Source organism: Takifugu flavidus, chromosome 11 (assembly GCF_003711565.1).
Source record: "Takifugu flavidus isolate HTHZ2018 chromosome 11, ASM371156v2, whole genome shotgun sequence".
NCBI lineage: Eukaryota > Metazoa > Chordata > Actinopteri > Tetraodontiformes > Tetraodontidae > Takifugu > Takifugu flavidus.
Genome location: NC_079530.1, coordinates 5,121,469 through 5,191,931, shown reverse-complemented (window position 1 = coordinate 5,191,931; position 70,463 = coordinate 5,121,469). Strand labels below are relative to the sequence as shown.

The window sequence follows — 70,463 nt, the reverse complement described above, 5'->3', positions numbered from 1 at the left end:
AACTCTGCTGTCTCCTCTTTCTCTCTCTCTCTGCCTCATTCTCTCTCACACACGCAAATATAAGCGCGTAGAATTGATGCATTAATCTATTCATTTTCCCTCTGTTCTAAATTTCTTTTGTACATTATTTACCCGGAAGTGGCGCTCCTAATTTTAATGAGGCTATTTTACCACGTGATCGTTTTGCTAATTGGGCCATTCATTAGAAGACATGTCAGCCAGTCTGTGGGGGGACAAGATTAAAAGTGTGTTGTACATAGTCTTGATATCAGTTTGGATTATGTGATAAATATTTTAAAAAGCAGAAAAATGTCTGAATAAGAGACAGTGGCTCCAAAAGGAAACCGATGAAGGGTTAAAACAAAGACGAAGCAAGTAAGTGGGTCTTGACAAATTGAAATGGAAAACCATCAAAATTGAAATTTGATTGACCTCTGTTTGGATGAGTCACAAGTACTTAAATTCTAAAAAGGTCAAAAACTGTAAAAGCGCCACTGTGCCTCGTTATCTCAAACAAACAAGAGTGAGAAGGAAGTTTTCCTTCTTATTTATCAGGCTGGATCCTCAACAAAGCTCCATTACAGTCGTTTCAGGCAGTCTTCCCTTTGCTAACTGGACTCAAAAGGTTGATTCTAACATAAAAAATTAACTGGGCATCAGCCAGATTCCCATCCTTCTGCTTCTGGAAACAGTCCACAGAGATAAATTTATGTCTTGGCGATGGGACTGAATGTTTGCTCCAAAACTGCCCCATATATGAGCTGATATTTTGCATGCAAATATAAATGAGCTGGTGAATTCAGCCAAGCATCTCCTGACTGACCAAGTGAATGATATGAAGCAAAGGTCTTCAGAGTAAGGAAGCTGAATAATTTAAGATGCCAGAGAAACCTGAGAGTATACAGGTGATAGAAGTTAGCATGTAAAAGGAGGTGTAAAGTTTAAACCCGTTAGGGTTCCAGAGAAGAAAGACCCACATGCAGGCAAAGCAGTAAAGCTCAAATATTTAATGGCTTTAGCAAGTCTTCAACAACATCCAGTGGCAAAAAACAAGATGTAACAGAAAAACACAAGAGTGCAGACAAATCCTTCCGATTATAATTTACAAAAACAGAACTCAAAAATCCCAAAGGTTGTATGCTTACAAAGGCCCTGGTGAAGCACATGATCCTTACAGGCAACGTAATGGCACAGGCAGACTAGCTTAAATACCTAACTAATCAAAACAGAACAAACATCAGGCACTTCAATAAAATGGAGAGAAACATAGCAAAGACAGGAAGTAGATGGGTGGAGTTCAAACGTAAACCAAATCACTTCCTATTTAATGCAAAATTACAGATCATTAACAAAACCAGTACCAACCACTGGTCTGAATACTCTTATTCTCTCAAATGATAAATGGAGTGATAGTTGAAACTGGATTCAAGGCTGGACTGAAGAAAAGTACAAAAGCTCGGCTCTTCCTGCACAAAAACCAGTGATTCCTGTGTTCATGACTGGAAATACACTGATGGGTTGGATCGTGTCACAGTTTCTGCAGAACTGAACTGGAAAGATGGGTTTTCAGCACGAGTGTCGCATTTCTGGAGGTTCCTCAATGCCTGAGTGGGTTTTGTGTCCCTCGGGGGACAAAAAAATCAAACCTCTGTCAGTTCATGAACTAAAAGGCCAAATCAAAATGTCCATCGATTCATCTCATGCAGTAACTGACAGGACATTTTTATTTTAAAGCTACTCCAGATGTTTAAAGTCTCTTGTCATTAAATAAAGTATAGTTTTTGGACCTCAGGAACATTCTGTAAATGTCAGTGCATGATGGTAACAACTTGACCCTCTTCACCCACAATCCACCTCCTCCCTGTGGTTGCTAAACATGACTCAGACTCCTGTTAGTTTCCATGGCTACGCTGCTGTCTGTCTCACAAAATGGAGCAGCTCAAATATTAATGAAAACAATTATTGCCCTGTTTACAGAGTGCCCGCCCTGAAACTATTTTGATGTGAACAGATTGCGGATTGGATCATTTCCTCCACGTCAAAATCGAATCAAAGAAACCATGGAATTAAGAAAATCTTTCATACATTCTAACATACATTCAAATGTAGACACCAGACAGAGGCCGGCGTGCTTGGATTACAGCAAACCAGACAGCGATTTCACCATGGAGAGCAAACAGAGGCAAATACATTAAATTCCCCAACATCTGTCATCGCTTCTTATTATTGTCCTATAATATAATCAAGAGGTTTTCCTCTTAAACTGATCCATCCAGGCTGAGACACGTGCATCCTAGAAACAAACAGCTCTTCCAGAATGGGGCCAACTGACTTTTCTGCTCTTCTGAACAAGATGAAAGCACCTTCTCTAGTTTCCTAACAAGCTATTAGTTTGGTGACACGAGTACCCTTCCTTGACCGTTAGCCTAGCCCCCACCTCTGTGAAAGCCATCACCACTCTCTAATTAAAAGCTTAATTATATGCAGCTTGGAAATGCTTTTGGAGAGTCCTGTCTGCCCACTCACAGTGGAGGGAGGGGTGCAGCAACGTGAAGCCTCATGTGGTGAAGCCTTTGACAGCTGCAGACAGACTCCTGTTCCTCTGGGAACTTAGGCTGAGAAGCAGTCGATATCTGCTGCGGCTTCCTTAATCCTCCCCCCAACAGCCACCGTAAAATCGGACAAACTATTTCACGAGTATAAGTTCTCCTGCAGAAGAACAATCACCAATGAGAAAACCTCAGTGGACCAAAACTTTTAAACTTTAGAACTGAACAAAGTGAAAAAGACAAACAAGTTGCAATGATGGATTCCTCCTTTCTCTTTTCTCTTTTACAGGTAATAAGACTTTGGAGGGAACGACAAGCTCAGGTCAGCAGTTTTTAGAGGAGGAAAGGCTTCAAGCCAAATGAGTCCAAATGCAGCAAATATCGGTGCAGCAATTTCTGAATCAGTATATTTAATTTAAAATCATTTCCCATGATGATAAACTCAGGATTGCCTGGAAGAGGGACACTGTTGCGCCATTGCTCAGCAACGTTTAGCTCCATCAACACGATATTGAAGCTCAGTTGCTGCAGACAACAGATGGAGATAACAGAGCATCGACTCACGTTTCTCCATTTCTCCTTCAGCATTTCAAATGCGTGCATGAAAAGACTTTTGACATTTAACATTCATGAAGCAGAAAGACAGAGTTTATCAAGCGCATCATTGTGCTTGTGCACACATCAATAAAATATCTCAGCATCTTTGGGGTTTATCAGGACGGCCTCTCTGAGCCCAAGTCTGTGGGTTGGATATGAAGTATGATGAACTCCATCCATCCATCCATCCATCCATCCATCCATCCATCCATCCATCCATCCATCCATCCATCCATCCATCCATCCATTCATCCATCCATCCATCCATGGAACAGAAGAAAACAGAAATGTTATTTGTGAGCTTCCTTTAAATCATATTTAGGGTTCCATGTTCCATGCTGTTGATGTATGGCCCTGAAGTGTTTCCGGCTAAGATGCTGCAGGAACCCTGTTTATAAAAAAGCAAACACTTTTTTTGCCGCTGCTAATCATTTATTGCCGGGTGAGGGTGCTGGAAGGATCTACTTAGAGAGAAAGCCCAAACAGAACATGCTTCAGAGAGAAAAGAAACAGGTCCATGTCCTTTAATGTGCTTTATATTTCCTTTTGAACATGATGACTCAGACAAGATGCTTCGTTTAACTGCGTTTCTGGCTGAATTAAGACAGCAGCGAGAGAAAGTGCAGTCCCCTCTGTTTCCTGCTGCTTTAGCATGTTTTTTAAGTTGCGGAAACAAGAATGCCACTTATTATTTTGTCTTTTCTGTTTCAAACAGTGATTCTCTTATTTATCTCAGTTTCATTTAGACTCAAAATCATAGTTGAATCAGTGTTTATTTCCATTAGAGAAGCACATGATGCTCTCAGAGCACAGACGCACAGCTTCTATTCAAATAAGAAGCAATTTAAAAGGTAAAGGTTTAAATAAATCTTCAGCTTCAAAAAAATAGATAAATGGGACAACAGAGGGGGTGAATTAATGAATGTATTCAGGCTGTGAAGCCATTTTAATGCTAGAAAATAGCAGCACCTTTTTTTTATGAACTGATGAGAGTGCTTAACGGCTCGCGCAAGGATTTAAATGGTTTAATCAGAGCGGAGGGAACAATGACTTTAATTACGACTCAGACTGGAGTTTAGACCCTATAAAAATGTTAAGAACTTCACATCTTCTCCCAGTCTCCGCAGCATCAGCAAAACAATGCTGATAAAAAAAGAACGACAAGATTGAGAACAGGACAAAGTGAAGATGCTCCAAAAACAAACAGAACTTTACCTTCGGCCATGCCTGCAAAATTTACTGAGAAACAAATTAACAACAACAACAACATTAATGAAGCTTAGGTACATTGTTCTTTAATATGTCTTTATTTTTGTGGGTAGCCGCAAAGCTGCTCAATCCTGGTCGGAGCGAAGAGCCACAATGACAGTCATTTTGTGTCTGGTTGCAGGCTGTAGCTGAAGAGCCCTGAATCATTCTGAGTGCACAACAGAGCAAATATTCTGTCATCTTTCAGCAGGACCACCGTGAGGGTGGATGGCTCCTCCATCAAAACAAAGACATTGGCATTTTCCCCTCTTTCGTGCCGCCGATGTGAAGGAGATGCATGTTTCGGTGTTTGTGTCCTGCATGTCTTAATCACCATGCAGAGAGGAGGAAGATGCAGGCAGATGTTTTATTCATGCAGGATTCATCAATCAGTAAACAAACCAAGGAAAATAGTGACACATCCCTCTTATATTCTTTGTACTGGTGGTGTACTTGTTTCTGCCCATGATGATTAGTGATCTGGAGTGATCTGGCTACAGTGGAGCCGCTCCTAACAACATGTGGGTGTGTACTGATGCCGTCGAAGGGTTAATACATACACCTATGCATCTCATCTCGTTAGCAAGCAGTCTAATGAAATGGACTCGCGTGGCGCGGCTTCCTTCACAAATGAAGCAGTGACACAGTTGACTGGCTGCTGCAAAGAGGCTCATCCTTTTCTTCTCCATCAGCTCATCATTTACCTAAAGGTTATTTCATTCCAGCCACTCAGCGTGCTTTTACACAATGATCTCAACAACTTTCATCAAATAACACTCTAACTCAGAATGGAATAAATGAATGAAAATAGGTGATACAGAATAAACCTGCCAGTTCAACCACACACAACAGTTAAAAACAGCCTTAACCAAGTGAAAACATTCTGCTCCGCCTGAAATACTCCAGTTTTTCTCATGGTGAGAAGGTCTGAGAGTGTAAATAGAAAGGATCTGAGCTTTCTCACAGCATCTCCATCAGCATCAGTCTGTGAGGCTCACGTGTGCCCGGCGGCATGTGTGTTTGGACGCTTCTGATGACAACATGAAACTGGATTACGCAAGCAGTAATGAAATGATGAGTTCACGGTAAATTGCTGATAATTTGTGTCCTTCCTGTTGTAAATGCTTCAAATCTGGACAGTGCAATTAGTGTGTGTGGGGCCTTCATTTTGCAGTTCCTGTGACAGTTAAGCGTTCAAAAACAACCATCCTGAATGAAAGGTGAGGTCATAAAATGAAAAGCTAAGAATAAAAACCTGAAAAAGGTTTTTTTTCCCTTAATTGTGTGAAATAATCTGAGGTATTGAACCTCTTCCTGGTGTTACAGTATGGAGGCATGTTTGTGCAGGCCTCCTCTCTCCTACCTTTCAATACCTTCCTTAAACGATAAGAGATGCAGAGCCTAAGTCAACCATACAGAGAAGCTGTGTCGGCATGGTTACAGAGGAGGAGGGCAGAATACAGGATGGAGGGATGGTTGGAGCAAACAAGTTATGTCCTGCTGTCTTTGTTGGGTTGGATCACCTCTTTTATTTACACTCAAACACATGTGCTGTTCTGAAAATTTTAACACACGCACACCAGGTTTTGACTTATTAAAGAGCGCTCTGCTGATTCTAGGCTCCCCCGGGTCTGTCTGGGAGAATCTGGCCAGTCTGGTTTGCTTCCACAGTTATTAAGAGATGAAATGTGTGCTTTTACGATGGCGTCTGTGGCACATCGGTGCACAGGTTTGTACAGTGGCATCATAAGAAAGCGGAGGGAACCGATGGCGGTACTGGTGTGTGTCCTGTGTTGGAAGGGTGAGCTGTCCAGTGTTCCTACCTCTCTCCCAGTGACTGCTGGGACTTCAGCACCTCCAAGACCTTGATTCAGTTGCCAGTAAACAGATATATGGATGGAATATATTTTGTTGGACACATCAAAGTTGACTCATCCCTCTTTTTAATTAATGAGAAGACAACACCTTAATGTTCACCTGATAAGACTGTTGGTATCGTTTATATCCCATAAACCAATTAATAAAAAACAGGTTTTAAATCCCAGGAAGAAGTTAATTCAATTCCTACAATAGAACAGATGTTAGCCCAGAGGCAGAGAGAATTCTTGTCAATCCTTACCCTCAATCATTTGTGTCCCTCAAGGCCAAGTGAGCATCTGAGAGAATGAAAAACATTAAAATAAAGAAATAAATGCTGAATTCTTTGGAAACATAGCAGACCCTTTCGAATCACTGGGGTCCTGTTTTCATGCTGGTTTCCTGCCATTGCTGGCACGTAATGCCAACAAAATAAACCTGCGCACATCCACATTTTCCCCAAAACCCCAAATCTTTCCTGCCATTGGCTTTAAGACAGAAAATCTAAACACAGAATCAAATTCCATACATTTATCACAGAATCCTGGGGGTCGGGGGCATTACAGGAGACAGCAGTTCCCCGTAGGAGCACTTTAATGAGGCAATAGCTCGCAAGTGATGTCACCGACTCTGGTGTAGCCAGTGGCTCCCAACTACCACCGTGATGTGGTAGTTGGGAGCCATTGGCTACACCAGAGTCGGTGAGCTGGGAAGATGACACTTTACCGTTGTGTATAACACCTTTGCACCACAGTGTCAGCTCTGAGGGATCTTCTTCTGATGCCAAAGGGATATAATTTGTTCTCTTGTCAGTCATTAACTTTGTCTCCAGGTTGGCAGACAGCAAATAGGGGATTTATAGAAGCTCTTTGCTATAAACCTCTGCTGGACGAAGCTGGAACTGAGACATCTGAGAAAGGTTTAGTGAACTGGAAGCGCGTTGTTGCAGTCCTCTAAAGCCAAACAATCCTGCTAAAATGCTATAAAAGCTGCGTTTGGCTGATACCCTCAGGCGTCTGTCATTAGGATTCACTGCACCACACGTGTCCTTTCAGGTTCTGTGTCGTTTTAATCTCCTCTAGAATAAAACTCAAAATAGGATGTTGGGCACCATAAAGCAACTCACTGGAGCGGATAAATGTGGACTTGATTGAGCAGAAAATCAAGCCAAGGCAAACCGAACCTGCAGAAATACAACAAACTGAAGCTGAAATTTCAGCCATCTGGCTCTGTCTGGCTGCAGGCTCTGCTCTGATCTGCAGATGTGGCCCCCAGGTTGCCCCTCTGGCAGGCCTCCAAGTGTTTGACAATATTTAGACAATAGGATGAAAAAGAGTGCGTACGGACGGATACACGAGTAACAAAGACCAACCACTTGTTTAGGCATGCAGGAAGAGCAGCAGTCGTGCTCTTACTGTACACATGAGGGAGACGAGGACAGACGGACACCCTGGATGATTGACTGCTGACCCTGACCTGCGGCTGGCTCTTCAGCCTGATCACCTGACCCTTTGTGTGCCGGGACTGCGAAAAGCTCATCCTTTTCCTTTAATGGCTATTTAATTATCTAATGCTTTTCCCTCTGAATGACCCAAATGAATATTTGATTTGGTTAAAACATTTTCACATGAACTCGTCTCGTCTGCTTCCCCAGTCTGACGTTAATGGTCCCAGCAGGGAGGGAGCTCCACTCTGAGCTCCTCCTGCTTGTCTGAGCTGTTCACTTAATCCTGAAGGCCCATCCAAGCTACCCTGTGGAGGGAGCTCTTTTCGCCTGGTCGTTTCACTGAAGTCTAGTTTCCATCGGATTTCTTAAATATCTTCCACCTCCTTCACCGCGCTGACAAAGGGGGACGCGTAAAACCTGTTGCTCACAGTTGCCAAAGTGCTGGGGACCTTTATGGCAAGCTTGAAAGGTTCATAAACACACAGAGAGAATTGATCAGTGTACAGATGAACCCTGTGAGGGGGGATGGAAACTTCCAACTCTGCTGTTTATGGAAACTGCATGAAAGCTCAGGTGAGCTTCTCTTCTCGGTACATTTGTGCTCTACGAGATGCAAATCTATTTGGAGAAGCTGCTCTGCGTCAAGGACACGCAGATTCCCGTCCACAGCTGTTTTTAGGTGGATTACGTAAGTCATGAATAATTGCATTAGCTCATCTGCAGTCAGACAGAATTTGCTGGATTAAAGCTTCACTGTTGGATCTCCAGCAGTTTTAAATAAATAAGTAAACAAGGAATTTTAGATCCAACAACCTCTTCAGAAATCCATCGCTGTTGTTGTCAGCATGAGACTCAAGCTGCGGCTGCAGGTTTGGAAATCAGCCGACAAAAAGAGACAAGTGGATGACATGTGGGGTCTGGGGACATGTTGCTCCTGTGCGATGTTCAAAATCACCATGGCAACAGGGTGAAGTGAAAATGATGATGTAATTTCACTTTTTTTTTTAAAACAAAGTGCCTCTAAAAACAGCTACACTGTGCAAATGAGGAACTTCGTGGTAAATAAAGAAAACTTTCAATGCATCACTGGAGTCTAGTAGAATTCTAATTGTTGGTTCAAGTTTTGCTCCATAGATTTTCCATTATTCAGCAGAATGATCATAAAGATGTTCATTTGCTTTGGAGTCAGCCTTTAGCATAAATCACAAGCTTGTTCGTTCTTATATTTAATATTTTATTCACTTCGCTTTAATTTCTCATCACACAAAATCACAACCAAGCTAAAGAAAACACACCAATAAAAATCAAAAGTATTTCATCTCTATGTAGTGTTTATGAAGAACCTTTGATGCATGTCACCACTGATGGAGACCTGGTAACATTAAAAGATCCCCCAGTCTGAGTGGGTCCATTCCCACTTTGGTTTCCAGCTGAACTCACAGCGACAGATCTTCCCCTGTCTTCTCTTAATACTGCTTATTGAGCTTAAGCTAAATATTTACACATTCACACACCAGCTTTCAAAGTGTATCAATTATATATGCTTTTCCTCATTCTATCATCTACTAACACAGTTCAAAACATCCCAATGTGTTTTCATCTGTCATTATTTCACTCAGATTAGCAGATGCCACAAAACATGAAGGAGAAGATTATTTAATCAAAAATAGGCGTCAGAAGGAAAAACAGAAGAGAACCGTGTCTATTTAGGTCTAGGCTCATTTGTTGTGTCCATGTTGTCTGATTGAGGTACGCACAGTTTCCACACTTCTCAGTGCGTCTTTGCTACTGTTCAGCGCCAAACATGCACACAAAGTCTTAGCTGACCTTATTCATTCAGACAGTAGCGCCAGGAGCAAAACTACCAAACATCCCGGCACATATGGAGCCCAAGGAACTGTGGGTAATCATGGATTTAAAATACAAATAGGAAATCTCTTCTCTGTCTGCGACAGTGACATTGTACCAATTATAATCAGGTTGAACAGTTTTTTTTTTCTACAAACGGGCCTCTAGCACGTTTGGTAAATGATCTTTGGCCGCACTGTACTTGCCCGAAAGCATAATGAGACAAGCAGGGACGTTACATTAATTGAAATCGATCTCTATTGGATTACACTCCCTGCTTGGCTTCACTAATAGGACTTCAGCTATGAAAAGAGAGGTTGCAGAAATCCCGAGTGTGAAGGTCCATTGGAGTGTTGTGTCCACCGTACACACGCTGACCACGTGGCAGCTCATTTCTTGGGATTTACAGCTGTCGTCAGGACACTGTGGTGCCTTTCAGGGCCAGTCTGATCTTCTTAAAGCACTTTTACGATGTTTGCTTTGTCCACATGTCGGATCGGTGGTGGCAGAGACCGTCAAATCTGCCATCTGCCCATTGGGAGCACCCATGCATGCGTTTACAGATGCAGCGGTTTAGATCTCCTACAGGATGACTGTGGGTCAAACTACGGTTCTCTGACCAGGTGGCACCGCTGCCGCTTATCTCGTGGCCATCTTGGCTTCATCAGGAGTCTTTGAGCAATGCAGGCAAAGGTGCCGAAAAATGGCCCAAAACAAAGTAGCATCGTTGAGAGAGTCACAATATATATATATAAGTATTTGGTAGAAGGTCAGATAAGGAGAATGTCTTAGTTTGGTGGTGTTTGTGCTGCCAGGCTCATAATAGATTACAAAGGTAAATGTACAGAATAAAGGGGTGGAAAATCAAAAAATGTGTGTGTATTGTGTGTTCTTGTAGGTATTGCACAGCGAGGACCCAAATAACCATTTTGCCTTCAAAGTGCGGACATTTTGGCAGGTCCTCTTTAGGCAGCTGTTTGATGGGTAAGATTAGGTTAAAGTATGACGATGATGTAAAGACAGTCCTGCAGATAGAAGAAAAAAATCAATAAACGCGTTAACGCGGATTTACACGTGTATCTGCTAAACACTTGAGATAAATGAACAGAAACGGAAAGACTAATTAAAAATACTGTAAGAAAAACGAGTTATTGATTGGCTCAAGAAAGAAAGTAGCCGATATGTTGGTCAAGAGGAGGAGCTGAAGATAAGGACGGGTAAGAACAGCAGAATGAACCTGGGGAGGGAGCAAGGAAGGAGGAAAGGAAGCAAACATTCATTTTTCACGCCTCTCTTCGGAGCTCAGCGGGTGTTTCTCTCCTCTCTCGCTTTCTCTCTCTCTCTCTCCATCACGCACAGACGTTTTCTCCATCAGGGAGATTTAACCCTCCGTCCCTGCCGAACCCCGCACACGTCCCCGACAGGGCACCACAGGAGCGTAGTCCGTGAACGCGCACTCGGTGTAGGCTGAAGACCATGGAGAGCGCACGTAACGGCTCGGTTTTCCGTGGCCAGTTGTCCATGTTGTACCACAACAATAGCACCTTCTGCCAGAACTTGACCGACGCCGGCAACAGCTCAGGCTTCGCGGAGACGCGATGCGACGCGGAGCGCGGGCTGGAAGACGACGCCAACCCGGTCATCATAGCGATCATCATCACCGCTCTCTACTCCATCGTGTGTGTGGTCGGACTGGTTGGAAACGTGCTGGTGATGTACATCATAGTCAGGTAAGTCCAAGCAGTTCTCACTAAAAAAAAACCGATGTGCGTGGACGCGCTCCCTAACTTGTGCTGCGCTTTTCGGCTCTTCAACCCCATTTCTAACACACCCGAGAGGGAGGATGAACCTTAACACCAACCTGTTGATGCGTGTGTGTACAAAAGTTTTGTCAGTGCTTCTTGATGAAGTCATGTCTCTGCGGTTATCTGCATAAAAATCTGCCCCAGCCAGGGACGTTCCACCTCAGTCACCTGAAAAATGGAGTGAAAACCAAACGCCAGTGCTTTCTCACTGTCTCCATGTGAACTGGAACAGCACGCTGGGATGACGCTGCAGGCATCCCAGTGTCCTCTGGTCTCACTGTGGGTGGATATCTGCCAAGAGTTAAGTTGGGTTGTTTAAACCCATTAAAAGCATCACTGGTTTGGTTAATTCAAACAATGGGCCCGTGTCCTCCATGATGTCCATATGTGTGATGTTACATTGACTCACTCTCCCTTATTTATATTTTAAAGATGATCAAACACTTCTAAGGTCTGGAGGCAGAACTGACGTTCACACATCACACATTTCCCCTTGTGTGTGTGAGCAAATATGTAGAGTGAACCTGTTTTCATCTCCAGCCTCTTACTGTTTTTCTTAAACTCAGAAGTTGCTGGGAGCTTTACAGAATAAAAAGGTTGTTGAGAGTGTGGCTCTTTCAAGTTTTTGGTGTTTTTCTCTGGGCTGTATATGAACAGCAAGTGACTTGTGTGGCTACTGTTGGCTACATACACACATACCTCAAAGAGCCACCGGTTGGCGGGTTCTCTGATGACGTCACCGGTCAGTCCGACATGGGGTCCAATTTTCTGCCTTTGTGCATCACGCTCAGGGGCCTAATGATCGCTGGGTGGTTATGGGTCACATGACTGAGTTTGTTTTTTTCTGTTTTAGGATGTTACAGAGACTCTGGCAGCTGCTCTTCATCATACTTTACAAAATGTGTGTACATGAGGAACAGTGTGTTTTTTCTGGTCACCTGTCCAGGGTGGGGGTGTGGGTGGGGGGGCAGGAATACACCCCAACAACCCTGATCCTGCTTGTTAACAGAGAAGGAAAGATTGGAACCAGGAATGTTGATATGCCATTCTGTTCAGGAATCTCTAAAATAAAAGGTGTTAAAATCTTCACTCCATCCATTCTCCATCTGAAGAATGATGAAAAACTGTTATCAAAAGAACCACTCACATCTTGATGAACACATTCCATTTTCAGACATAAAAAATGGACAAATATAAAACACAAGCTGGTGTCCAAGTTGCTATTCGATATTCCAGCGTAGTTTGTCTTGACTTCAGAAGACAAATAGGAAAGGCTGTAGATTTAGCTGTCTCATGCCTCACTGCCTGGTGGAAGCAGATTTACCTTATCTTCCTCGTCCTCTCTGCTGTCTCGGCTAATGAAATGGACTTGGACTTGGCTGTATACAGAAGAACCGTGTTTGTATGTGGGCGTGCAGGCTAGTTTACTCTTGTGAAATACCAACAGCTTTTAAGAGGCCTAATTCACTAAGTGGTCCCCACCACTGCTGCAGGTTCCTCTGTGAGTCTAGTTGTGATGCTGCAGATGCAGAAAACCCAGAATCCACCCAGTGCTGGGGCCATCCCAGCAGTCACTGGATGAGAGATGGGATGGACAGGAGCACAGACGCCGTTCACTGACACGCTCTACCTGATTTTTATTTTCTTTTGACATTTAGATGGAATATTCAGTCAACACACACAACACACACAGGAACGTTCGCCCCCTTAGGCGTGAACACAGGTTTCCTTAAACACGGACAGCAGCATTCGTCGAACGTATTCACTGTCATGTTCTGACTAATGATGCCCATAAAGGCTTTCTGTCTCACTCTCTGCCTTCCTGTCCTTCGCTCCTCTGATGGCCCCATTCTTGGATCTGCAAACAAATACAACCGCACTTCTGCATGCTTAAACGGAAAAAGAAAATCAATTGTGGTTGAGCAGACCCCTATAAGTTCCACCAGGAATATGCTGCGAGTGCAGAGTGCTTCCTGTTACTATGGTAACAATGAAGATTTTCTATAAGCAGGATGAGTGCAAAATGACTAGGCCCTCTCCACAGACATCCAGACTCATGGAGTTGGATAATCAGCAGCAATAGAAGCATCTCACAAACTATACAGGGTCTTTTCATCTGTGTAAGCTGCTGAGGGACTTTCTGTCTCCCTCACTCAAAGTGAAATCCATCAGAACCTGCACATAGGTGCTCAATTTCAGTGGATCAGGAGGGGTTTAGAGAAGAAAAGTCTAGCGCACAACATTTCTAATTTACTACTAAATCCAGAGAGAATGTTGAGATGAGATGTTTGCAGACAAACCATCCAGTAGCAACTACATTTGTGAGTGTTTCAGAGGTAAACGCCGCCGAAATGCCAGGCAGTCATTTTCAACCAGATTCATGCGAGTGGACCATCAGGAAGTAAATGGTCTTCCACCATTTTGGTGCTGATTTTAATTGAGAATAAAAGGCACGGTTGCAATTTTAAGATTCTAGCCACAGCCCCCTGTTTCAGAAAACCTCCCTATTAACAGGAAGAAACTGTGTCTTTTTTTTCCACTCTAAACTGGCAAAGGACACATTTGTTCTTCTTTTCAGGTTTAATTCAGCTAATTCATTTTAGTTTAATGGTCAGTATAGCAGATGACTGACCTTCCTTAAGTGGGTTAAAAGGTAGCTTTGATAGGTCCACGTTGGTGACACGGTGCTGTTACCACTTCATGCCAGCAGCTGGAGCAGATTTAAAGTGCTGAACATGCAACACTTGTTTGATACGTTCATTAAAACCAGCAGGCAGGTCTGTTGCTACCTCTGACCTCTGACGTTTATCTGTGACCCCTGTCACAGATATATGTTCAGTTTGATAAAAGAGCGGTGTGCTTGTATACCAAATGATGGAACAGAGTCTTACTCCTTATTAGTGACTAATGAAAGGCAACAGGGACTTAATTAGGATGTTTTTACTCTGTCAGTGTGTAAGTAATGAGCTCTTTAAAAACATGGACACAAATGCATTGAGGATCCAACAGAAGGAGTTGGGCTGACCAAAGCAAAAGAACAATAGTCAGGAAAGAAGAGAGGAAAAGGCAGGAAGATCCTCCAATCATGACCAGCAGACGATCAGCCGTCACAGTTTGACATGAACTTTTTCTTCCTTTGTATTTTCACAGTTTTGCACCGACAGTCATAATTACCTAAAGAATTGAGAGCAAAGGGAGTTTTGTTCTCCGTCTGTAAATGCAGAAGTGAGTCACTTGTTCTCCTGACATTCTGGAAACAACTGTTAGTTTGTGCGGGAGTGAAGTCGCCTGCTGCTCCTCCCGGAAGTCACAGCAAGTCTGACAGCTCCCAACCTTCTCCAGCGCTCCTCAGATCCATTCATTAAATATGGACACTTCAAGTGAAGCTCCGCTCACATTAATAGTTCGAACAGTTTAAAAAGTTTCTCCTAAATCGGCTCCACATTTTGTTTGATTTAATCAGGAATCCTTTTTGAATGTTTAGTTCACATTAATCCGTGTGTTCTCTGGTTCCATCAGTGAATTACATCATTATGCATTTGGATACTAGTTTCAATATGTTCAGAAAGAACAAATGTCAAGATTCTGGAAGCCCTCCTATGTGAAATACTTAATGACAGTGTAGAAATATTGCGTTGAATGATCCTGTGGACAATGATGGTCTAATTTACAGTCTAAGACAGGTCTGGTCAGTTCCAATAAAACCTCAATACTGACCATGCGGGTTCTATTTTAGAAGGTGACGTGCATTGACTGGCTAGGAGGCAGATGATAGGGAACCTCCTGAGATCCTAATCCAAATTAAAATGAGTACAATAAAATGATCTGAATATTGATCCTGCTGCTGTTCCCTCATGTCTCTACAGCAGCCTGAGATGGACCTTCTGCTGTTGGTTCAGTGATGAAGATTTTGGTCATCTCATATAAATGTGAACACCATCATGGGTTCATGTCTCCTGTAATTACGCTGGAAGTCCAGGAAGTGTCTACAGAAACGGACACAGAGGAACATCTGTTATATAGATTGGCAAGTGGATCAATACATGGCTGCTTAGTTTCACCCCACTGGAGTTTGTCATAGTATCAACCCTGGTATTGATCTTCTGGTATCCGTTCCAGTCAGGTCATTTAGACATCACCTCTCATATTTGATTGATTGTATTTATTTAATATTTCCAGAGCTCAGCAGACCAGTTAAAACAATTACATGCTGTTGTAAAAGAATAAATATGGTGACTCCCGTACTGCCTCCATATGTCTCTTCCAGTAGTAAACCTGCAGCACACAAATATGATCATAATGTGTGTTTACCGTTACAATTTTGTCCTAGAATTATAATATATATAACGGTAAACATACCGTAACACATATCTTAATCCAAAGCCCCGAAATGTTCAAATAAACCCCAAATGAATTAAGACACAATCGTACCAGCAGGTTTAGGACCTGGATCAGGCCTGTAAAATGAAGACTAGCTATGATTCCATACAATACCAAAAACCTCACAGCTGTTGATGGGAGCATCACACTGGCGGATGGGTGAGCTGGTGAGGAGGTGACATCCCACCCATATCTCCACGGGAGATGAGGTGAGGTGCAGCTTCTGTAGCTCTACCTTTCATTTTCTCTGATTAACACCAGAGATCCTGAAAGACACCACTTTTTTCTCTGCTCATATCCTCCATATTTCTGCACTAAAGCTGTGTGAAGGCCAAAAGGCTGCAGTACCAGTGGAGCCGCAGGGGGCAGTACTGAGCAACAGAGCCAACTACTATAAATTCAAGTGAACATACCTATTTTTCCTATTTCTTATACAAATATTAATGCATGTGCAAAATTTCAACTTCTTTTGAATACTCAGGTGGAAAAAATTGCTCTTTCACAGGAGGAAAGTGTGTGCTCCCCTTCCCTGTAAACAAAACTGTTTGACCACTCCACCATTGTGTCCTGGCCTGCGTTCGGGTCCTGTACAATCCGTTTCGTAACAGGAAGAGCATGTTTTTCTGTCATTGAAGCACCAATGTCCACAAAGCTACTGCTTATATAATACCTTAAGTGGTTGGCCACACAAGAAAGCACTTGGTAGATGTTATGCAGGTATTGATGTGTAGGCCTGAAGTTATTTTCTGACTGTAAAAAAAAAGAAAAAAGAAAGGAATCATGTGAAGCTATTTGAGACCCCCCCGACACACACACACAGTTAATTTTTTCAGATAGTCTTTTAAAATTAATTAGTTAACTACAGCATCTGGTTTAGCTGCTCTCTGTCTTTATTTAGCTTGTGTTTGAAACAGCCTTGACTCATTTTCAGCCTTCAATGATTTACATTAAATGATCAGGGTGATGATCGGGTCCCTGTGCTTGATCGGTCATTCAATTTATATACTCAAAGTTGATTTGGTCCACAACAACAGTGAAGAAATAACACTTGAGCTAAATAACTGTTATTCGTGCTTCTCTCTGTTGTGTGGTGGTGGTGTCATGGTTTCGCAGCAGCACATCTGCTTCCAATGCCTCTGGAGGTAAATAATACTGTGGAAAGAAGCAAATGAAGACGCTTGAGATGTCAATGGAGCATAAAAAAGGAAAAAAACACCAATCAGTTGAGCTTGTTTTTTGTTAACAGCGTGATTCACGATGACGATAATCCAAAACAATCCATTTGGACAAACGTGTTCTGAATTATGGAGTCAGAGTTTCACAGAAATGCTGCATGCACTCTCTGTTCATCAGACAGAAGGCATGCTGAGAACTCAAACGTGTGCACGCCGACTTTTTGCACTGCAATCCATCATGTTCTGTATGTACAGTGTTGTTGAGGGAAATGGCCTGTTTCTGCAACAGTTTATCTGCAGCCAGCAGCAGCCCATGAATCACCCATGAGGCTGTGCACGAGCTGGCTGCCATCGCCAGCACATGATGAAGTGTGTTTAGCTTCCTTCATAGAAAGAACCACGGAAATCAATTAGTCTCCGTTCCAAACTGGTGATCAAAAACAGTGGCTTGTATGTTTCAGCTTCACATGTGCTGTGGCGCTGCAGATGGACTCCAGGTCGCACCTTTGTGCATGTGATATCTGGAAAAGTATACTGTACATTTCTGCCACTGTTTATGCACAACGTCCCCGATTTTAAGGATATACATCAGTAAAATTGGTGTGATGTTTTTATCCACTGCCTAAGTGTAGAAATAAAACTGCAGGTTTCAGATAATTTCTCTCTTCTGTCAAAATCGACTGGTGTTTCCCGCATGTGTCTGGAGCCTCACGTGTGCTTGACGTGTTGCTGCATAACAACATTCACAACATCTGAATGGCTCCTGGCTGTGCAGCACATCTACCACACAGAAAGCTTTTTCTCTAAACAAACAGCTGTCCCATGTGTACTCAAATTAGCCACCACGACTGGGCTTGGGTAATTGAAGAAGATGGAAATGAGGCTGTGGAAGCGTCCTCAGACGGAACAAGGTCAGCGTTTATCCTTTGTCATGGAAGAGCTTTGGCACAACATTTACTGGCTCCATGTTGCTCAGAGAATGACAGCAATGATGACCAGTCCCGGATTAAACATCCTTTTGCGCAACTTGATTTACAGGAAAAAAAAACATGAGCAGAAGTCTTTTCTATAGAAAGAAGTATTTTCAGGTCAGTTCTTAAGCTCATTTAGGATATGTTTGAATGTAACCCGGTGCAGGTCAGTTCTCCGAGTCCAAAGGGAGGCTAAAGGTTCAAAATGTTCCAGTCATGTAGACGCGATTAATCTAGACTGATATCAGGCGTAGCTGTGCCACAGAAGCTGAATTAATAATCTGGGGCTTCTAGTAGCTCAATGTTTGGGATTCCTGAGGAACAAAACGACCTGCTGTGACGTTAAACATTACAGCTGTGAGGTGCAGAAGGCCAAGGAACGTTCGCTGGTACCAGAACACTTGTAAATCCTGCAGTGCTGATTAGCATCTATACGCAGTGAGATAAATCTAAAGCAAAGGTTCCAGAACCATCTCCAGCCAGACCAACATTTGTCCATCCATATTTCTTCTTATTTCTGCTCAATGCTGTAAACACACAGCACAGCCCATCAACTTCCAGCAGTTCTGCAACACAGAACCTGAATGCTGGGAGCTTTGGTATTTCAGGAAGAGGGAATTAACTGCGAGTTTGCTGAGATTATTACTGATTGTCAGATGAGAATATGAAGATTAATCCCTGGAATCCACAGTGCGGTGCTGCGGGAGCACATGCTGGGTTTTATTGCATTAAATATAAACTTTCCCTAACGCTCCTAATTTTGTTTTTAATGTGAAGATAAATTCATCAGACTAATTGGGGAGATTTTCCTATTTGTGATTTGATCAACTAGGGGTCACGCGGCGGCTGAATCTCAACACTTTACCATGAATACGACCCCTCTCAGAAGATAAGTCTGCCTTGTTAAATTTGCCATTAAGACAACCAATCAGAGGCTGCCTCGCAAATTTAAGAGCACTTCCTTGTTTTCAGATGAGGACATGAAGATTCCTGAAAAATTCATTTGAGAGGCCAGAAATGAGCTTCTTTGCTCTCCTTTCCTGTCTTTCACCTGGTAGCTTGTCTTCTGCCAGGGAGCTAATTTACCTTCATTATCAAATCTATTTATCTGGAAAAAGAAATAAAGACAAATGAGATGGTGGAGGAGGAAAGAGGTGAGCCTCCTGAGGTGGAAGCACATAAATGGATGAAGGAGGGAGTCAGACATGATTTCAATAAAGGAGCCATTTAGGCTGTTTTTTCTTCTTAATCAATCTGGTTCTTGTTTTGGTTACCACAGAAACAGAGCAGCAAAAGAGAAACTTTTGTTGCATAATATCTGTAACTAATCTTTATCTTTTTGGCTCTAACATTTGCAAATATCTTTATTAATGGTCTGTTTTCAAATTTTTCAACAGATCTTTATTTTCTTTATGAGCTGCTCTCAATTACTGCTGGAATGAGAATCCAGTTGTCCTCTCATGAAGGTGGGACACATCCTCTCTACATCCTCACTGCAGTTTGTGCTTTTAGAATGTGCAGCAGCAGTTGTTCAACTCATAATACAGTATTAAAATATTACAGCTTGATAAGGGAAAGGTGGGCAAACCTGTATTAGATCTTCTCTGGAGCATTTACAGAAACCCAGAGTTTGACCCTGAACATGCAGCAGTGGCAGAAATAACTCACTTTTAATAGGAAGAAACCTTGAGCAGAACCATGCTTGTAAGGATGAAGGGGTGAAGGTGAAGGAGAAGAAAATTGGCCAAATACTGTCATCATGGACACACATTTGGCAGGAAAGAAACAATGAGTTTTCATTTACTGATACAAGAACATCTATAAGCAGCAGAAGCTACCTATTGACCCATTAAATTTGGAGCTGCTGGCTTTAAAATGTTTTTCATTAATGATGTTGTAGCTCAGAGCTTTTTTGACACTTTTTCATGTATGTAATTGATCTGGAGCTGCACAAGGCTTCCTTTAGCACCCTTTCTTCTCCGCTGAAGCGTGTATTGCTATGATAAAACAGAAGGGTGAAGACGAAATTAAAGCTGCAAATTGATTAACAGCGCTTCTCATCCCGGCGGTGGAGCTCAAAGGAGGTCTAGCGCCCCCACCGTAGACCAGGATATTCGCACATAAGCCTCGGTCGCAGAGGGAAGCTCATCGGCTTTCTTAGTGACTGTCACAAAGTCGATACTGGGCTGTTGGAAATGACTCCCAGCTCGCTCACACTCCACCGTGGAAAGTGACAGCTGGAGCTGCATCATTGGCTCCGCGTAAATAAGGGCCCATGTAACAGCCGCACTTAAGCTGTCAGCGTTAAAGTAATCAGAATTTAATGGGGTGACTGTCATCTCTGATTCCTAAGAGGATTTTGGATTATTGCAGAGAGCGTTTAAAACAAACAAACAAAAAGAGGCAAATTGCTTTGCAGGTAAAATGACAGATGGGCTTTAATAAAGTAAAGGCCCGAAGGCGTCGTGTGTCAGTGTCAGGTTGTGTATTCAGAGGAGCACAGTAGCATAATAACTGAAATTTGCAGAGATTATCTCATGCAGGAGGAAAAATAATCAATACAAGGACTAGAAACAACATTCTTCCTATGTAGAAAGCTGCTGCTGTTGCAGGGTGCTGATGCCATCACAGCGTTGCGTGGCAGAAACGTATACATTCAACATTATGAGGAGCGAAACCCACCTAAGAACATTTTCTTTGACCCTGCCTTCATCTGCAGTCCGAATCACACCATACTGATTTGAAAGAACATTCGGGTTGATGTTGCGTGACGTTCAATCAGAGGCTGAGCAGCTGAGCAGCAGTGACCCTCCATCCTTCATGTAATTAACTGAGGACGAATTTCACTATGAACTGTCTAGTTTCTGTGTGACTAAGGAAAAACAAACCAAATTCATCTTTTTTCATTGTAAAAATCCTTTTCAGGTACACCAAAATGAAGACCGCCACAAACATCTACATTTTCAACCTGGCCCTGGCCGACGCCCTGGTCACGAGCACGCTTCCGTTCCAGAGCGTCAACTACCTGATGGGAACGTGGCCCTTTGGTGATGTGCTTTGCAAGATAGTGATGTCCATCGACTACTACAACATGTTCACCTCCATCTTCACGCTAACCACCATGAGCGTGGACCGCTACGTGGCCGTCTGCCATCCGGTTAAAGCACTGGACTTCAGGACGCCGCACAACGCCAAAATAATCAACGTCTGCAACTGGATTCTGTCCTCTGCCATCGGACTTCCCGTCATGTTCATGGCGTCCACCGCCGCCACATGTAAGCATAACTGCTCATTTCATGTGTTCTGGAAGGACGTGCAGCATAGAGAGCGCAGGATTTCCATTAAGTTCATCATGATTCAACAGGAATTTTGTACTTGAGCAGATTACATAAATTGAGCTGGAGGAGTTCAAACAGCAGGTGGTTGAGCATAATCGCAGAAAAGAGCCGACGCCTTAAGCCTGAAAGGTGATTAATGAGACTTGCAACAATCAAGGACGCATATTTATGTGGTTAAACTGCTCAGATTACGCCCAGGAAAGAGAAAATGAAAGTGTTCAGAAGCACCTTCATTTAGGCTCTCAGAGGGCTTCAGATATTGATTAAGTGATGCCAGTAAAATGCTGTCAAATGACAATCTTTGGCTTGAAGTTCACTCTAAAGCTTTTATCTACCTCGCCGGTTGTCAGTAATCAGCTCATGTGTCCGTGATTTAGTTCAGAGATATTTGAGATTACAGAGATCAAACAAAGATCCAGCGGTGTTGCCGTATTACCAGATGAGCAACCCACCGACCCACTGGGCGACCGCAGGATTCTCCATTAGAGCTCAGATAGTCAGAACCATCTCAGAACCATCATGGAACACTAAGATCTTCAGTCAGGAATCACAAATGATTTACTGGATTCAGCTTCTTAAAAGGTCCATCAGAGCTAAATGACCGATGTCAGACTCTAATTAACAGCTGCGCATGTGCGTCATTGTGATTGACATTAATGTTGCTATATTAGCTCTCACTTCAATGAAGCCATGGCTCAGTTCAGTCTCTGCGGTTATTACAAAAGGTGATGAAGAGTAAAAACTACAGTAGAAATAATTTGTGTGTGTGTGCGTGTGTGCGTGTGTGTGTGTGCGTGTGTGCGTGTGTGCGTGTGTGCGTGTGTGTGTGTGTGTGTGTGTGTGTGTGTGGTGTGTGTGTGTGTGTGTGTACAGCCACCAGCATCGTCGACTGCAAGCTGATATTCCCACATCCGACCTGGTACTGGGACACGCTGCTGAAGATATGCGTGTTCATCTTCGCCTTCATCATGCCTGTCCTCATCATTACCGTGTGCTACGGCCTCATGATCCTGCGGCTCAAGAGCGTTCGGATACTGTCAGGCTCCCAGGTTCAGTAAAGCCTCCACGTTTATATTTAGATCTAAATGAGGCCATTATCATGCCACCATGTGGGATAATGAAAGCTGGAGCTCGCAGGTGTAAAATCTTCTCAGATGAATAATGAACAGCCTCCTGAGTGTCTCTTCTCCTCCAAAAACAGGAGAAGGACAGGAATCTGCGGCGGATCACCCGCATGGTCCTAGTGGTGGTCGCCGTCTTCATCGTGTGCTGGACGCCGATTCACATCTTCGTCATCATTACTGCTCTGGTGAAAATCCCCAGCTCCACCCTTCTGACCATCACCTGGCACTTTTGCATCACCTTGGGATACACCAACAGGTAGGAGCCACACATTCACACTCACTTGTGAGGACCAGCCCAAATGTACTCAGTTTGCATGGGAAATGCATATTCTGCTCCAACCACACACACACACGCACACACACACATGCACACACGCTCGCTTCCCCTCCTCATTTGCTCCCTACAGCAGCCTGAACCCAGTTCTTTATGGCTACCTGGATGAAAACTTCAAGCGTTGTTTCCGAGAGTTCTGCACGCCGAGTCCGTCTGTACTGGAGATGCAGAACTCGTCCCGGACTGGAATCACCATTCGCAAGCTCCCTCAGCGTGAAACCAACAGCGTAAACACAGCAGAGAGATCCAATCAGCAGGTCAGCCAGAGCAACAGACGGATTCTGCTCTGTCAAATATCTGCTAATAAATCAGCTTCATCGGCCTTCTGATTCCTAACAAGCACGCCTCCTGTCCGCAGGTATGACTAGCCCTGGAGGGGTCGTCGGTGGACTCACGCCACTGCGCCAATGACGACCTCAACTCAGATGTGACCCAGGTCACCACGGGGGTCTGACCGTGCACATACACACACTAACACACACGCACAATCCCAGATGTGGCTGAAGCTGGAGAGAAGACCTGACTGAAGGGGGCCCAGAAAAGGGTCAAGCTGGTTCTGAGTGTTGACACCCAGCCTCTGGATCCAGGCTGCTGCCACCTTTCTTATATCCTGTTTTCCTCCCTCGGATGTGTGAACTGCTCCTTAAAAGCCATTTACATGTGAAGCTAATGTGAATGTAGCCTTACTGACAAAGATTCACTCTGCTCCTTTCTATCGCAGCCCTTTGAGAGTTCGGATCAGCGGGAGGGTCCGTTATGGTTTAGAACCGAGCTGAATCGTTTCCCTCTGATTAGCAACTCTCTCTCACAAACGTCTGAATGTATAGAAGAAAGCGCCTGCGCGTGTGAAGCGAGGATCTTTTCGCTTGGCTGAGACCGTGGTCGCGCAGGATAAATGTGAAGTGACACTGGAAGTCGGGCCGGATCTACCAGGACCTTCAGGCTCGCGTGGGGCGCTGCAGTTTGCCTTTAACGTGGCCATTTCATGTTCTGTAGCAGTATTTATGTGATGATCAACACAGCTGTAGTTTCCTTTGTGTTGTCGCTTAAATCTGGACCGCTTTATCGCTTTGGCCTCATTTTCACTCTTTTGTCTTTAGCGTGTAAATAAACAGAATTCTTTCAGAGGATTTCACATTTGATTAAATCTGTCTTCTAAATCTGTTCTAAATCTTCTAAATCTAAACTTTTTTCTTGTAAAAACATTGTGTCATTCATTACTCACCTTTTCTTTATTTAGCAATTTTGCTTCTCTTTCTCCATAAAATTAATTTTAAGTTTGAAAATTTGATTAATTATATTTTCATTTAAGAAGCTAAACACACCAGTGAGGGACTTATTTCCAAGCATTTTGGTTGTGATTGATGTCTTTAATAGCATTAGATGGATTTTTTAATCATCTTATAAATAAAGATGCTCATACAATCTCCATTTATTATTTTTTTTACTTTTATTTCTTCTATCATTTATACTGTAATTTATGTAGTTTGTCTGTTATTAAACCTAAGGGAAAAGAAAAATATATAGAGATATTTGTTTCTTTTAATAATGTTAATAAAGTGACAAAAAAAATACCTGGTTCAAAAATTGCAGGTAGTAACCTTAATTAGAAAAAAGTCTTTATTATTAAAATAAAAACCTCATTGATTGTGACTTTTGAATATCTTCAGATGTGATGTGTTTGTACCGTTACAGTTGACTATTATTATTGTATAGATCTAGATTTAACACGATGGTAGTGAGCTTATGGCAGATGTTCTGACATGCTTCCCTCTCGTGGCTGCACAACTGCTTTATTATTGCAACACTACTTCTGGTGACATCGTTGATCATTTATGTGGAACCTGTAATTACTGTTTGTCGCTGTGATGAATTAAAGCCTGTTCAAAACTTTACACTTTTTCCCCATTGCATCTGAAATCCTCAATGTTCAGATATACTGGAGATAAACTGGAATTTGTCAAAATGAGGTTAGTTTCTGAGATGTTTTTTTTCCATTGGGAGGAGAAGCTTTTCACATTTGTCTGGAGCAGAAACGTATTAAGAGACTGTGGGAGGACGGCGTGTGTTAGGCTGCTGCGTTGCTGCGAGGAAGGCGATGATCTGTCATGGGTCGTCTGTAACGGAGTGAGTTTGAAGGAATCAGAACGTTGACAGCATGATTATTTCTGTCAGCACCATTAGTATCAACGGTTGTTGTTTGTCACCCTCACTCTGACACATCTGGCACCAACAAAACCAAAGTTGAAATGATAAAAGCATCATGTCAGAGTTATGGGTGGAGGTTCGGTTCCCTCTGAATTGGATCTTTGATTAGGTGCGTCGCTCGGACGCTGCTCTGATTCTCTGGATCTCTTAACGTGATTGAACGCAGCAAACCTTCTTATCAGCAGCCTGCATGAGCTCAGATTAATGTTGAACTCTACATGTAGGAGAAACCTTTGGAAACAACATATTTGTTGCATTTGTATATTAACAAAGGCGGCCTAGAATGATGATTGATGGAGCAGCATCGATTTACCAACTGATAAGTATTGGCCCCTGTTAGCATTTTAGCTTGTAGCATTTTCAGTGTGATTATCAGTGATGGATGGATCATAAAGAAAGGATCAATCCTCAAACGCTAAAGGAAAACTCACGTTCTAAACACTACCAGTAACTACAAATCTTGTCCACTGTGAGAACCCCCCGCCAAACGTTTAACTGAATCAAACAAGTAAAAGAAAGATTGTGTGTTCTGCCTGAAATCTCATTTCAGTTCTCTACAGATTTCCCCTCCATCCCACCAGCTTCTCTTCCTTCAGGCCATTTCACACCTTGATGAATGGAAAGCCAGCGCTCATCATCTCAACGAGAGCAAAGGAATTGCTTTGCTGGTGTAGCTCACAGCACATCAGGATATGGAGAGAAAACCTTCATGGAAAACACAGAAAAAGTAAAGAGCAAGCCAGCCGAGCTAATGTACGGGTAAGTGAACGGCTTTGACAGACCACTGAGGCCCATGGAGCTGCCGTTCACCTTGTTACTCTGTCCTTGCCTGGATCAGCTTCCAACATGAATCTTGTGTCATGACAGCAAACCAATGAGCCGCCACAGCTGCTCTGTTGATCAACCAGCCATCTTTAATGACTCCAGAGGGCATACTTTGCTTTACCTCTTCCCTCCATCTACCTGCTGCTCCAGGCCCCGAGCGTAAATCAGTGGAAATATCGCTGACTCTGAGTTTTTACGAGGCTATCACTTACCAGGACTGTGAGGCGCCGTAGCCATCCAGTCAGACATCGTGGCCATTTGTCTGCTTGATTTTAATTACCTTTCCTCCTGTTGGAGCCTTTCACCTCCCAGATCTGCGCAACAAAAAAGAGATTGGTTATCAAAAATTGATTATTAGGCCCCCGTGGCTCTTAGTTGCAGCTCTGCAACGATTACTGAGATGAGATAGCAAAGGTAGAAACTATGCTGCAGGACATACTTGGTAGTTCCTGCATCACACTAGTACTGACTGGGAACCTGCTGGTCCTCGTCTCCTGGTGCTCAGACCACATTTGTGACCCGGACAAGGCGTGATGGAGACATGGTCACCTCCAGCTGTGTGTGTTTGACTCATTGAATTACACCAGTCGCCTCTTCCACGGGACCGATTGAGGGAAGGTGGGATTGAGTCAGGATATGTGAACCTGTCTCTGATGGCCGCGTGATGGGATTGTGGTCCAGGAGCAGGTTGGTATGGAAACGCCATGTCGTGCTGCTTCTTTTCTCTTTAACAGAATTAAGGGCAGCACACTTGTGAAGCTTTGACCTCCTGCCCCAGTGTGATATTAAAAAGTAATACAGTCTTAATGTCTTTGCTACTGGGTGTTAAATTGACCATTTTCTTGTACTGCAGTTGTCTTTTATTGCAGGTTATCAGCAGGTATCTCATCAGGCCAGAGTGCCTGAAGAGATAAGCAGAAGACTCCCTGGATCTAATCTGAACTGACCAATCATCCCCAAAATGGAAAATCTTTCATTTCTTTGTGGTTACAATAAAAGTGCTGATATTTATTTTCATGCCTCATCGTTGATTCTTTGGAACAGGAAGGTGCTTCTTTGCTGTGATCGGGTGTTTTCAGCAGAAAGAAAACGAGGTCCAAAAATGAACCTTCACTTGCTCAGGCAATTTTCTGTATGTGGAGCTCGTGGGAACATAAACCCCATTTCTGTTGATATATTAAAAAGAGAAAAGACATAAAATCATAAAAAGCAAAATGTACAATCAAAAACACTCCTTGGTGAAACTGAATGGAACTGTTTAAAGATATTGTCCAGTGTTGAGAGAGCAAACAAAATCAAATTTTTTTCACTGGAAAACACAAATTAAATGTGTACAATCCAAAATTTCAAGCACTGCATTTTTAAACAATGCAAAACAGGTGCTAGAGCATAAATCACTCCACATTTTCTTCATTAGTTCTTCCACATCTCATTTATTCCCACTGAGTCTGGGGCAATAATTACACCAGTATAATACATCCTATACTCAAAGAAAGGATATCAAGAACATTCAAACTTTTTATTTTTAACTGTCAAAGCTCAATTCAGAGATATTGTGTAAGTTCAAACAGCACAAATCCTAAAGCAAAAAAAAAAAAAAATCTCTTACCACAAAACATTCAAATAGATTTACTGGAAGGGGAGATGGTTCTAATAACAAACTAATTAGGATATGTACAAGAAGAGAAAAGTTGTTCTCAATTTGTGGGGGAAAGCTTAAGAAATGTCCGAATACACACCAGTTTATTTGTCACAAGGTAAATGAAGCAGGTGTTTCAGCATCACTGTGCTTTTACTTCTTATTTAGCTTTTTGGGTTATTTATGAATTTCTGTGTTAATTTTTATGTGTGTATGTTTATATTATAATTATTTATATTGTAATCATAATGATAGGAAGCTAAGTATATGAATGCTATTAAGTTATTAAGAAGTGGGGCTATTAAATATGTCTGGACTTTCTTCCACTCCCTTTCAGATATGCTGAATTTTTTGCTTACTTTATTATTTTATATTTGATGTCTGTCCATTGTGTATTTTCTACATTCTTTGTATGTTCAAAATAGAACTCTTGCGACAAAGAAATACAAATTAAACTGATGTGCAAAACACATTTAAGAAATTGTACACAGTCCTCTTCATTTCCTTCCTCTGCATTTTTAAACAAACCTTTACACCTTGTAATAATTCTCTAGTCAAATGGCTAATAGCCCTAATTATCATACAGCAGCAATTTTAAAAAAAATTAAACCAGTGAAAGCAGTGAAAGCCACAGGGTGCCACAATTTCGCAAAGCTGCTTAATAATTTGATAGCAAATATGTGCACCTTTAGCTTCTAATCGAGTTTCTTAATCAGCACCACAGCATCAGACACACCATGTGCACATTATTGTCTCACGCGGTTTGGCTGTGTGATGCACATAAGCAAACATAAGAGAAAAATGTATTTCTGAACAAAGAAGGGCCGTGTAGGAAATGATGCTGTGGGGTTTTTATACCCAAATTCAATGCACCAAAGAAATCTCACTGCAATTTCAGGTGAATCAAGATCTACTTGGCCATGACTTACACTGCTGTGATACCTGGAGGTTGTGTTCACTAAAATGCCCAAAGATTGCAACACTTCAATCAGCTGAGAAATTAGTCCCACAATCTGCACTACTCCCAGCTGCACATGGAGTCCGATGCTTTTATGCATGGAGGGCTTCTGGCACCAAGAAACCAAGTCAGTTCAGCTGCTAGTCTGCTGGAAAAACAAATGTGTGTAAACATTATCTTCTGGCTCCTGCAGGTTTTTTAAAAAAAATTTACACTCTAAAAATGATGAAAGAATTAAAGATTTGATTGATTTAATTGTTATCTAAAGGCAAGCTATCCCTTTAATTACAAGATGCATCCAGCTTTGACACTGCAGCTTGTTTGACTTAATATCAAATGGCATAATACAAACCTTTGTCTTTATGGCAAACATGCTATCATATGAAATTAAATATTGTTATTGTGTTTCAAAAGTTCAGAGGAAAAGTCTGCCATATCTACAATTCAAAATCTGAAATGTCCTTTAATAGTTTGAAATATTTTTCACTCATATCCCTTAATATTGTACGCCTCCTTTAATGCAGCCACAGCTAAGGTCTGTGCTGATAAAGACACACTATCCGTGCAGGTAAATCTTCGTTTCTGCACGGTTGTCATTACAAGTGGGACATACAGGAAGTTTCTGCTGTATTGGTTTCCGGGGAAGCGAGATAACGTTTTGTCTCTTAAGCTCTTTCTTCTACATTGAGTGAGTATTTTTGCATTTGTGGGTTAAATTGTTTTCGATATGTTATTGATACTTAAGTCTGTTTGATAGGTTTTTGTTCATTTGTTGGCAGTCAATTTAGCTAACCCCACGTTGCTATTAGCTCAAAGCTACTGAAAACCACGTTAGCATGCTAACTACTTACAAGTATTGCTCAAAAACACTCGCGGCCAGAGCTATTGTTTTGCTTAACGGATGCTATTATCTTTATATTACAATTATACATTTTGAAACTGCTCGTGAAATTAGGAATAAAATTAAAGACCTGCTTCTCATTGGCGGTTTTTTTTTAGCAGTAGCTCATCATTAGCCCTAACCTATATCATGGATGTTGTCCGGCTTTTCCTTCTCTCTATTCCTCCAGATTTTAAAGGAATCGTCTTCGTCGCCAACAACGATGACGGACAGATACAACATCCACAGTCAGCTAGAGCATCTTCAGTCCAAATACATTGGCACTGGACACGCTGACACCAGCAAATGGGAATGGCTGGTCAACCAACACAGAGACTCTTATTGCTCATACATGGGACATTTTGACCTGCTCAACTACTTTTCTGTGGCCGAGAATGAGAGCAAAGCTCGTGTCCGCTTCAATCTGATGGAGAAGATGCTTCAGCCATGTGGACCACCAGTGGACAAACCTGATGATTCCTAATTTCTGTCATCATTCTTTTCAAAGTCACATCTTTTCTGGCCATTACGTTTTAACTGCTAAACACAAACATTGTTTTTTTCATCTGGAAAACTGTAAAACAGCTCCCCCCCCATTTACAGAAAGATGTTTGATAGTAAAAGCTCAGGATTGAAATGGGGCAGACATGCATGTGATTTTCTGTTGTTTGCATGTGTCGATTCAACTCTTGTTTTGATGTTTCCTTTTGTTTTCCTTCTCAGTTCTACACCTTTTTTAATAAATCGTTTCTATTACTTTCATGCATCTTAGATTAGATTGGTCACTGTGCATCTGAAGTTGTGTGAATCATCAGTAGACTTGTCATTCAGCCTTTGTTGCCTATGTTGAACAACAAGAACAGAGAATTTGACAGATTTGGGTTATGATGTGAAACAAAACAGGAGTCAAGAGGAATTTTAAGCATAATAGACAGGTTTTCACATTTTCCTCAATTTCTTTTCCTGGTTTCAAAATAATTGTGTTCACTTCATGATCATTGTCTTCACGATGAATTTTCTTTGGATTAATTGATTGTGCAACAGCAAATGACTTATAAAATTAAAATTGTTCATGACTTTGATCTTTTTACTTAAAATCCAGTGCACCATTGACCAAATACCTAAAGATATAACATTAAAAACACTTGAATCCCACCAGGTTAGTCAGTCGAGCTAAACCAGGATCGTAACCTGTAAAATGGTGCGTTTGTGGTCATATTGGACAACGTAGCGTTCTACCTGCAGACATATTTCCATTTGTTTTCCGCCCACGATCTGACACACGAACACTAATTACCCACCTACACATTGGATTGCGCAAACACATAAGCTATGTGTGGTTTCTGACAGTTAAGTCACCGATTTCTTCATCCTGTGAAAAGTCATGAAAGACCCTGAAGGCACGTTAGAGATGGTGGAAATGAGGCAGCAATTAGACTCCAGAAAGTGGCTATTTCTAAAGTGCTTCCTAACGAGACAAACTGATTGACTCGCTGGTTCAATTGAAGTGCTTCTTGAAAAAGATGTTCAGAGATGAGAAATTTGCTTCAGAGGATAAAAAAACCCATTCTGCTGCAGGAAGAGTGAGACAGAAGAGCAGCAGCTGCTCGGGTTCCACACTGCTGACACACTCGTGAACACGACTCATCGTTGGGCTGAGCAACAGATGGATGTTCGCCAAGGAAGTGCTCATGTGGTGCCTCAGGTCCATCCGTGTGCACGTTGGAGGCTCTTAGAGGGGTAAGTCCTCACCATCTGCTCTGGGTTGGGAGTCATGGGGACGGAGAGGCCAAGTCAGGCGTGACAGTGAGGACTGTTGCTATGTGATCTCTCTCTCTCTCTCTCTCACACACACACACACACACACACGAACTCTCCCTTTTCACTTGCAGGTGGAATGGTGCTGATGAAGCCAGAGAACAAAAGAGAATCCTAGGAATCAGAGAAAAAAAAGCTTTATTCCAAATTAAATGTTTGAATTTGAATCAGAATGAAGTGAATCCCTGTCAACATTTGAAGTGCCACCAAAATACCTCAACAATCACTGATAAAATCTTCTGGAGGCATTTATGATTCCCCGAGGATGAATCTACTTACTTTGGTGGCTGATTGATCGATTTTTCATTGGTTTTGCATAAAGTGGGAATGTATTGTTTTCTTTTAATCATAAATTTGATTTGATTTCAAGCTTGGTTTTTGTTTCAGCTTAATCACAGCGTAGATTTCCATGTATCCCCTGGACTGTGAAACATCCTCTCCAGTGGGAAGTTCTGTGCCGTCTCTTCACGAGTTATTTGATTGTGAAGCTCAGACATCCACAGCGATTATGTTATCTCGCTCCTGTTTGAACATCTCAGCACAAGATGAGCTCACGCTGGTTTCATCAACTCTCTGATTACAGCATTTCATTGAATTCCTCCTCTCTGTGTTGCCACCATCCAATAATCATCCTCACCCTTTCCGGACCCCCCACCCATCTCTCCTCCATTGTTCTCTTTGTTATCTCCTCCGGCCTCAACTACAAACCTCCCATCTAATTTCTTCTCCCTTTGATTCAGTTTTTAATCTCTCCTGCTGAGAGTCCTCCCAGATAAAGAGCGCAGGTGAGCATGCAGTGGACAGGACATTTGCTCCTTACTGAAAAAAAGTCGATTTTTTTTTATTAGGTCTTTAGGATTCATCTTTCCAGAGGAGTGTGACAGCTGGTTCATAAGATAAATCTGCTGCTGCTTTGGGGTTTTCCCCTCCTTTTTAATTCTCACTTTGTTGTTTCTGGACAACAAGTGAGCTTATATCATCTTTTCTTTCACACTCCTCCAGGCAACAAGGTCAGGGGACAGAATGTTCAGCTTAAGCCGTGACACTGGAGGTCAGCCGCAGTCACGACCGCTTCAGTCACCGAAGAGATGGAGATTTAGTTCCATCCTTTTTAAAAACAAAAAAAAACAAAAAAAAAGAATTTCAAAACCAACACATCCTGGATAGAAAAAGAAATCTTTCTTCTCCACATCCACTCTCCTCCACTGTTGTTATTGGTCCCATCGCTCTGCCATAAAATAAATCAATCCATTACACCCAGGAAGAAGCTGGATGCTCTAATGACCGTTGGTAAGGAAACCTCTTATATTAGACAAATATAGGAGTCCAAGGTTCAGACGTGCCTGCAGCACTTGCAGTCTAACACCACAGACATGAAAGAATCATTATTCAGAGATCTGTCATCCCAGAGGAGTTGCTTGACAAAGGTCCTCGGACCTCATGGGAGGTCACAGCTCAGGGAGGCCATCTGTAATAAATGTCTGAGTTTGCTGTGGAAGATTTAGTGACACCTGGTGGTGAGAATACATATGGTTTACTGGTCTACACTGCACCCCTTCAGTTTTTCCACCAGGTTTTCCACTCCAGACCTTCAAGGATGTTCAAGGTCTTTATCAGGCGGGGCAAAATGGTTTTGCAGCAGCGCTAACAAGATATGTAACAGCACAGACAATGGACTTTTTTAAGGTTCATCACTGCAGAGCTTGGAGCTGAAATATCCACTTGTTGAGTGCCATAATGTTTGATAAAAGCCTCCAACTCAAATTACTTGCAAATGTTTAAAAGCATCAAATGTTTTGGCTTTAGTGGCTCCAAAAGTCTTTAATTTAAATATTCTGTCAGAAGCTTCATGCAATTGAGCAGTAAATGCTGAAGCATCTTAAAGATGAAATGTGAACGTGTCCTGAGACTCCACTTGTTTAACCTCCATTTCACTTTTTCTATCACAGCTCTGTAACTCTTCCAGGTCTCCTCTCGCTAAGACCGAACTCCATCAGTTTTGACTGATTACAGATTAAAACTTCTGCTCACTCAGCAGCCTGACGGCCTCCAACAGGCAGTAAAATGTGGAATTTCATGTCAGTTCTGCAGTAAAAATGTAGATTTAGAGACTTGAGTCTCCAGCAGGTTTTTCCTGAGAATTAAAGTAGTTTCAAAGCTTCTCATCCAGGTTAAATTATGATTTCATGAAATTATCTGACTCAATATCTTAAAAGAAGGAAAATTGAAGTTGCTACTGGCATAATTATCATATATTATGGAAAATATTCTTCCAGTCAGGCTGTTTAATCAGAAAAACATAATTTCCAGATACTAAAATAACTTTCTGCTCATTAATATTCATAACTAGAAACCAAAGTAGTTGAAGCTTTCTGAACAGAATGAGGAACTAGTGTTTCTTTCTTCTTATTTAGGAGGAATCACATCCGTCATGTTGCTGCTGCTTCACCTTTACTGACCTCACAATATCCAAACACTGGATTTATCGTCTCTTCACATCCGATCTTTTAATATTCTGCTGAGAAAACTTCCGAACTTATTCCTGATAAAGGAAGCTGAAAGAGACGGTGGCAGAGTTTAAAACATTTATATAATATTCTTGGTAAAACTGATTTGGATGTATCCACATGCCTCATAAACAGTCTGTACAAAAGTTTAATATACAACAACATACGTGACTCAACTCTGCTGCAGACTTCAGAATCAGTCCATTTTCTAAATGATATTTTCATCCTCAGAACATTTTTAACATTGCCACACTCAATAACGCTTTTCCTGTCCTGATTTTTTTTTAACGTTTATTGTCCTATGAATAACAATGCATAAACATACAATCTGATAAGGAAAACCAATCACAGGTTGCCTCATTTCATCATGTATAAAGGTGTTTTTTTCACTTAGACCAATTTAAAAACTAAGCAGTTCTTGGGGTCATAAATAAAACCAGGCAATTAGCTTAGCTTAGGATGCAGACGGGACCTTTGTCCTGCTTGCTCAGGTGAACCGAAGATGGAATAGGACAGTTTAAAGCAATTTCTGTGCTTGCTGTCAGTAAATGTTTGTTCAGAAGTACATTTAACTAGAGGAGATGGTTCCATTTACAGGACCAACCAGGAGGTGCAAGATTGGCTGAGTTTATGCTGAAAATAAGGCAAGTAGACGGAGAGCAGATGGATGATCTCATAACATTTAACCGAGTTTTAGTTTGACTTGTTTCTGGTTAAACAGCAGGTTTCTTATTCTTGCAGTCCACTTTTCTTTTATTTTTCAACACTGTAATGGACTTAAATGCTGCCACATCCAGACTACAATAATCTCCTCCCACGCTGAATCCTTTGGAAATGTCAAACACTGCAGACAGCAGGACTCGTGTCCTGTTGATCCAGACAGATTTGCCACAGAGAGGATCCCTCTGTGGCAAATGCGGGTGCTCGCGCCATCCTTAGTGTACCAACTGCAGCCTCTGTGTTTCTCAAATAAAACTGTATTTTTAGGGATCCAAAAATGCTACATTTAACCACATAAATGGAGGACAGAGCTAAAAGAAATCTGAGGTCAGTCAAGCATTTTGTGAACCAACATTAGAACTTCCATCATGTACCACCAGGATGGTGGCTGAGGGATTTCACATTCTATAATGCACTAATTTTAACTGCACTTCACTGTTCAAGTGTCCACCGAACCGGTCCTGGACTAGCTCTCTCCCGACCCCTACAATTTCCACGTTTTATGATATGACGCCCTCTAGCGGCGGAGTGCTTTAAATATGTGATTTTCACAAAAGGCAGAGAAATTAAAAAAAAGAAAAACCAATAACTCCTCCCCTCTGATTCAGGCACTGACATCGGCATCCAATCAGCGACACTTCCTGTTTCTGGAGGAAGCCCATATATGGTTATTAGGCAGTTCTTCAACCCTCCCAAGTAAAAGTTTAGTATAACTAGACATTATTTTACTCCTTTAACAATAAGCTCTGAAGTGCAGCACAAAAGACCATACATAAACAGGTTCTTGCCATCTATAATAAATAAATGGTTCTAATCTGAGTACTATACACATGACTCTTCAACAGACTGTATATGTGCAAATGTTTCACCACTGTCCAATGACAGGCCTGACACAACTGTAGCTGTCACAACAGACAAAAATACTGTATACATCAGGTACAACTGGATCCAAAGTAGACTGAGCTGCAGATGGAAAAAATGGAGGGTGGCAAGACTAGCAACAGCTGTGGATCCCAGAGCTCCCATGTTGCTGACATCCAGCAAATAGTAAAATTACTCAAGGTCGATGGAATCTGAAACAAACAACAAGAACACAAGAATATGAAGACCTAATGATTTATACACAGCTATATCTCAGCTTCATGGGTGTTCAGTGTGTCAGGCTAATGAACTGGAGTGGATGGACATCGTGGCCTTAATGCAGTTACAGGAAATGGCTTTGGGGAGCTGGAATAAGGTAAATATTGATCAATGTGATCTAATAAAGAGGACTCAGAGTGATAAATTAGTAATGAAGTTTAACATTTGGCTTCACGCTGGAGTTTATCGACTGTTCCAATACCTGGTGAAGTGTTTACTGTCTTCATGAACCTCCATCTCACGGCTCTTAAACTCATTCAGTTCCTTACGGATGGCAGCCTGAGGACACACACACACACACACACACGGTTATTTGGGTGTACAATTGTAGTAAAAACCTTTAACAGCAGAGGGAGCCCCAGCACAGAAACTGCCCTCCAGAACAATCGCTCTTCTTTTATAATGACATAAACTAGTGCAGTTCTACTTTCTTCTATTCGTAATGCAATAAACGTCACAGAGGCTTTAATGAGAGTTTTGATGATGCTCTAACTAGTGATGGGACGAGCGACACTGGTGCGTCAACACTGTGCCGAGAGCTCAAGAGTGACACCCCGTATCGGTGCGTGTATCGCTTTAAGAAAGAATCACGTGACCGATACAGGAATTGTATCGTTTGGATGTGCCGCGCCAAAGTGTGTTTATAAGGAAACAAACTGTATCGACATGTCGTGGGTTTGTTGGATGGAGTTTTGCAGTTGCGCAATTATGGATCGTTCTAAGAAGTTTTCCCCAGTGTGGAATAATTTTGATCTTGTGACTCCAAACAAGGGAAATCTTTTTACTTTGAGCATTGTTTACTGTTATATACAATTTTTAACGGTGGCGCTTTATCAGTTTATCAAGTGAATGACCTGTGATACATATGATAGTCAAGTCAAGAGCCTTACAGTTGCTTTATTCATTTTATAGGGTTTGTTTTTTTAACAAGTGAATGCAATGCCTTAGTCTTTACTCTGTTCTAGTAAGAGGTTTGAATTGTTTGTAACTTTTTATGTTATTGTAAGTGAAGTGTCGGCTCTGCTCCACAGAGCTATCTTACATCAATAAGAGCACTTCATCAATGCTGAGGCATTATAGAGCTCGGCATGGCAATGAAGAATTGGCAGATACTCGTGACAGAACCAGAAAACATATCCACATCTGCATCAACTTGCACTTAAAACTCTCTGCTCACCATCGTCATCTGCACCGTGTGAAAGAGTATTTTCTAAGGCTGGGGAGCTGGTGTCTAAGAGGAGAAATCGCCTCCAAAAACTTTTGTTCCCCAATAAAAATTCATAAACTAGTCACTTTTTTGTATTATTTCATATGATTTAACAGCTAAGTTAACAAAGAATGTGTGTACATAAGTAAAAAATTGTAACTGAATTGTAACTCAAATTTGCTATATTTTACATACCAACTCAGTTTAGCAAACAAGGAATTCCTTTACCTGCAATCATTTTATAACTACTGCAGGGGTCACTATCGGGTGACCAACACCGTATCAATACAGTGCCGACACAGTTTGTGTAGTGTGTCAATACACTCCTTGAGGTATCATCGTCCCATCACTAGCTCTAACTGTCCTCACATAATCTTTATGGCACAGATAACGGCAAACAGCCATGAACTGGTGAGTTTTGAAGGTTTTTATACAGCACAGGTATAAATATGACCTATACCAGCGCTTCTCAAGGTGCGATGCCAGGGGGTGTGACCCCGGAGAACATGTTTTTTTGTTTTTTTTTGCCGTACTAGAATAAAGTGTAATTGCACATCCCGCGCGCACACACCACAGAGCAAGAGATAGGAAGTGCAGTGAACAAACCACCAAGAGACAGCATGAAAAAATACTTAACTGATGAAAAGAAAGGCGGAGAGAGACGGAGATAATGAGACATACGAAAGTCTCCCGAAAGCTAAGACGAGGAAATATGACGAAGCATATATAGCGCTTGGCTTCACTGCGACTACGGTGGGAGACGAGGAAAGACCGGTGTGTTTACTTTGTCTAAAAATGTTGGCAGGACAGCATGGAGCCAAATAAATGAAGGCGTCACTTAAAGACATTACACCCCAGTCACGCTGATCAGCTGCTTGAGTTTTTTCGGCAAAAACGTGCCGAATATTGGCAACAATCATCCCGCTTTGGTCTATATTTCTTTCTTTTTTTGTTTTCTTTAATATTAATAAGGATAAAATGTTATGCAGAAGTGTACTTATAACAATTTCATAGACAAATGGTACTAATTATAGTCACGGTGTGTGTGTGTGTGGGGGGGGGGGGCGCAAAATGTTTTCTTCTTCCTAGGGGGGGCGTAACAGAAAATAATTGAGAAGCACTGACCTATACTAATACGTGTGATGAAGAAACAGCAGTAGAACGTAAACTCAGAATGAACAAAGCCTGTAAGCTGATTACAACAAGTGCTCTGTTTGTTTCTTGAAGGCATTAAAGTTTCAGGATCACACAATAATATCATGATTAAGTCAATAACCTGGTATTCTTCTGAGGCATTAAAATTCATTTCAGCTTAAACACCAACATCATCCCCTGCATGAAATAAACTGGTACACTGCCTCCAGGCCAAGACTCATTGCCAAACCTCACTAATGCCCTCAGGCAAAACAGGAGCCAACATTTTTGAGATTAGCACTCGAGGATTTTCGCAGCACCTTGTCAGCAGGGGTGAGACGGGTCCAGGGTTTGTCTGCCCTCCGGTCGTAATCCTTGGCATCAGTTACCTCCACGTACTCGTTAAAACGTAGGATCCGTCGAGCAACGAGCTCTGCCACTGTCGGCCGCACACTGAGCTGCACACAGGACGATAAGATCAAATAGGTCGCAGAATGAGTGTTTTTATTAATTCTTTCTGTCTATTTTACAGATCTCCAGAAAAGGAGGAAGACTTTATTTTATTGCTAAATAATATTGTATGTATGTTATAAATTCACAAGTTTGGAAACTCAAAAATGATGTGTGTGTGCATTTGTATGTGTGTGCACGGAACCTTTCTGGAAAGTCTCCTTTTAATCTCTTGTTTGGCCTCTTGCTCCTCAGCTTCATTCTTTTCTACATGTGAAGCACAAAAAGAGTAATTTCAAACATTCTGAGTTTGACATCTCATAGTCAGGAGTCATGTGACCTACGTCCCGTGATGGCTTTGAATACCCTCTAACTGTAAACGCAGGAGAAGACAATCGGTGGGAGTTGAAAAAGTGCAGCATTCTTCATTTAAATGGACATTTAATTCATTTCAACTCATCTGTCCGAGGACTACAGTGTTTGTGTACTCTCATGTGTGTCATATTTTCAGTCCATGGGTGAAGGTCAGGACATAGATTGATGAGTAAAATTTCTACAGGCGTTAATGGTCTAACAGGGATATTTCTCAGCTGTCAGCTTCAAAGTGCTTTATAAACACCTACGTTTGAGGATGTTTCTCTGCTCCAGCTCCTCTGTTGTGGGTCTCTGGCTCAAGCGCCTGAAAGACAAAATGTGTGGTAACCCTCACACACACAATTCCTGCCAAATTTGAATGTTCACACCTCATTCTCAGTGGAGTGTGTCTGAATGTGCAATACCTGACTAGTTTGCAGCCTATCTGTTGGCGGAGCTCATGTCTTTCCGTCTCAGAGCTCCGTGGAAGAATGTTCTTCTCCTCAAGCTCTCTCTTGCTGGGTCGGTTCCCCAGTTTAATGTTCAGGGTGTCTCGTCTGCGAATCTTCATGGCCAAAGAGCCTGAAACACAGAAGAGGAAGAACTAGTCACAGGCCATTAGCAAACAGCACACAGATACCACTGCATTGAGTCCTAATAACATGGCGATCGCAGTCATGATCCACAATGAGAGGAACTAACTCATCAATAACTGCCTCCCTTTAGAAAACGGCTAAAATCTTTCATTATTATTGATGTTATTACTATAAAACAATCATTATATGACACTATCGTCTGTTGCATTATCAATACAGTGGTTGTTATATTATCATTAATAAATACTGGGTCTGACTTTCAGCTCATGTTTACAGACTGTTGTGTGTTTATTGTGCTTTTTTTCCTCTTTTATATCGTTTTAACCTTCTTATCCTTATGAAAATATTTTTGTCATACTGTTGGTGTACTCATCCTCCTCTTCTTCCTCCTCTTCCTCATCACGGTACAGGATGGGTCCGTCGGAGTCAGAATCGCTGGTCTGGCTGTCTCTCGGCCTGTTAGGTATAATCGTCACCTCGGCACACTCCGTCTTCACACTGAGGCCTTGCGGCCTTTCAGGCTGACACTCAGCTGACCTGCAGGGAAACCATGGCAATGCTTACAACACAACCAACTGGTGATTTGCATATTTCGCCCCCACACTGATGCGGTACGGTGGGTACCACCTATGTGGTAACTCTACATGTGGTACCTCTACAACGGTGCTAGAGTGTTACATTACACAGAGAGCTCCTCACCTCAGGCTGCTCTCATCAGATGGTGCCTTCTCTTCACTCTGTATTTGGTCTTCTCCTGCCTCACACCGTGTTCTCAATGGCTTCTCCCCTCTCGAGCTAAAGTCCAATTCCCCTCTCGAACAGGAATTGTCCTCTGTAGCATTCTTGATATCAGGAGCCACCCCCTGGGATTCAGGAGCCCCACTGCTGTGGGTCTCACCACTTGGAACAGAGACTTTTGAACAGGACTCCAGTCCAGAAGCGCCTTGAAGCCCTTCTTTATCGTTCAATGAGGTAGATATTCCGTGAGACAAACGAGGAGAGGACCTCAGATCAGCAGGTTGGCCTGAAGTTTCTGATGTCTTCTGTGCTGCAGCAGCAGTGGGAGGGTCAGATTTCCTGTTGGTCCTTGCATCTTTCCTGTTATTCTGGGCCACAGCATCAGCAGCATTTTTTGTGCCACGAGAATGAAGGGTGGAGGAGGATGAAGTGTTTTTCGTTGTGCACCCAGTCTTCTTTGGATGGGAGGATTTAGCTGAGGGAGACCAGTAGATCTGTGTGTTAGACAGATGTGACAACAGCCACATTTGTTGGTGGCTACAGGGCCGATGCCAGTTTAGTGGAGACAGGAAGTACTCTCATTTACATTTTAGTGATAAATGTATGTGCCACTTTTAAACTGAGTTAGAGGCTACTGGAGGTTCTTATATTGTGGGCTTTTAGCTGACAGTATAACCGCGTCAGCCTTCATGAAGGTGTCACATAACCCACACAACATGCGGATGTCTACTAATAGCTGAACATGTGACCCCAGGCAATATGGTCTAGTGCATCTGAAAAATAACTCCAAAATAGATTATTTTAGCCAGAGCAATGAATATTATCATCTCTGATAAAGCAGCTTTTGTTCTAGTTCAACTGTTTCCCAACATAAAACAAACAGAGGCCCTCAGAAATGACCGCATGGAAATCACATGCTGCGCTACGTGCACTTCTACATGCTGCAGGATGCTGCCGACCACACTAGATAAAGGTAATGTTCCTCAATCACAAGTTGCCAGAGCTCGTTTGGGGGAAATAAAAGAAACGTGCAACACTCACTCTCACATGACCTCTCCCATCAACATCTCAGTTCACTCAAACTCGGAGCTGCGCAACGTTGCTTTTCACTTCTGTTTTTGAGAAGTGACCCAGATGTGTGGTGAGAGTGAATAACACAACCAGATACAAACTCATATTAAGGAAGGAAGGCGGTGAAGCTTGGTTTTACAGGTTTAGCTGACTTCACTTACTCATCTCCTGCCACACAAAGTCACACAAGCACATTCTCCATGCAGTGATGCAGGCAGCTGAGGGTTCTGACGGGCAAGCCGGCTGCGGACCGAACTGAACTTACCGTTCCCACGATTAATGTTGTTAGTGTTCCGCGGATTAGCTTTAACTTGACTGGATGAGCCTGCCTTGCCTGTAGGTTTACTGGCCTTTTTAGTCCCAGAGGCAGTGTCTCTGTGTCTGGTGGCCACAGCAGTGCCACCTGCAGGTTTGGAAGAGGCAGGCAGGGTGGCACTGGGCTGCTTTTTAGCTTGAACATCTCGGGGTCGCGCTTGATTTACACGAGCAAGAGATTTTGTATCACACCTCTCTGGGTTAATCGGAGAATACAGGAGAGGAAAGTATGACATGACGGTTAAAAACAGAACCAAAGCGACACGTAAAACAGACAAGGAAAAGGTCATGCAGATGAGCGGTGGCTCAAAGAAGGGAGACATCTGCTGACTGATGGAGAACGGGCCTGATCCAATCTGGAGCAGCTTCTAAAGACAACTGTCCTCCGGCGCAGAGGCACGCATGTCCCATAACTGGATATGTGTGTTTTGTCACCAGGTTCTTCCAGATTACTGACGAACAAACAAACAGCTGGGAGCTCAATGCTAACAGGGTTGAGAGGAGATCAGCAGAACACTTAAGCTGCATCGGGCAGAAGAGCAGTCTCCTGTCTCCTGAGAGGGAGGTATTAGGAGATGCCTACTGCTCTTTCAGCTGGAGAATACTGACTGCAGGTTGATATGATATCAGCCTGGAATATCTATTTGAACACATTAGAGCCACTCTGAGATCCCGCAGAGGATTCAATGTCAACCAGAAAACTGCAGCCAATACAAATTTGCTTCATAAAGTAAGTCTCCATGGCAACCAAGGCCCCAAAAGGTGCAGTATTTACTTCTAGCATATGAATACTCTCTGCTGCATTTCTAAAAGGCTCAAAAACACAAGTGAAAGATTTTGATCCAGAATGAGAGACCCTGGACCAGGAGGCATGCTGCATAAAGTAGGTGTCCTGAAAAATCAGCGCCACATTCTAACCTTAGCGAATAAATATGAACGAGAGCACAGTAGTCACATCTGGATTATTTCAAACGCACTGCACCAGCTTCCAAAGAGCTCTGGACCCAAGTGTAGTACTGTTCCAGAGTCTGGAGTGTTCAGCTCTGTATTTGTAACAAAGGTGCTGTTCAATTCATGTGTCTGAAATCATAATTAGAACCATCATGACACATTAACACATGACACACAGTTTTGTCAAGTGAGTGAACCTTTTTTGACTACAAATAATATTTGTTAACAATAACTAAGAATAACTGCAGGCAGGGGGGATCAGACTTACCAGTTTTATTCTCTTTGCTCGAGGAGTCACTGGCTCGGTCCTGTTCCTCCATTTCTGAGGACTCTATGTGAACTTTGACCTCCTCTGATGTCCCGCTGGAGGTGGCGTGGCCATTCTGGTTTTCAGTGGTGATCGTCTCATCTGGCAGATCACATTTTTAAAAAAGTTCTTAAATTGGATGTTCTCATATTAAACAGCAGTTGGAAGTGCAGCCTAACTTTGAAACAAGTCTTTATATTATTTTATTTATAATTGTTATTATATTTTAATTACATTTCTCAAATCCAGGATATTAATAAACATGGAGATAAAAGAAAGAAGAGAACCTTGATCCAGGATGAGAACTCCTTTCTGAATTAGTTCTTCCCTCGTTTGTCTGGTAGAGATTTTCCTCTCCAGAACTGAAAGACAAAGATCGTCATTCCCTAAATTCCCAGGAATGTTTTAAATATATTAAATGCCAGAAAAATGCAGATTTCATCCAGCCTTATAAGAACGAGTCCTACCTTTGGAAAGGTCCTGGAACTTGTCGCTGGTCTTCTTCTTCCTCCACTTCCATGGTTTGAAGAGTTTTCCGAATGAAGACAGTTTGCCGCGCTGCTGCCTTGCTGCGTGGGAATTCTGGGTGTTTGCTGCACTGTCCACCACCACGTCAGAGCTGGACAAAGAGGACGATTTCTCCAAGGCATCGACTGGAAGACAAACATGCAGGAAGCAGAGAGATCACATAAATGTTGGATTCCTGCAGCCACAGGCCAGCACAGATGCCGTCCTGGTGCTTTAATGAGGAACATCAAGTCCAACAGAAAAAGAGCAAAAATTCAATTACAGTAAGTTCAGACTTTTACCAAATCAAATGATTGAGTCTTTTTACTCTCTTAAATGACCATGATGCTAGAAGGGAAATGCACACTGAGTCCTTATGTATTAAGCACAGTTCCACAGCAGCAGCAGCAGCAGTGATTTTCCGGCATCTGTATGTGCTCATGTGAGCGTGCTTACTGCTGAGATTGTTGCCCTTACACAACTCCTCTGCTTCCTGTGGAACGATTAGAGGAGCAGTGAATTCTGGGATACTGAACAGAGCAAGTGGAGGGTGTGTGTGTGAGTGTGTGTACATGCAGCACCAGAGGCCCTTACAGAGCACAGAGTAACAGCAGCATGTGATTTCTCAGGTCCAAACAGTGGATAGATTTTGTTATTTTAGCCACAACTGAAAACCTGCTGACTGCAAGGAACAAACCAGGAATCAAAGCATGTTTCCCTGCACTTGTCTTCAACATAATCATTACAACCAGTACAGAAAATGCGTGTAATAATGACACAGCAGCAACACAGCAATACAAGATAACTTGCACTACTTAAGGAGGGAAAACTGCAGCGTTTTACTGAACATTGAAGCCAAAAACCTTCTATATTGAAGTCAACAGTTGTGACTTTCAGCAGGAAGCCAGAAATCAACATGTCTCCACTGACACCATTATGAAGTACAATGAGTCCTAAAAGTCATTAAAATCCAAACACTGATGGAGAAAGAGCGCAAACCATGGTTCAGAACCAAAAACTGACAAACTTTTCAGATTGCTACAGCAGTTTCAGGCTTCGCATGTGAGGTTATCGATGAGGAAAATGGAAGGATGTGGGTTAAAAAGCTGTCATAATGAACTGTTTAATGATTATATGATGCCTTCAGTGTTGGGTCAATGAAGTTGTCACAGCTGCGGGCAATCATGCCCGTGAGCCGCTTCGCCCCGCACACCTGTTGTCAGGAACCAGATAAGAACCCAAATGCGCTTTATTGTCGGACACAGACAACAGACAGGATTCTCCGGGGAGTGAGCAGAACAGAATAGTCGGGGACAGGCAAGGTCGAGATCGGGCAGAAGGCAGACAGAATGGTCAGGAACAGGCAAGGTCGGAACAGGGCAGGCAGGCAAACAGGAATATGCTGGAAAGTCATCGGGAACGAATAACGATCTGACAGGGAGCAGGTGTGCCTCCGGGAATTAAGAAAGGGGCTCATTAGTGTCCAGATTCACAACAGGTGTGCGGGGCGAAGTGACTCACGGGCATGATTGCCCGCAGCTGTGACACCTGTTGTGCATCAGGACTCTAATGAATGCTCATCTTAAACCCCGGAGGCACACCTGCTCTCTGCCACATCGTTATTCATTCCCGATGACTTTCCAGCGTTTTCCTGCCTGCCCGGTTTCAACCTTGCCTGTTCCTGACCATTCTGTTTAGCCTGCTCCCCGGTAAACTCTGTCTGCCTTCTGCCCGCTCTCGACCTTGCCTGTCCCCGACTATTCTGTTCTGCTCGCTCCCCGGAGAATCCCGTCTGTTGTCTTTTTCCGACAATAAAGCGGTGTTCAACCAATCTCGTGTGTCGCATTTGGGTTCTTATCTGGTTCCTGACAGAAGTCAGTTTTAGGCTAAGGTGGATAAAATGGCATGGTTGTTTAAATGATGCCGGACTGGTGAAAAACCTGAACAAATCCAGTCTGAAAAAATACTAACACGGGTTTGCAGTGCCGCGGTGCACAAAAGCAATGTTTGTGCTTCTATTGTTTGATTTTGCTTTATGCGCCTGATCAGAAGGAAGGAAATCAATTTCTGAGGCCGATAACGATCAGGAGCACCAGCCACTGATGCTGGTGACCATCTGGAGCTCAATGTGCATGCATCATAGTCAGACAGGAGGCACAGATGATGGTTTTACTCTGCAGGAGGAAAATAAAAATATTTTATTAAAATAAAATGCAGATGTGGCATCAGCCTAATTTAGGTGTCCTGAGTTGGTAATCTTCTGATGAATTAAACTGGGAGAAATTTAGTTTGGTAAAAGTCTCCACTGTCAAATATTTATCCAATCAGATGGAGCAGCTACATCTGCTCATCAGCGACAGGAACAAAACACAGAAGCTTTTAGAACAAACAGCAACAATATACATAAATAAAACAATTGCAGTCAATGCTGCAGGCTGTCCCCATGTTTGTTCTCTCTCTCTCTCTCTCTCTCTTACCCCCCACACACACACTCTTCCTGTTCCTGCATGATATCAAATATCTGCAGCTGCTAATGTTCAGCTGTTAATGATGAGAAAATCAGCCATTATCATCACCATTAGAGGTCTATCAAACCTGCGGGGACGTGGACAGAGTCACTATGAGCAGGTGAGACAGGAATGAAGGAAACTCTAAAATCATGACCTTCTTTTGGTTTGTTAAATATCATCACGGCAACATTCCTTTCTGTATTTTTAGGAGTCAGTCTCCCGTTATTACCCTGCTCATGCTAGTTTACAGGAAACTGGTAGCAGATATTGATCTGCCTATTTACAAGCAGACATACAAACTGGTTCCAGTTCGGTCAGACAAATTCACACTGGTTTTATCCAGATCCATGCCGTGTTGAAAGCACCTAAAAGAACAAAGGAGGGAGGTTAACGAAGGACAGTGACAAAGAGCCCATATGACATCCGTCGCTGAACACAACAAAGTGGAAATAGATTTCCTGTTTCCAGTTATCAACAGTTTTTAGAGGTGTGGCCATTCTGCCCAAACCTCAACTGTCTAAAAGCTATTGTCACCGCCGACAACACTGTGATCCACCAAGAAAGTGACATCATGAACCCTCTGCAGCACTGTATAGTAAACATATCTTAACCTTAAAGACAGAGGAGCTTCTATCTGCCCTCCAGCAACATCGGGGCCACCGGGAAACTAAAACAACAAATTTGTTCAACCGCTTGTTCAACAGCGAGTGTTGATGCATCTTCATATTTTCTCTTAAACACCACCAGTGCAGCTCCAACTGGTCTAGCTGGCCTCAACCCAGACACCTTATTGTAAGCACTGATTTCCAATTTTAGATGCTCCTTTAAGGAGGCCGAGCCCCGACGCTCACGCACGTTAAATACTGTGTAAAACACGTGTAAATGCCGACAGGTTTTGTGTGCTTCCACGGGTACAGGTGGGCAGTAATGTTCTGTTCAAAGGCTTCTCAGCTGGTACAAGAAGAGTATGGGTGGAGGAGGGAGGAGGGGAAGGGGAGAGGCTTCCTTCCTTCACTGTGAGCCACTGAGGAGGGAAGGACAAGAGGAAGACTGACGGAGAAGGAAGAGAAGAAGGGGAACGAAGACAGAGACAGAAAAGTGGAAACTGAAGTTGGCGTATTAGAAAATATTAAGAAGAGAAAGTAAGAAGTTGGAGGAACAGTAAAACTGTAACAGGACGTGTTGGACGGGAGCAGGGAGGAGCGAGAGCTGGGCCCGCCTTTCAACACTTGGCTCATTTTTTCCAAATCTTTCAAAAATGTGGGTCAGAGAGGCAAACGTCAGTAACTCATGACACTCGCCGGACCTGGAGGCTTCAAGCCAACACTGCGATGTAAAAAAAAAAAAAAAAAAACCCAAAAAACGCAGCATTGGAGACGTCAGCAGTGCTGATGAAATTTCCTTCACACTTAAAGCACGTGAACGCATCACTATGAAAGCCATAGATCATTTTAGCTGCAGGGGTGTGTGTGTGTGCATGTGTGTGTATGTGTGTGCGTGTAGACTGTTTAAATAAGCTACTAAACCCTTTACTTCAAATGTTGATGGCTTTGTGTTGTGATCATCACTGGAGGCTGTTGCTGGAAACACCAATACAACACAGATGGAATTATTGATGAGACAATGGGATGTAATTAATACTGAAACAGCACTTACAAAAAGTGATTTAGAGAAGAATAGAGAACCGTTTTGATCCAAATGATGTCGCATTTTAGCTTTCAAGCCAATTTAAAAGCTAAGGAATTTAAATAACGGTGTATGAATGTTGCATTTGCTGTCAGTGGTTCAGTCGTATTTTAAAGCATCGTTGGGTCGGAGGAATTAGGAGTGTGTCAAAGAAAGTTTAAAGTGCATTTAAAGTTCGCTGCGGTACCTATACAAATTCTACGTGTCGAGATTTGCAACTGTCAGAGCTCTGTTGGATTTCCTGTTTCCTGACAGAGATAAACAAGCTTTAAAAGTATGTTTATAATTAAGTCGATCAACTAAAACCCGAAAGAGGCTGCGACAAAACACCGTTTTAACAGCGCTGTGGTTGCGCAACATTTACATCCTGCTTTAATGCTGCTGTTCACTGACAAAAGTCACCAATAATTCGTGAAGAGGTGCGGGTTTGAATCCACACGCCAAATGCGGTCAAGCTAACTTCCTATTAGCACGAAAACTTGGTGCCTTTATTTTGACTCGAAAGTTCGGTTAGAAACCGGCGGCGGTACCGCTGAAGAAAGAGGGCGAGAATGAGGAGACATCCTGGGTAAAGATAGCGGAATGTTTCAGAGGCGAGAGGAGGGACTACAGGCACTCACCGTTGTCCGCCTGAGACACGGCAGACACGGCTGTCTGACCCATATTCGGCGTCCCCGGAGCTCCGGGCCGGACCGGGGCCCCTCGAAAATCACACACTCACGGCCTCCCACAGCACAAAGCCCGCACGCAGCCGCCGACGGACTCCATTTCGGGAGAAAGTTAAGTTTGAGAGCCGTCGATTTGCAGGGTGACAGTCTCTGTAACTCCCCCTCCCGCCTCCTGCTTCCTCTGGCCGGAGAATGCTTCTCATTCGCCGCGCAGACTGAAGGCGCTGCTGGGGTCAAAGGGTCCCAGGGTCCGACACCTCCACACGCTTTCACACCGGTGGAGGGGAGAATACGTAGGCTGTAAGACTACCAGCACGCTGGCACAAAACTCTGACGGGCAAATGGACCAAAGTGGGGTTTAGTAAGGTGATCAAACAAAAGAAAGAAGAAATATGCTTTAGGGATGGAGACAACTCCAGCTGTGTCTAGGTGCTGCGCCAACAAAAACCAGTTCAGAAGGACCCTTTGGACAGGTGTCACCCCGCATCACCTCAGTGCATGTTTCACAAATACACATGCAATACAGTATATGGCACACCTCTACTATATCTGTGTAGGATCTAACACTGGAAGAGTGAGGCTTCTTCAGACATCTGTGTGATACCTGTGGGGCACCTGTGGAGCACCTGAGTCAGGTTGTGATCTCCAAAAACTCAGTGTTCAGCACTGAGCTCCAGCTGTGTTTCAAGAGAAAAAACAGAGGCTCTGGTGGATGTGAGGATCTGTTCGGAGGGCCCCTGTGCTGCATCCAGGCTCTTTCAGTGTGGGTGGAAAGTTTTTAAAGGTGGAGGTTCATCAGTACAGGAGCAACCAGGGCGTGGAGCTGCTGTGTCACATTTTGCTTCTTCTGGAATCGCAAGCTTTTTGTTATCATATTGATTTAATAAGTTACTTTGAGTTTCTGAAACAGACTATTCATAGGATTGATAAAATAAAATGTGGTCCCTTCAGGTCAGTACAATTATTTATCCTTTACTGTTGATTTGTTGCATTAGAGACACGCTGAATAGAGACACACACTCACGCAGGCTTTTTTATTTGAGAAAAATACTGCCCCCTACTGTTGACAAAGGCATCCACACCGTACAAATCAGACTATAATAGGAGCCATGAATTTAAATTAAACATCAAATTTAGTAAAATACTTCAGTTGTGATATGTTTGTTTTTCGATTAATCTATTAATTACATTTTGGCACATTTTGGCTTTTCATGTTTAACACTGTTTAAAAAGTAGTTGGTTATTTACTCTATAAAAGTATATATGAAGAGTAGAACTAGTATTAGTGGGTAACTTTAGAGTCATTGACCCCAAAAAGATCTATTGTTCTAATCACAGGAGTTCAGCCGTATTTGACAGAAGTGGATAACAGAGGCAGGAAGCCAGTACAGAATGATAAAAGTACTTAGTGTAATTAACAGAGGAAAATGGCTGCATTAGCGTCATCAGGCGGGATAATTGAGTCATAATTCAGGTTATAAATCAGCTCATTAAATAGACAGATTTGTAATCTATAGTGAACAATCTGTACTGATCGCTGCAAGATGTTTAAATTATGTAGTTAGTGGATCGTTATTGGTTCCGTATGATTTCTTTCTAAATGTTGAGCCCGAATGACGGTTTAGGCCAAATACAGAAGGTGAGGGAGGGTTGATGAGGCCACGGTTCAGGTTCAGAGTTGGTACCAGTGAGGGATTAAAATCACTGTCAATGTTACTGGGCCAGTTCTCCCCTGCAGATCTGAAGATTTCAACGCTGATGACATCACTTCTCTCCAAATGTCGACCATAAATTGCAAAACGAAGGTAAAAGGTTTGAGCCGGCTGAGACCGAGTGGCTGGGCTCCCTGACCAAGGACAGAACACTGATTACATCATTTAAACAACAGGAAGACAGATTATAGAAGACATCAGCCTGTCCATTACTCATCTCACAACATTCCAAGATTATTCCAGCATTATGAGAAGGAGGGCAAAGTTTTCAAAGTGAACCCTTTTCCATCTTTTCCTGACACCATGTCAGACATCAGATGATGATTTTGACCTTTTCATTGACCGGAAGAGCAGAAAAAGACCGGGAGGGCGATGGAGGAGAAAGGCCAGAAGAAAGGAAAAGAGTCATCAAATATTAAGTGGCAGCCTCAGCAGAACACGGGGGTAATAATTGTTTAAGTGCTACTTTTCAAGGCCCTTCCAGCCTTCCTGTGACTTATTCATTAATCAGTTTCTGTGCAGGTGCAGTTTAACAACCTCAACGAGGCCGAACGACAACGATGCATTTTCCACAACTGTTGGAAACGGAGTCGAAAGAAAGAACCGCCTTGACAGAAAACCTGTCCTCTATTAAAATAAGGTTTATCTTTAACAGCAGGAGGCTCAGGTTCTCTGCAGCCCCTCTGAAACCTGATCTCCTGTTTGTTGTATTCTATCTGGCACAATCCATAAGACGCCATCGTTGCTAAAATGTTGCTTTTGTAAATCAATAGTTGACATCCTGCCAGACAGGCAGCCAGAAAATGAGACAGAGAGACACGGAGAGACAGGGAGAGACACAGAAAGACAGGGAGAGACATTGAAAGATGGGGAGAGACACACAGAGACAGGGAGAGACATAAAAAGACAAGGAGAGACACAGAGAGACAGGGAAAGACAGAAAACAGGGAGAGACACAGAAAGAAAGGAGAAACAGAGAGACAGAGAGAGACAAATAGAGACACAGAAAAAGGGAGAGACAGGGAGGGACACGGAAAAGTGTTCTGCAATGAGGGTCTTTCATGATAATCACACCATCACGCGTCTCCAAACACTATTCATGAAGAAGTTGGGTCTGATAAATTCTGAGGAGGACATTTTCTATCCTAACAAACCACCAACTGGACGGTAACTTACTGGAGAAAACTGCAAATACAGGTTCTCCAGGTGGGTTTTCTGTCATCAGCTTGCTGTTATGGAAACACGGTAATGGTTTGTCTGGTTCTACCAGTGGGTGCGTGTGACTGTGTTCAGTGAGTCCAGTGGTGTGCAGTCACACAGTGGTGAAAGGCTGGTACATTTAAACACACTTATCCTGTCATTTACACCTATGAATAAATAAATAAATCCACCACATTGCACAGCTAATCTGTTACTCACGCCTGCACCAAACGCCGTCACATTTGTAACGTTTGTTGGTGTCTTTGCGTTCACCCACTTCACCCATCACGTTACATCTACACTATCCATGAATGTTCATCAAAACTCCCACGTTAATGTAGAAAAGTAGCCAATGAGACGGGTAATGGTGTTCTTCTGAGGCAACATTAACCATCCTCCCCTGATGCTGATGGATCCAAACAACATAAATAAATATAATTTATCCCTCTGGATTTTTACTTGCAGCGCAGGAGGACAGGTAAGATTGTGTTACCTGCAGGTATGTGACCAAGTGCTGCTTTGTTTTGCAAACTGTGGTATCACAACCTCCCCGCAGTGCTACTATGTTGTGTAAAGCCTTCAGCAGCTGGCTAAGCTTCGCCACCACACACATGCATAACATCCTGCCTTATATTTAACATGTGACGTATTCTGACAAACACCACTAACAGCAATTAGACAAAATTAGACAACATGAACCAAGAATATCTTCCGATATGAGTGTGACACAAATATGCCGATGTGTCATAAATTTAATTTGGTCTGGTACAGGATGTACCACCGAGAATCCTGTTTTTTCCGTCCCTCTATAGAAACACTAAGGTGAGGTGGTATCACACGAATGTATATGAGAGCCCCTGTTGGATTAATGCAACTGTGAGCAGCTTTATGACACTGATATTTTCTTAGGCATAAGCATGCAATAATGATGTATAAGCATTACCAAAACTGCACCTCACAGCAAAGTAGGAGCATGTTAAGTGAATATACAGCCAATGTTTAGGTTATTAAGTGTTCTGCCTGCAGCATTAGCATCTTATTAATATTGCAAAACATTCACTACTTGTCTTTTAAAGTAGTGTTGCCTTACATAATGCATGGCTCTGCTGTCACTGACACATGTTTATTCTAGATTTCAGGAAATATGAACTCGCTCCCAGTTACAGCCACCATCACTGGGAACAATAGTCAAACACCAGTAGTGACTCAGGATTTACTTCCAAACAGCGTCCTTTCAAAAGGTTCCCTCCAGACTTGTCCCTGTGATTGAAACTGTGTCCTGGCTGGTTCATAATCAAGGGAAATGAGGAGAATTTACAGCCTGTCATTTGTCCTGACAAGGGACAGATGTGAAAAGTAAAGAGAAGCAAGAACAAATCTCTCACGTGGCTCCTGTTGCAGTGACGCAGACACGAGGGGTGCAGGACAACACATGCAGCAGACAGGATGCAGCTTATTTTGTAGATTAACTCACCGTCATGTTCCATGACTTGACCCCAGGAATATATGAGCAGTGTGTGATGGTCTTCGTCTTTCCGACACACCACCTCCCTCTGCCTCCCTCTGTCCTTCCTTCTCCCCTCTCTCTCTCTCTTGGCTCAACCCTCCCCTTCCTTCCTCCTTTGCTCTCTCTCCACTGACGACTCTGCTCACTCCCCCCTCCCAGTCTTACTCCAGTAAAGACCATTAAAAGTTAATGTTTGTTTCCATCTCAGTCCCTCCTTCTCGCTCTCTCAATCTGAGTCTCCTCCCGCATTTATCTCCATCTCTCTGCCTGTCAAGTTTCTGTTCCCTCCATCCCTCCAGCAACGGTCTGGCTCCAATCTCACCTCTACCCACACACACACACACACACACACACACACACACACACACACACACACACACACACACACACACACACACACACACACACACACACTTCCAGCCTGCAGACCTCCACATTATCCTTTAAATCTACTCCTCTGGATGAATCACACATACATTCACGCACCATAAGATAATTAACCTGCTTCATGTACACCAGTAAATCAGTTCATTATTGCATCGTAGAAGAGGCTACGACCCACTGTCATCCATTGCCACCCACAACTTTTTAAGTCCCAAAACACCTCCAATTCAAGCCAAATGAAAGAAGCATCACATACACTCAGAGTGTTTGCTTTTCCCTTTCCCACCTTTTCTTATCTGTATTTTTACTGCAGGCCTCAAAGCAAACAGGCCTCAGTACTACTGTTACATAAGGTGTCAAACAAGAAAACAAACCTATTTTATCCTGACTTTAAATTACATAGTATGGCTGGGGTTTAATCAAGAAATTCTGTTAATGATTAGCACAGTTTTTTTCAGGAACATTTCGCTGTAAAATCTAGAACATCGGTCGAGAGAAAAGGCAACACAGAAGTCCATATATGATCAAAAACCTACAACAAAGTCTTGGAAGAGGAAGAAAACAAAATAAATACAACCCCCACCACATCACCATCAGGGACAACTGGGAATTAGGCCCAGACAAGGATGAAGAAAAAGACCTTCAAAATAAAAGAGGAAGCATAAGAACCAACATAGGCAACACTCATTACATGAAAAAGAGAAAAATTAGTTCACTGGTCTTTTGTTTTTGCCTTCAGAAACAGGAGCCGCAGCTTTCATTTCCTGCCTTTTATGAAATCTGTTTGTCTTTTCACTAGATTTAATCTGTGAGAAGAAAATGATGAGTGAGACATGAACAGACTGTAAACACAAATAAATGCAGATTCATTTATTAATTAACTAATAATGGAGCTAAAACTGGTGATCTTATCAATCCCAACACACACACACACACACACACACACACACACACACACACACACACACAACACACACACACACACACACACATGCGCACACACAGTTTAACACTCACTCTAACAAAGACAAAAGTATAATTAACCCTGTGTGTCAGATTGATAAATATTATGAATGAAATAAATTTAAAAAATAAAAACTCTTTGTTGGGTTTTTTTTGACATTTTTAAAGTAAATGTAACCGGTCGTGTTTGCATAATCAACTTAAAGATTGTTGAAGATATGTTGGGAAGACAAACCAGCAAACTGATTTGTTCAGTATTTTATATGTGGATCTGAGTCCTTGTCTAAAAACTGTTCTAATTAAATTGCCCGTCTGTGCTGTAATACAGCCTTCAATTAGTGCAGAAGTACTTGGAGGCTCATTTGTGGCTGTTGGAGGAGCGACTGAGAATAAACTGTGTGTGGGCGGCAAAGAGGGCAGAGCAGCACATCACATTTTAACAAGTAGTTGTTGCAGACTAAAAACCGTCTGTAATCAATGCAATTTTGAAAGAACCAGAAGCTTCTTTTCTTCTACATTTTCATCCATCCTGTCCTCCTCCTTAATCGTGTCTAATCAACATCTCATCTCTGCATTGACTGTCTCCTTGTCCCTGTCTCCTTTATTTTCTGCTCTTTATTCTCTCATCCATCCTTTTGTCTTCACACACTCCTCCTGTTATATATTCTCCCTCTCTGGAGTCGTTAAGACCACTGTGACACAATCTGGAGGCCATTGTGCTGCTACCAGACAGCAGATCCCATCAGTGATGCCCATTTGTGAAAGTGTAATATCATATACAGCATGTGTAAATGTCCTTAAACATGTCTGCATGCATAATAAATGAACAGCGGCCTCTGCTGCTGGAGGCTCTGGGGGCTGCAGCTGCGGGGCACCTCTGTGAGGGATCATTCAACAGCTGGAGTTGCAAACTTGACAAACACAGAGGCCTGGGAGAACTGGAAGCATAGGCAGAACCAGAGGATCTGGGAAGACAAGAAAAGCCAGGAAGCACAGAAGAAACGGGAGCCATCATGTAACTGGGCACAATATTGGGGCTTTTCAGTAAGCACCTACTGAGCTCTACAGGGCTCTACTGAGCTCTGCTGGGCTTGGTTGTTAAGGTTTTCTGTTTCTGGGTGGGTGCTTGGTGACAACGACTAATTCACAAGAATCAAACCCACCATTTAAAAGAAAATCCAACTAAAGATTCAGAAACAAACAAACCCTGAGAGCACACTGATATTGATGCCATGCGTTAATTCTCAAAACGCTTAATAAAACAAATAAAAGTTCTTCACATGAACAGAGACGCCTCCCCTTTGAGATAAATCCTGATAAGATGCCCCAGCGGAGCTTTTCCCTCTGAATAAGTGCTTGTCATCACTGTGTTCCCTTTAAGTCTAAAGACAGTAAATCAGTTAACATTTCAGGAACCATCTGAGAACTCTTCCTCACCCACATGTTATAGCCTCATCTAATGTGTCATATGTGCATGTGCACGTAGTGGTAGTAGCGCCCCCTGTCGTTTGATTCACAAAACCACCTCTTTCATTCAGCCTTAAAGGCTCTTTCTCAGCAGGAGGGTTCGGTACGATTGCGTCGGGTATACGGAAACATTTCATTTGTTTTGGTTCACTTTCACACTGCACTCTGGAAAGTGGACCAAACACATCTGACAACGTTTTGTTGAGGCTTCAAATGTTTGCAGGTGATAATCCGTTTGAGTCCAGAGTTCAGATGAGATTTACACTGGAAGTGGAGGCCCAGCGGAAATAATTGCTGGTGGATCAAACAGCTCTGATGTGAAAGCCAAAGACAAAAGACCCTAAACCACAAAGACTTATTTTCAGACCAGTGAGTTTCAAGCGTAACAGCACAAACCCCATCTGAACATTTCCTGTCATAAACTCAAGACTTCCGGCTCTGACTGAAGACAAGCCCAGCTGCTGAAGATGGCTTTCATCTTACGAAAAACTATGATCACGAAGACTGCAGAATAAATCCACAAGTCTGAACTTGGAAGTGGATCCAAAACAAGAAACATGCTTGTAAATGGTCACAATTCAGCAGACAAGATGATTAAGATCGGAAAATGTGTCTTTTCTCCATTTTCTTTCTGTTTTAAGACAATTATCTCTCTCTCACACACGCGCGCGCACACACACAGGAGCTAGATCATAACAGGTCACTTTGGAATGTAGTAACTGATTATCTCTTATGAATGCCTACATCTTGTTTGATCGTTTGCTTTATGTTGCCAAGGTGCAGATGACTCTCATATCTCTGGTTCTTCCGGGGACCATCGGGTACATCTGATTTTATCTTGTTTAGTTATGAGGTTTAAGAAAAAGAAAGATAAAAAGCAGAAGGGGAGACTTGCGGTAAATTTAAAAACTCAATGAGAAAATGCTTTTTTTAATGAGCCTTTTCTGTTTTTACCTGAACGGGCCAGTCGCAGCCTGCACAGCACATTGGACCTGAATCCGAATGTGTCGCTCTTTGATCGCCTCCTGCGTTGGGGCCACAGTGGCGGGTTTCTCATCTTCGGGTGATTGTCCCCATCTTCCTCCTCCATAGTTGCCTCCTCTGTCAGCTCTGTATCCATAGTTCCCTCCTCTGTCAGCACTGTATACTCTCTGAAGATGAGAGAACAGGAAACGCCAGCATGTAACGCATCGTCAATGGTTTACAGCAGCTATAGTTGTGCGTGCGTAAAAGACGCAACAGACATTTCGAAAATGTGGCCACACCGACGCGCGAGGGCGTGTGGTGCGTAATTGCAGGTATCTCTCTGTTATGGCCACTATAATTTTACATGTTTTGTACAAGTTAAAATGTTAATTGCCCCGCACAGGCAACACAGTAAGCAAGAACAGCTTTTGGCCACCCTTGAAAGTTCGACGGGCATAAAAGTCATAAAACTAGGACTTTTAAAAAGTTTAACCTCAACTACGTTTTAAATAAAGCAGCCGTTTTAATTCGAGGTGAACGTAACATTCAGTTGTGACAACTTACGTTTACTATATATATAGTTTAGACCACCAAATTAATTACATACAAAGAGACCAAAGAGTTCGGATTTTAAACGTTAGACGTCGCTAAATCACCGCACTAGTGTGGTTTCACCGCGTTCTGCTTCGCATGTGTTTCACACGCGCACACTACGCCACAGAGGAGCGAAAAGAGAAGACATCTCACTCTAAGGTAATCTACAAGTGCCATGGCTTCCGCAATTTATGGGTTCCCACGCCTTAGAGTTAATTGTTGTGTAATTAGTTATACAATTTTAACAGAGGCATCCATGTCTTGGTGAAAAAAGTGGAAAAAATACGATTTCCCTGACAAGCTTTTTATAACAGGTGCTACAGGAAGAACACCAATTCCATGAAAGTATATCACACTTCTTTTTGGGAAGATATTCCATTATAACTTAATTTAATTTGATTCAGTTTTTTGAAGAGGTACAATTATTCTGATGAAGCAATAGTTAAAAAAAATATTATTATTATTTTTGTTATTTTCTAAAAGGTTTAGCACATACTTTTCCATACACAGCCAAAAGTAAAGGCAACAGTGGCAGTTGCTCCCCGGTGTTCGGTCGTTTTTTTATGTGTAGAGTGATCATCCTGTTTACACACGATCCTGCTCTCTCGCCCTCTCCCTCCCAGTTCAGTGGAGATGGGCTGAAACTGGGAGGACCGACCGAACAGCACCGACACCAACCGTCGTCGACCGTAGAAGATAGAAAAAGAAAGACTCGGGTAAGTTTACCGGGCGTGTTGATTGAAATTAGCCAAACCTTGTTTACGACGCCTGGCTGTTTCATGCAGCTGGAATTTAGCCACATTTTGCCAAAGTGCGTGAGAGGAGTGGCGAGCGTTAGCTCGGGTACTTTAGTGCACAACTTCTTACCCAGAACCCTCCATAAAATGGTAGTTTGTAGCCGAAGGTAACCGCGATAAGGGTATTCATTGGGGTCAGGGTTTGTGATCAGGTTGCGTAATGTTGGTTGTTTTTCGTGGAAAGTGGTAAGTTCAGTCTGTCAGGTAGCTGCTAACAGCGAGCTAACTTGACACATCTCCCAGTTAAGTTCAGGCCAAAGGGTCTCACATGTTTAACCCCGGCTCCCATTAGCCTCCTCTCTTTGGACCTAGAAAATCATGGTTCGATTGGGCGCATTTGGAGCCTTTTCTTTATTCCAGTTTGAATCAGTTTCTTGGCGTCTCAGCTCATTGTGCAATTTTCTAAATTGGCTCCTCAGACATAATGAGCATCTTTAGTCTGCCCTGTCTGGAAAGATGAAAAGCCTCAGTGGGAGACTGCTGTGATCACCGGGAGCTTTACTGGGACACTGCTATGGTCACTGGGAGTTTTACTGGGCACCTAGAGGGCCAAAGCCTGTCAAAGCTGCAGACCTTCTTACAGACACACATTCTGACCACAGGTTTTTCTTTCTCCGTGGAGATGATGGACCCGTGCAGCAGCGTCCTGTCCTCAGATTTCCTCTTCTGACTTCAGCCCAATTAAAATCTACAGTAGTTCATATTTTACACTTATCCAGAGTTGATACTGTATGTTTGGAAGTAGTTTAAAGGAGCTATTCCAAAGGTTTAGGGTCTGGAATGGAAAATATTGTGATGGTGTTTTCTGACTGGTTCTGTGTGACTGGTCGGTTGATATTTAGTGGGGCGGGAGGTAGCACATTAATGGAGTGGACATTTAATTGGCCTTCCTCTTGTGCTGTCTGTGTGTTAGAGTCTAACTCAATGTAAAGAGGGGCAGAAAGTGTATTTACACATGGTTAACAGGTGCCCTACTGCATCTACTGGACAATTCAAGTCATTTTGCACAAATATTATACTATTAGTCTTTGTTTTGCTTGAATACAAAGTGGAGGTTTGGTATTTTGATTTAGGAAATTTATTCACATTTTCAATCTATAGATATGCTCCATTTTTTTCAGATGGACATACAGCCTCATGCCTCATTAATGATAGTACATTTAGAATGTTGTCCAGTAAACGCATAACTGCACATTTTAGCCAAATTGATCATAGAGAAATTATTTGCATTGTTGGTGCTTGGTGTGATGCAGCAGATCTGTTTAACTAATGAAACCAGTATGCTGCACTGGGGAAAACACCACAGCAGCCACACCGGCTGTGAAGCTGATGGTGGCATTTGAGAGAGTTAATGTGTAGGCAGAAGATGTAAATGATGTTGAACACGTGCACTAACTTTTACCCTGCCAAAGCACCCATAAAACAGGAAATTGTCTTTGCATTCGTATTTGAATGAGAACACAAAGTACAGCAAAGACAAATAAAACCAGATGTTGCCAATATTAAAATGAAACAAATTTACACTTTAAAATTATATTTAGGAGGATTATGACAGTCGGATCAGCAACATGAAGCAAATGTTTGGTCACATAGTTTGGGCTAATAAGATAATATCAAGATAAAACTACAGAGATAATCCATGTCTGAGGTCATGGAGCTGGATGTCATGTGGATCAGATTAACGTTAAATAGCTTCTTGTTCCTGTGGAAAGAGTTTAGATGCAGGCTGCAGAAAATTGATATTTTTTATAATTTTTTATAATTTATCTGATTTAAGCAGCAGAATAATATCCCATAATCACACACCCCTGCATGCGCTATGAATAATACTACCTAACATTCAGGTAAGACTAGGATTAGGTGCACCGATTCGTGCACAACAAACTTTTAACTGCAGGTTACAGGATAATGAAGCCTCTTGGCAGCAACCAAGCCTGCTTGTGTTAGTGGTGCAAATTCAGCTCTCAGTATTTACAAAGTGCAGCAGGTAAATTAATCCAGTTGGAACATGTCAACCACGTAGCGAACCGAGCAGGTAGATCAAGGTGATCAGAACACGCCATCGTTCCTGCGCAGCTGTGATGCCTCCCACTGGGCCCGGTCACATGACCAGAACAAAACCCAGGGGTAATCAGATCATTCAAATGGTGTGAGATCTGTACATGCACCTCAACACTCCCATTTAGTAGATTTCAGTGCTTAAATATGTGCTGATGTTAAATTCCTTCTGGCTCCAGAAAAGGCTCTTCATCGCCTTCCCCCACTGCCCGCCACCATGTTGGTTGGCTCTTGTCTCCTGCCCACGCTGCCACCACGTCAACTCTGTTCCTACTGAAAAATGAAAGAAGTCAGATTAACATGTGTAAATGCACAGAGGTGCAAGTGTTGTTGGTCAGTTAATCCTTTTCCTCATAAAATAACTGCCATCATCTGATAAAGCAGATCACATCCTGCTGTTGCAGTGAGTAATCTGGTTAATCCAGTACTCCGATAATGATCAGATTAGTGTGGTCCTGTAAAAGTGGGCCCACCCTGACACCCGAGTCTCTGGCTGTCTGTCCCAGTTTGTTCCTTTCCCTGCCCATCTGTCAGTTAGAAAGCCTGGGGTAGCTCCAGGCCCGAGTGAGATGCTCTCACAAACATACATGCACAACAAGCAGGCCTTTTGTCCCCTCTGTGCCCCCATCGTCTACCCACACACTGCTCACAATGTTCCAGAGAAAGAACTTCTTTATCTCTGCTTTCCAAAGACTCTCCTCCATCACATACTTCAGGCCGCAGCAGCAGCAGCAGCACAACAATGATGATGTGTCTGCATTAACGCTGCGCCCACAGCTCAGGTCTGCCAATAACGTGTGCTTTCACACTCCAGCCTGATGGGATGTGCACTACGGTAATCATTTACTCCACAAAGCTGCAGGTCAGAAGAGGCATGCTGCTGCCTGCTGTAGGTTAAACATTAGACTGTCTTCAGTTCAGTTCCTCTCAGAATTATTTCTTTTAGTCTAATAATAATATACTATTTTAGTATAATATTCTGAGTTTAGGAGCTCTTTTATTTCAACTCTGCTAAAGTTGGTTCTGAACTTAGCTGTGAGGGGGGGGGAATTCGAAGGGGGCGGGGGTGGGAGGGGAGCCAGTGAGTGGGCCATGCTCATAAAGGTGGAGCTGGGGTTTGTGTCTGGCAGGCTGCAGCTACCAGAGCTCCAGGTAGCCTGAATGTCAGGGGTAAAGTAGCTGGGTAAAGACTTTCTTCAATCTTTCAGGAATAATTCCCCCTTCCACCCACTCCCACGTCCCTCTCCTGGCCGCGGCAGGCCGGGGAATGTTTGGGGGGCCAGATGCCTTACGTGGACCGACAGAACCGCATCTGCGGTTTCCTCGACATAGAGGAGAACGAGAGCAGCGGAAAGTTCCTGCGGCGCTACTTCATACTGGACACTCAACAAGGAAGCTTGGTGTGGTTTATGGACAACCCGCAGGTAACTACACAGCTCAGCTCATTACAATTAAACATTTATTTTCAATTTACATTCACAACACTATGTTCACGTAGGGGGAAATATATTTGATCATATTTTAAAAGGTGATGACCCTGACACCTTAAATCCAATAATGGAACCAAGATCGAGTTCAGTGCTGATACATTGTGATAACTTAAGTTCATCAGTGTCCCTCAGGTTGTTACAGTGCACTCCTCTTTTGTTACATCACGCTCGTTTGCCAATGCTGCACTTGTAAGTACTCTATTACATGAAGTATTCATAAGCCTACTGTGCTGAAAAGATTTTTAAATAATTCAGTCAGTCACTGTCTTTTTATTCATTAAATATGTTTAAATGTTAATGCTGTTATACTCTTGGTTCTATAAAGAACACTAGCTCCTGTTGATTGCACTCACAATTGTAATCACTTAGATTGAAATACTGACTTTGTTTGGAAGTTTCCCCTGATCTGAAGGAGGGTTTCTGCTTTTCCTACCTCAGAATTTGCCCGTTGGTGCTGATTGTGTTGGCTCCCTCAAACTCACCTACATCTCAAAGGTAAGATTCATTTCTACCATTGACACAATAAATAAGAGTTTGCTGCCACGAATGAATGGAGGAATTTCTCATATGTTAGACTTGTTGGGAGCTAAATTCTTTAAGCATCTTTAATATAGGACAGAATTCTATTTAAAATAACTTTTTAAATAATGAGCTCAGCTTGGTGTCAGACAAACTGCTAAATGTATTTGGATGGATGAGGAGCTTAAACTGTGACCTTTTCCCTCTTCCAGGTCAGCGATGCTACAAAGCTGAGGCCAAAGGCAGAATTCTGCTTTGGTAAGAAACTCCTGACCCTCACAGTCATGACCTGACTAAGCTCAGCAGTGAAAACATTAACATTGGACAGTGTTTGCCGTCCTTCTCTGTCCTCTAAACGTGGTTGAGCGCTGATCTCCACAGACTTTCTCATCCACTGACTCATCCACTTTGTCGTCTGTTTAGCCAACACGCAGTGACACGGGAGGTTACACAATATTTGTGTTGGTCCCTGATGCCTCCAGGTTTTCCAGGAAACTCCATGTCTGAAGAGACCTTTAACATTTCGCCTATAAAATGTCTTTTTTTGCATCAGAACTTAAAAAACACACCCAACCCTCGTTTAAAATTCCTCTCCAAGTTCTCTGACTTGACACCTGCTGACAGGCTGCTGTAATTAACCCTCAGTCATCTGCTGCCGGTTTGAAAACCCTCTCCTGTAATTTCAAATGTTAATGAATCTGAAATTGTGTTGAGGACAAGAATATTAAGTGTTGTGTAAATATGAGCCGCCATGATGTTGTTTAGTAGTAAAGAAGGTTGGCGTTTCCTCCCCCTCTTCTGTCAGGAGCAATGAGTGTGTTTTGACTTCAGTACCCTTGTGTTGCTGGGAGCTGACCTCCAGCTTTTAAGTCTAAGCTACACACAAACAGCCTATCTGGACCCCAATCCAGAACCATCCAATATTTTTAACTCCTGTCTGCACGAGTCGGGTCGTGTGAAGAATCCTGCTGATCTCTTTTATTGATCAGCTTATTTATCCTTAAAAAAATGCTGAGATTTGACTCTGATTGATGGTGGGTTTGGGTCTTTTGGGTCACGGTGGTGACGGAGAACAACTGCGGTGCCTTTGCTGCTTGATTGCGTTTCTCGGCAGCACACATTAAGTGTGTGACTGAGTCAGATCTGACCTCTCTTTACAGATGCCAAACATCCTGCCACCACAACTGACACTGGTGTTAATATGTGCTGCTGATCTGGATGAGACCAGGCATTTATTTACAGGGATGTGGCGACAGTCAGAGAGACCCTCACAGATTCATCAGAGAATAAGAACGTTAATCATCAGGCCACAAAATGGGAGTTAGGATTATTTATTACAGTTCGGAACTTTGGGTTACTTAAATTTAAGATTTAAAAGACAGTAATGTTGTGAGCTATTTAGCATTTTGCACATGCAGGCAGGCGGGGTTGTATGAGTGAAAATATGCTAGAATAGTTGCTTTTGTTCCCCGGTTGCAGGCTGAGGCAGCAGAAATGAGCTTTGTCAGCGGGTTACTGCTGGTAACTTATGAGGACCGCTCTAGATAATTTACTTTCACTTCTAGAAATGAATATGATGATGACATATTCATTTTTTTTTTTTATAGAAGATTGTCTTTTGATAAAATATGACTTGACTGTATCCGTATATTCATGTTGTTGTAATACAGTTTTCTTGCTGTTTTCATCTGTTAGTCATCAATGCTGGGATGAGGAAGTTCTTCCTGCAGGCCAATGACCAACAGGATCTTGTGGACTGGGTCAGCGCGCTCAATAATGCCACCAAGATCACTGTGAGAAACAACACAGGCTGAAACAATCATTTATATTCAAGTTTAATAACTCTTTTCATTTCTTCTTGTGAGAGAGTTTCTGCCCAGTTCCTTGATATGAGTGAGTCATAATGTGACTAACAGGACGTTGTATTGTCACAATGAATCCTGAGATAAGAGCTGTTTCCATTCTTCTCCTTGCAGCTTTGAAGGAGAGGAAATCAGTATTACATATGTTAAAGGCAGGGGCTTGAATATAAGTTCCATTTTTTGATTGCAGCTGAAATACACAAAACTTAATCTGATACTTGGCAATCTAATGGTAATATAATCTAACCTTTTCGTATCATCAAAAATAATTAACTTTGTGTGTGATTTATTTAAAGGTGCCAAAGGCATCAGATGGGCAGCAGAATACAGAAAACCAGAAAGCTTTGCCGGATGTTGTTGGATCCAAAAAGCAGGTCTCCTATAGGACAGAAATCATCGGAGGAGTCCCCATTGTGACCCCGACACAAGTAACCCCTTCTGCTGTGCTCAACAACACCTGAAACCATTCATATCATTATGACAAACCTGTTATTTGATGTATGATAAGTGACGTAAAGCTACACTGAGCCGTGTGTTCATGTTGTTTGTCACTCAGCATGAAGGCAGCGATTGTGCGGATAGAGCCGATGGTGAAGCTTTGCAGCGCTCCCACAGCCAGCTGCCATATTTCCTGGGCCGTCCAGCTCAGGATCATGCTGTCATCAAGTCAGGCTACTGCGTCAAACAGGGAGCTGTGGTGAGTTCCTGTACCTGCTGCTTGCTGGGCTCCCTGGATTCATCTAATGTGGGAAAAACATATTCCATCTTACTGAGACTCTTTTTAGACGTTTTTTTAAAAATTGTGTATCCAGTGGTGGCTGGGTTTTATCCTAGCTCTTCTCTTTTCAGATGAGGAACTGGAAGAGGCGATATTTCTTGTTGGAAGAAAACGCGATGAGTTACTTCAAATCAGATTTGGTAATTCTTTTAGTCACATAATTAGTGATGTAAGACCAGAATGTGCATGTGGTTATAGTTTATCCCCATATTGTCAGGCAGTAAAAGCAAATACTCTCTTCCTGCTTCTGCTTCTTACACTTGTTGTCTGCTGTCTTTGGAATTCAGTGCCTTCCCTTTACATGTCCCATCATGCCATGTTTTCCCCCCTTTGCTTTTTGTCTGCACGCCCGCAGGCTTCCAGTAATGATGCATATCACTGTCACACAGATCTCTGATCCTCCATTATTCAACAAATGTGCTGGTCTGCACAGACGTCGGGTTCCATTTTTATTAAGTCGTAACAAAATATACAGTATTTTAAAGACAAAGTAAGGGAAGATGTGAATAACACATCTGATCTTGATGGCTGAACAAGTTAGGAAACTTCTGATGATTCGGTGGAAATCCCGATCAGAGCATCACACAGCTGCTTGACCCTACATGCACTACAGCATGTAGATTTTGGTATGGGAAGTGAAAGTGCCAGCCAGTAGCATCCATGCCTGTGCAGTCCAGAAACTACCAACCCTCTCTAGCCAAATAACTCTGGACAAAGGGTGTCTGCGAACTCAGGAGCCAGGATATCAACCAGCATAATATCTGAGGGAACTGTCCTCTTTAGAGACATTGTAATTCCAGCTGATTCACTGGTCTGGTTTTATACCTTTAACAATGTATTCTTTGCAAATTAACATGAGTATTATTAAACGAAGATCTGCACTCAGTGTTGTTTGGAAAGATCTCCTGTTCCCCTTTAGCAAGCAAAACCAAAGTTTGCAACAGTGGAAAATTGTGCATCAGATGGGCCAATGGCTGCCCTAGCTGGCTGATGGTAGGCAGAACAACAGTGAGCGTCACTGGCTTCAAGGAAATGTGAATAATTTTGTCTATCAATTTCCTGGCTGTTGTCATCATCTTTACCCTCCTGGTGATGCGTTAGTGGAAAGGTAACAGAAAGATCACCTGAACATGAAATAAACACTGAACATAAACAGAGCAGCAAAGAGCGATCTGGCTGAGCACTGCAACAGAAGGCAACACAGCAGGAAATATAGAAATAGTACATCAGCGGCTTAGAGTAGGTCAGTGTGGTCCAAAATCAAACCACAGAGGTGCAGAGCACCAACTGAGGCGGAAGGCAGCCTTCTTTCTGCTGGTCCTGGGTTAAGACCTGGACAGCTTTCATCAAAGCTACAGACACACATATGCAGAGCAATATGAATCCTGTGTGTTTTAGTATAAACTGTGTAAAGGTTTATATTTTGTTGCTCTGCTTTTAGGAAAAGGAGCCGCTGAGGAAGATCCCACTGAAGGAGGTTCATAAAGTACAGGAGTGTAAACAGAGGTGAGTGTCTCTCCCTAAGCCTTCTCCTCCACTTAGATACGCCTGTCTGAGTTACACTTCATCTCGATTGCTTTTTCATGTCTGCTGTAGCGACATCATGATGAGAGATAATCTGTTTGAGGTCGTCACCACATCCAGGACCTTCTATATACAGGTAGGAATCATGCATGCAAGTGTTTGAAGCTCAGTGTGAAGAGCTGTAGGATCAACCACAGAGGTCTCTCTCACACTCCTGTCTCACTTACGGTCATTTCCCTGTGTACCAGGCTGACAGTCCAGAGGAGATGCACAACTGGATCAAAGCTGTCTCAGGAGCCATCGTGGCCCAGCGAGGTCCAGGGAGATCTGCTGCAACAGTATGTGTCCTTGTCCCTCCTGCGAGACTCCACATGTTTCTCTTTTTTTAAGCCAGTCATTTACACCAACATTGATATTAGTTATTTATGATTTTTCTGATGTTTTAAGCTGATGTTGCAGCTGTTGAGAGCTCAAACGTGAGCTGCGTGTTTATGCTGTTTTAACTTTGTGAAATGTAATAGGTGACACTAGTGTTGACAGATTATTACGCCCTCGGCTACCTCCAGGCTGGGCTCGAATCCGGTCATCCGCGTGATGAAACCAGAAATGACTGACCCACGTACACACACAACCAGATCTGTACACACACACACACACACGCTCATCACATTTTGGGGGTCGCTCTGTTGGTGCCGAGAGATATCCAGATGTGTGGTCACAGGCAGCTCCTGCTCGTCTTGTCCTTTTCCCTCTCATCTTTTCCTCTCCAGTAGTTCTTTCCTCTCATGTCTCTGATTCTCTCCACTGTCTCCCTGTGGACAGACAGCCCCTCTGCTCTAATACTGCTTTGCACTGTGTTGTTGCAGATGCGGCAGGCCAGACGGCTGTCGAACCCCTGTATACAGAGGTATACGTCTCGAATCGGGGAGTGCAGCAGCACGTATGTCAGCTCGTCTAAATCCCCCTTTTTCAAGCTATAAGTTGACTTTTTTAATACTCTTTTCCACTGACTGGCTGGCCCTATAGTTGTTGTAAAGCTTATGAGAGCAGATTCGAGTTGACAACCATGATTCCTTTATTTCTAAGATCCAATCCCATCCTAAAGCTGAACCCTCTGAACCTCCCCAAGCGCTTCTTCCCTCACGTCTTTGCACTCGCTCCTTATCTCAGCTCCTCCTTTGCTTTTTCTTTGCCGTGCCGTCACGCGAAACTCAGCAAGTCTCCATGTAAACATGTAAAAAAGAATCTTTGGAGTTTAACAGGACTTCTCTGCCGCATTTAGCTTCTGCTCCATGTACTGATGAAGGTTACCCGAGAAAAGATCAGACAGTCCCGCCGTCACTGCCCGCCTGTTTTCACCTGTTGCTGCCGTTAGAGTTTAAAAGCAGACATGTTTGCATTTGTTTATGTGCACATCTTTAAGGTGAACTGACTGCATGTCCGTCCTGACCGGCTCACCTGTGAATACCTTCTGTTTCTGTCTTACTGGGAGGGATGTGTGTCGCTGACTGTTTCTCTTCCTCTACTGTTGTCTCTGCAGCCTGCTGCAGCTGTGTACCTGTTTTAGATGTGTGACTTCCTGCTTGTCTCTCCTCCTCCCTCCTGTTCACTGCCTGTATGTTCCTTCTTTCTTTTCATAGCCGATCAGCTCCGTAATGATTTCGACGTTGATGCTTTATGATTTTCCCTTAATACAAAAGCACAGTGGGGTCAACGTGAAAGAATCCTTCAGCTTTAGTGTCATGAAGAATATAACTGTTCTGATCCTAGAGGCAAAATAGTAAAGTTGTCTGAATCTGTATGGACCTGACAGAAGGTGTTATTAAGTTTGTTATTAAATGTTAATAAATGTGTTCTCACCAGTGCTGGCTGCACAAGTCCAGCTCACAATAATGATAATGAAGACAATGTTGGACTTTACATGAGTGTGGGAGATTCTTTGACCCTGAAAATTCGGCATTATTTTACTAACAGATTTTGCATCTCTGAATATTTGCTTGTTTGTTTTTCCACTATAAATTTCTTGAATATTGAATGTTTCATATTTTGATGTATCTGCAGGGTCACTGGGGTGTATAAGAACAGCTTTCTGGGTGCTCTTTTGAGCGCTCCTTACTGTCAGCTCCTTACTTTTCTGTCTCTCTTGTCTTTGCATGCTTCTGTTCTGTTTCAGAGATTAAAATCTGAGACTGAAAAGCCCTGAAATAATCCACAATCAAGTGCAGCTGTTTAAGGCATCCCTCTCTTCCTCTGCAACCATGAGACTAAAACTAAACCCTCCTCACAAATACTACCACTGCTTCCATCTTTACCCTGTAGAACTGCTTGATTCTTCTGCTCCAGCAGCATCAGGTGCCCACGGTGATCTTAAATCTGAGTCTTTCGTGCTTCTAAAACATACCCAGGATCATCTTCCCCTCTTTTTTTTTTTAACCAAGGTTCACCTTCTGTCAATCACTCTTGATTCTACTGTTTGTGCTGCAGGAACACGGCAGCCGTGCCGCTTTCTACCGCACCCCCACGGGTCCCCCTGTCCCTCGCTCGCCAATATCTGCCATGCCACCATGCTACCCAGAGTGGGGGGTTGCTGTCACGTGCGGCACATGCACGCAGCCTGGCGTGGGACAGCGAACACTTCATGAGCCTTCTGCCGCGGCCCTGTCACAACCACCCGCCGGCACGCTTGTCGCTGCAGGAGATCCACCTGGCGAAGTGACCTGTGAACCAGCCTCCACCACCATCCACAACTCGGGGGAGTCGCCGTGGCGACGGCGGAGCAGCTTCGAGACCCTTGTGCTAGAGCCGCCTCTGAGTCTAGACGACGCAGACCTGCCAGTGAGCCAGGTGTGAGCGGTCGTCCCAGAATAATAAAAATGATTTTTCTTTTTTTATCAGGACACAGACTTTGGAGATGAGGAGGATTTTAAGGAGGATGAGCTTTAGGTTTAAAAGCAAAGCTGTCCGCGGGCAATAGGCATCATGAACGTCTTCAACTCCCATTTCCAGCTTCTCTGGCAGTGTCTGTGAGACAGAAACCAGTTGGTTCACCACTGAACTGCATCCGTGTGCCAAACACAGACCAGTCGCAACAACAGCCTCCAACTGCTTTGCTCTCTCCTGTATTTATTGACTAAATGGTGAGGTCAAACTAAAACCTAGTGAAGCAACTGGGACTGTTCTTCAGTTCAGATCTGATCTCTGAATTTTTAATTTTGTCTATGGGCAGTTTTCAGTAATGGTGTGATTTGGTGAATTGTGTCATCAGGGTCTGTTAAATACTCTGTCGGGCTGAAAGCCCAAAATAGACCAAATTCATTACAGTTTTAACAGCCTTTGCTTTAATCTAGATTTTAATTTCAGATCAGCAGGTAGCGCTGGCCATTAGCTCTGAGCAGAGGCTAATGTAGCTTAGCTGTAACTGATTAGGGATCAGTTTTCACAGTGGATCCATCTCTTGTGCCTGTGCAGAAACACAAGATAAACCTTTTTTTAAGCTTTCTGTGTACGTGAACCACTCCTCAGTGATATTCCAGCATATTTTTTTTTTTTTTTTTTACATTCTTGGTATTTTCAGAGGTGGGAATTAAACGTGGAGGTTGTGTTTGAAGATTTTTTTCATTTCAGAACTTCTGTCAGGTTGACGTTCTGACTCTTCAGACCTGTGATGACTGGAGAATCACAGCACTTCTGTCAGATCATTGATTTACAGGGAAGACACTTTGTTAATGTTTAGGAGACTCAAGGTCATCTCTTTTTATGTTTGTGCATCTTTGACTGCTGTCTTTTGCCTGTAGCAGGTTTATTTTCTTGTACCTGTGTTTCTCTCTGAGCAGAAGGCAGCTGCCTTTAATCTTTGAAAAAGTCTCAATGCTGAGTAAAACACTAATCTTTCTTTTGTTAAGCACCTCCTTGTTTTTTCAGTCCTGCATAGTTTGAGCTAGTTTGCTTTGTTTGAAATGTCTATTTATTATGTGAATAAACAGTGAAAATGTGCCCATCATTCGTAAACCTTGGTTTTATTTGATTGGTTTAATTAGTCCGAGCAGCCTCACTTTAGCCATGATAGTATTCATCACTCAGCAAGTCCCTGGTGCCACCTCGTGGTAATAAGAGGAAGTGCGTCTATACTTCTACTTATGCTGTGTGCTTCATGACAATAGGATTCTTTATTAACACCAAGTACACACTTAAAAGGTGACCGTGTTTTTTAAAATCTGCAAATCTGTGCATTGTAATGCTTTAAGTCAACTTATCCTCTCAGATATGCCCCAGTCAGTTGTCAATTGTTACTTCAACCTCTGAAATGACCTTAAGACCTTTAATCATCCTCATTGGTTATGAAATAGACGATATTTCTTCTGATAGATTCTCCAGGGACAATAGTTGACTGGTCTTTTTGCTCCTCGTTGGGAGCAGGAGCCTGTAGATGTCCCTGCAGACTCTGGATGATGTGCAGAACATTGAGAACTCGGCATGTGCGGACCTCCTCCGCTTCTCTGTAGTTTCGCAGGGTGCCTCCCCAAGATTCTACTGTGGCTTCACGCAGGCCTCATATGGACCCTGAACGGACCGAAACCTCAGAGTCGAGACGTCAGCTGGGCCCGCGGAGCGCTGCGCTCACACAGACCTCAGAGGCGTCCGTCCGTGGCTGCCCTCGCTGCTCTCGGTCGGCGAATGGGTGTTCCTGAGGTTGTTTTCATCTCTGACTTTTCCCACTATCTCTTCACAAACCTCTGCCGGCTCCATGAGGGCTGCCACTGCTCGGTCAGATGATGATATG

General features: G+C 42.8%; 4 protein-coding genes and 1 long non-coding RNA gene across 14 annotated transcripts; 3 read left to right on the top strand and 2 right to left on the bottom strand.

Moving 5' to 3' along the window:
- The first annotated feature begins 10,767 nt into the window (after positions 1 to 10,767).
- oprm1 (opioid receptor, mu 1) lies at positions 10,768 to 24,568 on the top strand. The gene is made up of 6 exons (XM_057047936.1): positions 10,768 to 11,276; positions 20,803 to 21,152; positions 22,089 to 22,264; positions 22,417 to 22,595; positions 22,747 to 22,930; positions 23,032 to 24,568. The coding sequence occupies exons 1-6, from the start codon at positions 11,023 to 11,025 to the stop codon at positions 23,035 to 23,037; spliced, it is 1,149 nt and encodes a 382-aa protein (XP_056903916.1). The 5' UTR covers positions 10,768 to 11,022; the 3' UTR covers positions 23,038 to 24,568.
- A 4,278-nt stretch (positions 24,569 to 28,846) lies between these two features.
- sf3b5 (splicing factor 3b, subunit 5) lies at positions 28,847 to 30,265 on the top strand. Its single transcript, XM_057047937.1, has 2 exons — positions 28,847 to 28,991; positions 29,374 to 30,265. The coding sequence occupies exon 2, from the start codon at positions 29,407 to 29,409 to the stop codon at positions 29,665 to 29,667; it is 261 nt and encodes an 86-aa protein (XP_056903917.1). The 5' UTR covers positions 28,847 to 28,991; positions 29,374 to 29,406; the 3' UTR covers positions 29,668 to 30,265.
- Positions 30,266 to 33,572: 3,307 nt separating this feature from the next.
- On the bottom strand, positions 33,573 to 56,350 carry phactr2 (phosphatase and actin regulator 2). Of its 5 annotated transcripts, none has more exons than XM_057047831.1 (13): positions 56,050 to 56,350; positions 42,959 to 43,144; positions 42,779 to 42,853; positions 42,453 to 42,593; positions 41,184 to 41,429; positions 39,809 to 40,322; positions 39,468 to 39,646; positions 38,939 to 39,095; positions 38,783 to 38,838; positions 38,365 to 38,426; positions 38,030 to 38,167; positions 35,571 to 35,647; positions 33,573 to 35,301 (listed from the first exon to the last, which is right to left on the bottom strand). In XM_057047831.1, the coding sequence occupies exons 1-13, from the start codon at positions 56,213 to 56,215 to the stop codon at positions 35,286 to 35,288; spliced, it is 2,013 nt and encodes a 670-aa protein (XP_056903811.1). In that variant the 5' UTR covers positions 56,216 to 56,350; the 3' UTR covers positions 33,573 to 35,285. The 5 variants fall into 5 exon arrangements, with proteins under 5 accessions (XP_056903811.1, XP_056903813.1, XP_056903812.1 ...); XM_057047833.1 differs by lacking the exon at positions 56,050 to 56,350 and adding an exon at positions 52,249 to 52,407; XM_057047832.1 differs by lacking the exon at positions 56,050 to 56,350 and adding an exon at positions 47,815 to 48,068.
- Positions 36,740 to 38,010, bottom strand: LOC130533997 (uncharacterized). Its single transcript, XR_008952768.1, has 2 exons — positions 37,701 to 38,010; positions 36,740 to 37,029 (listed from the first exon to the last, which is right to left on the bottom strand). It is a non-coding gene; the product is annotated as an uncharacterized LOC130533997 (long non-coding RNA).
- An 877-nt stretch (positions 56,351 to 57,227) lies between the features above and the next one.
- Positions 57,228 to 69,691, top strand: LOC130533891 (pleckstrin homology domain-containing family A member 1-like). Of its 6 annotated transcripts, XR_008952700.1 has the most exons (15): positions 57,228 to 57,371; positions 60,719 to 60,934; positions 61,439 to 61,495; positions 61,732 to 61,777; positions 63,215 to 63,312; positions 63,678 to 63,809; positions 63,938 to 64,078; positions 64,231 to 64,299; positions 65,601 to 65,665; positions 65,756 to 65,819; positions 65,932 to 66,021; positions 66,550 to 66,623; positions 67,224 to 67,298; positions 67,857 to 68,035; positions 68,168 to 68,303. XR_008952700.1 is itself a non-coding variant. In XM_057047630.1 (13 exons), the coding sequence occupies exons 2-13, from the start codon at positions 60,794 to 60,796 to the stop codon at positions 68,397 to 68,399; spliced, it is 1,209 nt and encodes a 402-aa protein (XP_056903610.1). In that variant the 5' UTR covers positions 57,228 to 57,371; positions 60,719 to 60,793; the 3' UTR covers positions 68,400 to 69,691. The 6 variants fall into 6 exon arrangements, 3 of the variants coding, with proteins under 3 accessions (XP_056903610.1, XP_056903611.1, XP_056903608.1); XR_008952701.1 differs by lacking the exon at positions 67,224 to 67,298; XR_008952702.1 differs by lacking the exons at positions 66,550 to 66,623; positions 67,224 to 67,298.
- The last annotated feature ends 772 nt before the right edge of the window (positions 69,692 to 70,463 follow it).

Excerpts from the sequence above, each read along its gene's own strand:
- oprm1 (XM_057047936.1), top strand. The coding sequence starts at position 11,023 with ATGGAGAGCGCACGTAACGGCTCGGTTTTCCGTGGCCAGTTGTCCATG. Across the intron at positions 11,277-20,802 it reads GTGATGTACATCATAGTCAG|GTACACCAAAATGAAGACCG; the intron begins GTAAGTCCAAGC and ends AATCCTTTTCAG. Across the intron at positions 22,265-22,416 it reads GGATACTGTCAGGCTCCCAG|GAGAAGGACAGGAATCTGCG; the intron begins GTTCAGTAAAGC and ends CTCCAAAAACAG.
- LOC130533891 (XM_057047628.1), top strand. The coding sequence starts at position 60,794 with ATGCCTTACGTGGACCGACAGAACCGCATCTGCGGTTTCCTCGACATA. Across the intron at positions 61,496-61,731 it reads AACTCACCTACATCTCAAAG|GTCAGCGATGCTACAAAGCT; the intron begins GTAAGATTCATT and ends TCCCTCTTCCAG. Across the intron at positions 64,300-65,600 it reads GTTACTTCAAATCAGATTTG|GAAAAGGAGCCGCTGAGGAA; the intron begins GTAATTCTTTTA and ends CTCTGCTTTTAG.
- phactr2 (XM_057047831.1), bottom strand. The coding sequence starts at position 56,215 with ATGGATACAGAGCTGACAGAGGAGGCAACTATGGAGGAGGAAGATGGG. Across the intron at positions 42,854-42,958 it reads GTTCCAGGACCTTTCCAAAG|TTCTGGAGAGGAAAATCTCT; the intron begins GTAGGACTCGTT and ends TTTGTCTTTCAG. Across the intron at positions 38,168-38,364 it reads AAAGGAGACTTTCCAGAAAG|CTCAGTGTGCGGCCGACAGT; the intron begins GTTCCGTGCACA and ends TCCTGTGTGCAG.
- sf3b5 (XM_057047937.1), top strand. The coding sequence starts at position 29,407 with ATGACGGACAGATACAACATCCACAGTCAGCTAGAGCATCTTCAGTCC.